Source organism: Somniosus microcephalus, chromosome 1 (assembly GCF_052327205.1).
Source record: "Somniosus microcephalus isolate GS21.2 chromosome 1, FLI_Smic_1.0, whole genome shotgun sequence".
Lineage (NCBI taxonomy): Eukaryota > Metazoa > Chordata > Chondrichthyes > Squaliformes > Somniosidae > Somniosus > Somniosus microcephalus.
Window position 1 is genome coordinate 300046342 of NC_140987.1, and position 72089 is coordinate 300118430.

Consider the following 72089-nt stretch of genomic DNA (forward strand, 5'->3'; position numbering starts at 1 on the left):
GACATTTGATGGGCGGCGTTCTAGAAAAATGGAACATTTTCCGACAATGTCCTCAATGTGTTTGCACATTCCGGGCCAAAAGTTAATATCACGTGCTCTTTGTTTGCATTTTTCTATGCCCATATGTCCAGCATGAATTTTTGTCAACATCTCTTCTCTGAGACTGGTAGGAATGATGATTTTCTCCCCTTTGAAGACGATTCCATTGATTTGTGACAGTTTGTCTCTGTGGTTCCAGAATTCAGATATGCTCTGAGGGCATTTCCTCCTTTCCTCAGGCCATCCTTCTTGTATGACTTTGCTCAGCAGTGTGAGTTGTGCATCTTTCTCTGTTCCTGCTCGGATCTCCTTCAGTTTTGAGTCACTCACAGGTAAGCTGTTGTACACCAGATGCACCTGCACATCCATGCCTTCACTGAGGCTGCTGTCCTGGTAGCTAAGAGACTTTCTGGAGAGCGTGTCTGCGACAGGAATATCTTTGCCTGGACGGTGAATGATTGTGAAGTCGTATTTCTGTAGATGAAGGATCATTCTCTGAAGCCTTGGTGGGGCTGCGGCTAGTGGTTTCCTCATGATTGACTCGAAGGGCTTGTGGTCGGATTCCACAATGACTTGTCGGCCATAGACGTATTGGTGGAAATGCTTACATCTGAATAGAATTGCATATAGATCTTTCTCGATTTCAGCATAGTTGATTTCACTGTCTGTGAGAGATCTGGAACCGTAGCCGATGGGCTTTCCTTCTTGCAGTAATACTGCACCTAGTCCGTACTTTGACGCGTCCACTTGTAGTCTGAGCTCTTTGTTGGGGTCAAAGTAGGCAAGAACTGGTCCTGGTTCTCTGGTGATTAGGTCTTTCATTTTCTGAAATGTTGTGTCGTGCTGTTTCTCCCACAGGAACTCATTGGATTGTTTGAGCAACTGACGCATGGGTGCGTTGATTTCTGAGAGGCTTGGGGCAAACTTGGCTAAGTAGTTAACCATGCCTAGTACTGTCTCTAGCTCTGCGCGGTTCTTCGGCGGCTCCATCTTCTTGATGGCGGAGATTTTCTCTGGATCCGGCTTAATGCCATCAGTTGAGAGGCGATGCCCGAAATAACTGATCTCGGTGCATCCGATTATGCTTTTCTCGGGGTTGAGCCGGATACCTTTCTCCCGTGATCTTTGTAACATCACACGAAGGTTCCTGTCATGTTCCTCTCTATTCCTGCCATAGATGAGGATGTCGTATACGATTGCGACTACTCCGTCGAGGCCTTCATAGATTTTGTCAATCTTCCGCTGGAATTCATCCTGAGCTGAGATAAGAACAAATGGTAAATGCAGAAATCGGTAGTGTCCAAATGGTGTGTTGAACGTTGTTCGCTTAGATGACTCTTCCGTGAGCTTGATATTCCAGTATCCTGATCGTGCGTCCATTACACTGAAGTAATGTGCTCCCACTAGCTTGGCTGTGATGTCATCTAGCGTTGGTAGAGGTTAGTGAGGGTGTTTGATAGCCTTGTTCAAATCTCTGGGGTTGAGACAGACTCTGAGCTTGCCTGTACGTGGTTTCTCAACCACTACTAATGCGTTGACCCACTCTGTCGGTTCTGTTTCCCGGATGATGATTTCTGTATTCTCCATGCTCTGCAGCTCCTCCTTCAGGCGACTATGTAGAGCAAGTGATATCCTTTTCGGTGGGCAAACCACAGGGGTTGCTGCTGGGTCAAGGTGAATATTGCATTCACCTGGGAATAGTCTGATTCCTTTGAAAACAGCGGCAAACTCCTCCATAACTGTCTGCTTATCAACTGGTGCTGTCAATGATAGTACTAGCTTGACGAGGTCTATCCCTAAACATGCCTTTAGACCTAGCACTGGAGGTGCTTGATTGTCAACAATGTAAAAGTTCAACATCATGTCACTTTCTTTGTACTTGCATTTCATCACGCATGTGTCTTTTACATTGAGCTGCTCACCCCCATAGCCGGTCAGTCTGCGTGAGGTGGGCTGTAGCTCACACTCATCCTTCAAGCTGTGATACTCACTCAGAGGAATTACATTAACCTGAGATCCAATGTCTAGTTTAAACCTAAGCTCTTTGCCCTGTTTTCCTATCTCAATATCGCAAAAGCTTGCTCAGTCTCTGAAATCTGTTTTTTCTGTGACACAGAATCAATTAGCAGTTCCTCTGCATTTGGCTCTCTATCTGGCATTTGGCTATCACTCACTGTGTGTACTGTTTATCTGAAAAAAGTCCTACAAACTTTAGCAAAGTGGTTCCGCTTACCACATTTAGTACATTGACTTCCTTTGGCAGGGCAGTACTCCTTTTCTCCATGCCAGTTGTTTCCACAATATCCCCAGTTTTTGAAGCGTTTTATGTCTGTGTCGCCCATTTTTAGAACTCTGAAACACGCTCTCTGGGTGGTGTTCTTTGGTGTGTGTCTATTAACTGCGTGCACTGTCTGTTCACTCGAGCTGCTCGTGGTGCCGGTTATGGTTTTCAACTGTGCTTGGGCTATCTCGTGCGATCTAGCTATGTCCATAGCTTTGACAGCGTTAGCCCGGACCCAACATTCAAAAGTTTCTCTCTCACTTTAGCTGAATGTATTCCAAACACGATGCGGTCTCTGACCATCTCATCTTTATCTGCATATACACAGGCCTAGAAATTGAGTGCCCTTAGCGCCGATTTTGCGGCGCTAGAGGGCCTAGTGCTGCATTTGGCGCCGGCGCCGAAATTGCCTGGGGCCCTTCCGCCGCGGTAGACCGGTAGCGCTGCGCCGGCACCGATGACGTCATCGGTGTGCGCAGCGTCCCGGTTGCCATGCCGACGGGCCCCAGCGCCGAAATTCAGTTGCGGCCGCCTCGCCCGTGACAGCCGCAACTAAGACTCTGGCAACAGAGTCTTACAAGTCTTTGCGCCGGCGCATTAAAGGCCCCGCGGCGGCCGGCCGCTTTCCCGCCGGCCGCCTGGACGCAGCTCCCTCCCCGGACTTCCCCCCCCCCCGGAACAGAAGCAAGCCCGGCACTTGTCCGAGGTGCCGGGCTCATTTTTAAAAAGATTTTTGCGGGCCGCGGCCGGGTGCAGGCAGCTCCTCCTTAAGGGAAGGAGGAGGCCTGCACTTCCCGAGCCTGCCGCACCGCATCGGGTGCCGCAGCGCCGGAATTGCGGCGCGAAACGGCAGTTAGCACCGATTTACCGCCGCAAAGACCCTTCAGTAGCGCCGGCAGCCGTTTGGGCGCGGCCCTGCTGAATTTTTGGCGCGCGCAGGGGGACTTAGCGCCGGCACTAACTTCCGGCGCTAAAGCCCTGGCTAAGCCAAAACTCAATTTCTAGGCCACAGTCTTTTACCAGCAGTTTTAACTCAGTCACAAACTGTTCAAACGACTCACTAGCTCCTTGTACTTTCTTCTGAAACTTGTACGTAGCGAATATCGTATTTGCCTTGGGCATCACATATGCTTCAAAACGGTCAAAATAACTTTTCAGTACCTTTGCTTCATCCGCGGTGAGAGACCATGTGTTAAAAATGTCTCTCCCTTTTTCTTCGATCCACAGGAGTAGGTAGCTGCATCTTTCTTCCTCCCCTTTGCTTTTCAGTGGACCCGAAAACATCAACTCCACGTGTTGCTTGAACTTGCACCGTTCTCTATGTAAGTTCAAAGATTCCCAATTCATTCAAGGTAAGGGAGCTCCAACGATGTCCATTTCAAATCCCTGTTCTGATACCATGTCTTGTTCTGCACACTTTGTACAAAAATAATAAATTGCAGGACAACGGAGTATTACATTTTAAACTCTTTTAATGAAGCATCAGGTCTGTGAACTCATACAGTACAGCACCGTGTGGACAAGATGGAGTCAGGACCCTGGATCTTTCAAAACAATAGCAGTCCTTACAGATGCCTGCAGGCCAATGACAACTCAGCATGTGATCACATGTGAATATAATAGGTATTCCTTACAGATGCCTGTGGGCCAATGATAATTCAAGATGCAAATGTTACAATCCCGGTTCAGGAATACCCGGTTAGGTGCCCCAGGACATGCGATCCTATATACCGGCCATAGCCTGTCCGCGAAAGCCTGCGGGGTTTCCCCTGCAAGCTGCACTGTCTTCACCACACGGGAGAAAGGTCTGCCCTCATTCATCCCCATGGCCTCCAGAACTTCATCCCTTAGCTCCTCATACCCGCTCTGCCCCCTCTTGCACTTGTCAGAGAGGGATTGGAGGAGCTTACTCTCCAGGGAGAATAGCAGCATTTGGCCTGCTCAGCATCATCGCAGTCATTGACGTTGGCTGCCTGCTCTACTTCCCTGAAGTGGATCGAGGGGTCCCCTTTTTCAGAGAGCTTTGGGATGTGAGTCACCATAGCCCTAAGCTGTTGGGTGCCGTAGGGTAATACGAACTGGTTTTGGAGCGGTCCCTCGTCCACGCCATTAACGGGTGGACCGAACTGCCGATGCCGGGCTGGGCACATCAGTCCCTGCTCCAGCCTCTCTTGCGGGGGCTGTTCCACCTCCATCTCTACTCCTGACTCCACCCCCCCTTGCCGCCAGACCTCACTAAAACCTGGCGCTATGGGTGATGGTCGTGTGACCTCTTATTCCTCCATTGGGTCGTCCCTTGGCACTACCAGTGATGTCTGAACCGTTCTCCCCTTGTTCCCTATAAAATCCGCTTGGCTTGCTTTTGGGCTTTTGAGGCACACCATGCCTTTTGCCTTCCTCAGGGCAAGGCTCAGATTTTCTATTTGTTCCTTGCAGGGGCCATGATCTGCATCTTCAAACCCCTGTTCGCTTGCCAACTTATAGGCTGCCTTTACTTCTTTTACTTTCTCCTCCTGCTCTCTTAATTGTCTCACTAGGCGGGTGTTCTTTTCCCGCAACCTCAACTCATTCCCCTTGGCTTCGGTGACCTGGCACTGTAGGTATTCCAACCTGGCCTTATATTCTCCCATTAACTGTACCCTTTCCTGATGCAGGGCCTGCAATGCTACCAGTAACTTTTCCCCTGCTAGAGCCTTGTCCTGGATTTCCAGAGCTGACTCCTTTATCTCGGCTGCCTGTGCTACAACGAGCCTGTCCAAGAGCTGGACCTGCTTCTTGAAACACATCAGCCAGACTGCCTTCTCTAGGGATTTCTTGTGCTCCTTCCCTTCTGTCCACTTAGCTGCGGCATCTACTGGACTCCCAGACTTTAACAGATTGGTGATCCACTTCTTTGGGATATTCACCTTACTAAACACATAATCAGAAATCCTCTCTTCCATCATGGTTTGCTCTTCCGAACCATTGTGTACTGTATCGCACACCTGTTGCCGGAGTCCTGCTGCGGTCACCATTTCTGTAGTGGGGTGGCGTGTGCCCAGTCAGCTCTGCCACTGACTGTCTCTGAGCAGTTCAAATCGCTCCCACACCCCTGGGTTCTGGACACTGGACTTAGGTACAGGTGGCGATACAGAAAATCGGGTAAGCAAGTGGTTTGGTGCAAGAAAACCGCAATTTTTATTAAAGGCACACGAAAACACAATCTTACTGAGAATTACTGAAATAATTACTGGCATATTAAATTACACTTATAAGGGAATGGGGAACAGACGGCACATCACGGGAAACAAATACATTAAAAATCCCACCCACAACACCTAACTAGATTAAGCTACGAGGGGCCAGGAATTCATGCTCACCAATGGGATTTCTCTTATGATTCGAAACATGTCGATTACGCTGGTTGGTTTTGGGGTTCGCTCTTGTTGCCTTTTGGGCCTGCCATCATCACGTGGTCGCAGGGCGCGGCGATTGAGTTGTCTGTGTGAAGTACCCCTCTTTTCCTTCGTTAGCTAAGAGTCTTTTGTGGGGTACTTCATCGCGGGAATGGTTGTTCTTCTGGTGGCGGTTTGGTCGGCAACGGTTTTGCTGCGGTTGGGGCTCGATTGGTGGTTTTTACCGTTAATATGATGTTACTATCCAAGCTTCGAATGCCAGTTTATTTTTACTTGGCTTTTACTGTCCAAGCATCAAACGCCAGCTTATAACTAGGCCGTTTGTCCCCCAATGCTTCTTCTTGCTGCCCTTCTCTGCCTATTGATTTTACCGTTCGTCTTCTCTCATCTCGTCTCGTCTGCCCTTTTGCGGCCTGTGTGTCCTGTGTGCACTCAAATTCAGTTCCGTTCTTCTCCCCATTTGGCCCCCAGTGTTGTAATGGGCGTCCTCGGTGTCAGGAGCGAGCAAGAGAGCGAGCGGCAAGAGGCAAGAGCAAGAGAGCGAGAGCTACCAGTGGGCCTACAATTATACCCGGTTCTTCACCCCTTATCTGCGCGCCAAATCAGGTCAGTTCTTTGTCTAACTTTTGGCGGGCTTGTCTAAAATGATTACAGTCATTTACTTTAACGACTTCTGGGGTGGTTGTCTCCTTGCTTAATGGCTTCGATATCCTGGCTCTTTGATATTTATGAAACTTAATTGTCCCTCCTGGCTTGGCAGCTGTTACCGATTATTTATGTGAGAAGTTGATTGCCTTAAGATTAGGGCCATCCTGACTTGATCTGTTCCAAGGTGAAGAATGCATATTCTGTGTTTACCTAGCTGTCTGGCTTTAGAAAAGGACAAAGTCTTTCACAGATCCATGCATGTTAGGTTTCGTTTCAGGATTTGAATGGGCCTGCCTTCTGCAGGGCCTTGCTTTTAAAATCCTGCAAGCCTTGGTCACGAGGACTCAGAAGCCATTTTCGGTACCCTTTTTAATAACTTGTCCATACAGGGTCCCTTTATCCATAACTTTTGGGGAATGTGGGAATTTTGAGAACCCTACAGAAACTGGACAAGGGGAGAAAAAATAGAGTTGATATAGGAAGAGATAAGATCTGTGGGGGCAAGAACAGGCTGAAACGATGGGTCTACCAGGGCAGTGCTGTTTGTGGGTCTTGGGAAGGAGGTAGAAGTGGGCTGTGTGGGGTTGGGGGACTATGAGGTTGGTGGCCATAGAGGGAAGATCTCCAGAGGAGATGATGTCAGTGACACACTTGGAAACAATGGCTTGATGTTTGCTAGTGGGGTCATTGTAATGTATATACCTTTAAGGGGGGGAACTATCTTTTACAGCTCATGTATACTGCAGTACCAGCAGTGACCACACCTGTATATAGCACTGAGTAGTAATCTGTTCAGATCAGTTCCACTGTGAGCCACGTTGAGTAAACACCTGTTGTACCGTTCTCCTGCAGTGTGTGTCTTATTATACACAGACACAACATTGGCGATGAGGCAAGTTCGAAACTACCTGCAACTCTGCATCACCTCCCGGGGATTCGTTCCTGGAGATCAGTGGATTGGAGGTCAAGGCCAGAGACTCGGGCGTCGACCACGGGCAACCGCCCAGTCATCCAGCAGAGACTCGAGAATTGCGGGGGAGGCTGTCAAGAGCCAGGCTTGGCTTTCCAGTCGAGGTGGTCCAGCGAAACGGGCTGGCAGCAGGTAGTGCGCAGACCCTTCCCGGGCAGCGGCGGGCTAGAGCCCGACCGAGCGGCACAGAAAAGGGCCGAGCAGCGTCGATGGGGGAGAGAGAGAGAGGGCAGAGCGCACAGGGTGCTGCTGGTGTTCAGGGGCCGAGCAGCGTCGAAGAGAGGGAGAGAGAGACACGCAGAAACCCGCGAGGCGCCGCCATTGCCACGAGGACCGCCGAGAACGGCATTGGCAGCAGTGCAGGAGAAGCGCGCAAAACCTACAGGGCACCGCGATTGCCACAAGAGCCGCCGGGAGCGGCATTGGCAGCACCGGGGGAGGAAGGAAAGCACGGGAGATGCCATTTTAAGCCATTGGGAGACGCCATTTTAAACCACACCCAAAATGCCGAAGAGTGGCAGTATCACCGCATTTGACAATGAAGTCGAAGATATGGACTACATATGTCGAACGAATAGAGGTATACTGCAAGGCAAATGAGGTGTCAGATGACAAGAAAGCGTCGGTATTGTTAAATTTAATGGGTGCAAAGGCGTATGGTTTATTACGAAATCTAGTAACCCCAACAAAGCCAATGGAAAAGAGTTTTGAAGACATAGTAACGATGCTACAGGAACATTTAAAACCCACACCGCTGCTGATAGCAGAAAGATTCAAGTTTCACAAACGGAACCAGCATAAGGATGAAAGCAATGCTGATTATTTAACAGAACTGTGCAAACTATCGAAACACTGCCAGTTTGGAGCGGGACTGGCAGATACCTTAAGGGACAAGTTTGTGTGTGGGCTTCAAAGTGAAGGAACCCAGAAACGGCTTTTATCTGAAAAGGACCTTAAGCTGGAAAAGGCTTTCCGCATTGCGGTATCATATGAAGCAGCAGCATGGGGCGCTGCAGAAATACAACAGAGACCGCAAGAATATGGCACAAACAAAATGTCATATAGAACAGAGAAGTGCTATCGCTGCGGCAGAACAACACATGACCAGAATGATTGCTGGTTCAAAGACAAAGTGTGCAGACAGTGTGGAAAAGTAGGACACATAGCACGAGTCTGCAGGTCGGGAAAGAAAACCAGCAATACGAAACCTACCAAAGAAAAGTACAAGAAGGTACATAAGATGACGAAGAATAGTTCAGACGAACAAAAGAGTGATAACGACTCCGAAAGTAGGGAACTGAGTTGTCTGAAACTACATAATGTGATCACAACGGAGGATCACCGAACCATTTGGGTCACTCTCAAGATAGCAGGAGTCCAGGTAAAGATGGAATTGGACACAGGATCAGCTCTAACAGTCATAAACTGACGGGATTACGAGCGGCTATTCTCACACATACCCTTGAGAGACACAAAAATTATTTTGAAAATGTACACGGGGCAAAAAGTCTACCCCAAAGGAAAAATAAGGGTGACCGTTATATATAAGGGTAAGGAAACACCAAAACTAGACCTGTATGTATTGCAGGATGGAGGACCACCATTACTGGGATGTGAATGGATCCGGAAAATACAACTGGATTGGCATTCCATACAGGCACTGACTGTGGCTGACAAAAAGGATGACGACGTCACACCTGGGCGACTGTCAAAGATCCTAACTGACGCCAAAGAAGTGTTCCAGCAAGGACTCGGAACACTAAAAGGCATGACAGCGATGATTAAAATTGAAGAAAACGCAAGCCCAAAATTTTAAAGGCCAAACCGGTACCTTATGCGATCCACCCAGCCGTCGAAGCAGAGCTGGAGAGCCTGGAACATTCAGGTGTACTGTCCAAGGTGGACTGGAGCGAGTGGGCTGCACCCATCGTCCCTGTGATGAAAAAGTCGTTGAGCAGCACGCCTGGGGAACCAAGGAAGGTTCGCATCTGTGGGGACTTTAAGGTAACAGTGAACCCGATCCTTCACACCGTACAATATCCACTTCCGTGGATTGAAGATATTTTCGCCTCGCTATCTGGAGGAAAACGTTTCACTAAGATTGATCTGGCCCAGGCGTATCTGCAAATGGAGGTAGAAGAAGCATCAAAAAAATACCTCACAATCAACAGACATAAAGGTCTCTACCAATACAACCGGCTGGTATTCGGGGTAGTATCAGCTCCGGCTATTTGGCAGAGGGCAATGGAACAAGTCCTGCAAGGGATCCCAGGGACCCAGTGTTATTTGGACAACATCCTGGTCACGGGCGAAAATGACAATGATAACCTTGCCAACCTGGAGCAGGTGCTCACTAGATTGCAGGAATATGGGCTCCGAGCTAACCGCCCCAAATGCGAGTTTTTTAGAAAACAGATCTCGTATTGTGGCCACGTTATCGATAAAGAGGGGTTACATAAGTCCCCAGAGAAGATTGAGGCAGTAGTCAAGGCTCCAGCACCAGAAAATGTGTCACAACTGAGGTCGTTCCTCGGGCTGGTAAACTACTACCATAAGTTCTTGCCAAATTTGTCTACAATACTACACCCACTGAACACCCTACTGCAAACTAGGGTGCCATGGAAGTGGAGTGACGAATGTCGACGAGCTTTTCAGAAGAGCAAAACACTAATCACATCGAAAGAGGTATTGGCCCATTACAACCCAGCATTACCAATTCGGTTGGCATGTGATGCGTCACCCTACGGCATTGGAGCGGTGCTGTCGCACAAACTCTCGGACAGCTCAGAGAGGCCAATAGCCTTCGCGTCATGATCACTAACCTCAGCCGAGCGTAACTATGCCCAGATTGACAGGGAGGCCCTCAGCCTTGTGATGGGAGTGAAAAAGTTCAATCATTATCTGCACGGGCAGAAATTCACCTTGCTGACTGATCACCAGCCTCTTGTCTCCATTTTTAATCCGAAGAAGGGCGTTCCGGTGATGACTACGCAATGACTACAAAGATGGTCACTTTTTCTAGGGGCACACCACTATGAGATTGAATATAAGGGCATGAAACAGCATGGAAATGCTGATGGGCTATCACGCCTGCCATTGCCTACTGCGGAGGAAGCACCAGCAGTGGATCCTGTCGAAATATTCCATTCGACTATAGTTGACTACCTACCGGTAACTAACGCTTGTATCGAAAAGGAAACCCGAAATGACCCGACACTGTCTCGGGTGTATGATTTGACGGTGAAGGGATGGCCAGCACATGGCGACTCACTGTTGCCAGCATTCTCAACAAGGAGAGAACAGCTGTCAGTGTGCCGGGGGACCTTGATGTGTGGATCCCGAGTGGCAATTCCACCCAAGTTAAGGGTTAGAGTGCTCAATGAGCTTCATGAGGGTCATCTGGGAGGGGTAAAAATGAAAACCTAGCCAGGCCTTATGTGCGGTGGCCGGGAATCGATAAACAAATCGAGGACCTGACCAAGAGCTGCTCAGGATGCCAGAAAGTCCAAAATGTACCACCACAGGCCCCTCTACACCCATGGGAGTGGCCCTCATCTCCATGGCAACGGGTGCATATTGATTTTGCTGGTACATTCATGGACTCAATGTTTTTAATAGCCGTGGATGCGCACTCGAAATGGCCTGAGGTCATCAAAATGTCCTCCACCACCACGGAGAAAACTATTGCAGTCCTACGGACCATTTTTGCCAGGAATGGCTTGCCAGAACAGATTTGCCCCGACAACGGACCACAGTTTGTGTCCGAAGAGTTCCGGAGGTTCTTGAAAAAGAATGGGGTAAGGCATTACATATCCGCCCCGTATCATCCAGCCACAAATGGATTGGCTGAGAGGTTCGTACAAACCTTTAAGAAGGCAATAAAGGCTATGTACAATGACAACATTCCGCTGCAGCACAAGGTGAACAATTTCCTGTTCGCCTACCGGAATGCGACACATGCAGTCACCAACCAGGCCCCAGCCATGATGTTCTTTAACCGAAGATTAAGATCTCGCCTGGATTTGCTCAGACCAATCGTACGAAGAGATGTTAAGAGTAAGCAATTCCAGCACATCCATGAGAAGCCAACAAGGAGCTTCAATATAGGGCAACCAGTCTTGGCCCGCGACTACCGAACAGAAAAATGGCAGCCAGGAACGATATGCACACGGCAGGGCCCACTAATGTACACAGTGGACGTTGGGGAGAGCATCGTGAGACGCCATGCTGACCAGATCCTAGAGTCACAGGAACAAATCATCCCCATGCCTCGCCCATACGTACCTGGTGATGAACCCGACGTACAGGTCGCATCTATCCCAGAAACAGTAGCATCGGAAGCCGATGAACCAACCGACAACAGGGGACCAGAATTGCCTCCGCACCAAGAGTAAGACACTCGGGAAAGGCGCTATCCAGAAAGGATCAGGAAGCCTCCCCAAAGACTGAATATATAAATAGACTATTTTCAGCTAATGTTGCATGTTAAAAGTGTTAATTGTAATTAGTTTGATATTTAATTGTTAAATGAGTGTTATGGTACTGTTAATCTAAAAGGGGAGGAATTGTAATGTATATACCTTTAAGGGGGGGAACTATCTTTTCCAGCTCATGTATACTGCAGTACCGGCAGTGACCACACCTGTATATTGCACTGAGTGGTAATCTGTACAGATCAGTTTCACTGTGAGCCACGTTGAGTAAACACCTGTTGTACCGTTCTCCTGCAGTCTGTGTCTTATTATACACGGACACAACAGTCATGGTCCAGGCGGAGGTAGGAGGAGGTGTTGGAGATTTGGCGTTCAGCTTCCGCACGGTAGAGGCCAGTTTGCCAAACAACAACAGCACCACCCTTATCAGCAGGTTTAATGATAATGTTAGGGTTGGATCGGAGAGAACGGAGTGCTGCAAGTTCAGAGGGAGGTAGATTGGAGTGAGAGAGGGGAGCAGAGAAATGGAGACCGCTGATGTCACGTCAGCAGTTAGCAATGAAAAGATCTAGAGAGGGTAAGAGGCCGAAGGGAGGGGTCCAAGTAGAACGAGAATTTAGAAAGTATGTGAAAGGATCAGCAGTGCGGGGAGAAGACTACTGGCCAGAGAAGTGGGCACGGAGACGAAGGTGATGGAAGAAGAGCTCAGCATCGTGACGAGCTCGAAATTCATTCAGATGGGGGCGTAAGGGGATGAAGCTCTGGCCTTTGCTGAGGACTGATCGTTCGGGGTCAGAGAGGGGAAGGTCAGAGGGGATAGTGAAAACACGGCAGGGGGTGAGATTGGAAGAAGGGATGGGATCAGAGGAAAGTAACGGCGAAGAAGGTTATGGAGGGGCGTTAGTGTCCAAGAGTTGATGAAGCTTGCTATCCTTGACATCAGAAAGGAAGAAAAAAAGTTTTTTGTTGAAGTGTCGGATGAGTCGGAGGACGAAATGGAACTGTGGACCCGGACAGCTTTGAAATGGGGTGCGTCGGTGCTGCTGAAGAGAGAGGTCGAGGTTGCTCATGTGGCGGCGCATGGCGTTGAGCGTGGATCTCAAGATACGGCGAGAGCAGTGGTTCGAGGAACGATGAATATCGAAGAGATATTTGTAATCCTGGGTGGATCTGAAACATGAAGGGTGGAAGTTCAGTTGGAATCCACGTGTAATAACTCTGAACCGGAGACAGTTACTGAGGAAAGAGATGTGGCTGGGAAACCGAGTCTTGGCAGATACCTGATCAAACACGAGAAGGGAAACTGAAAACAAGGAAGATGAACAAGGTTGAATAGACAAACAGAAATCCCGTCGGAGAGAAGAGCAGAACTTCTTCAAGGTGGGCATTCCTAGAAGAGAGGTGGCAGTGAACCAAACACCAATATAATAGCAAAATACTGCGGATGCTGGAAATCTGAAATAATAACAGAAAATGCTGGAAATACTCAACAGGCCAGGCAGCATTCGTGGAGAGAGAAACAGGGTTAATGTTTAAGATCTGGGACCCTTCATCAGAACTGGAAAAAGCTGGAAATGTCACAGATTTTAAGCAGGTGCAGAGATGGGGGGGTGGGTGGAGGTGTTTAGGAGGGGAGGAAGGAATTGAAAGAACATGCTGTGAAAATATTAGTGTTTGGTTTGCTGCCTGGCCTGCTGAGTATTTCCAGCATTTTCTGTTGTTATTTCAGATCTCCAGCGTCCGCAGTATTTTGCTATTATATTAGTGTTTGGTTAAACATTTTTTCTTCCTTTCTGATGTCAAGGATCGCAAGCTTCATCAACTCTTGGACATTAATGCCCCTCCAGAACCTTCTTCCCCATTACTTTCCTCTGATCCCATCCCTTCTTCCAACCAATCTCACCCCCTGCCGTGTTTTCACTATCCCCTTTGACACTCCCCTCTCTGACCCCGAAGGATCATTCCTCAGCAAAGGCCTGAGCTTCATCCCCTTACGCCCCCATCTGAATGAATTTCGAGCTCGTCACGATGCTGAGCTCTTCTTCCGTCGCCTTCGTCTCCGTGCCCACTTCTCTGGCCAGGAGTCTTCCCCCCGCACTGCTGATCCTTTCTCACACTTTCTAAATTCTCGTTCTACTTGGACCCCTCCCTCTGGCCTCTTAGATCTTTTCATTGCTAACTGCCGAAGTGACATCGGCCGTCTCTATTTCTCTGCTCCCCTCTCTCACTCCAACCTACCTCCCTCTGAGCTTGCAGCACTCCGTTCTCTCCGATCCAACCTTAACATTATCATTAAACCTGCTACTAAGGGTGGTGCTGTTGTTGTTTGGCGAACCGACCTCTACCGTGCGGAAGCTGAATGCCAGCTCTCCAACAACTCCTCCTACCTCCGCCTGGACCATGAACCCACTAGCAAACATCAAGCCATTGTTTCCAAGTGTGTCACTGACCTCAACTCCTCTGGTGATCTTCCCTCCATGGCCGCCAACCTCATAGTCCCCCAACCCCGCACAGCCCGCTTCTACCTCCTTCCCAAGATCCACAAACAGGACTGCCCTGGTAGACCCATCGTTTCAGCCTGTTCTTGCCCCACGGAACTTATCTCTTCCTAACTCGACTCTATTTTTTCTGCCCTTGTCCAGTCTTTTCCCACCTACATTCTCGACTCTTCCGACGCCCTCCTTCATTTAACAGTTTCTAGTTTCCTGGCCCCATCTGTCTCCTTTTCACTATGGACGTCCAATCGCTCTACACCTCCATCCCCCACCAGGATGGCCTTCGGGCGCTCCTTTTCTTCCTTGAACAGAGGCCCAACCAGTCCCCATCCACCACCACCCTCCTCCTCCTGGCTGAAATTGTTCTCACATTGAACAACTTCTCCTTTGACTCCACTCACTTCCTCCAAATTAAAGGTGTTGCTATGGGAACCCACATGGGCCCTAGCTATGCCTGCCTGTTCATGGGATAGGTGGAACATTCTTTGTTCCAGTCCTACTCAGGTCCCCTCCCTCACCTCTTTTTCCGGTACATCGATGACTGTATTGGTGCCGTTTCCTGCTCTTGCCCTGAACTAGATGAGTTCATTCACTTTACTTCCAATTTCCGCCCTTCCTTCACCTTCACATGGTCCATCTCCGACTCTTACCTTTCCTTCCTTGACTTCTCCGTCACCATTTCTGGCGATTGGCTTTCGACAAACATCCACTACAAGCCCACCGACTCCCACAGCTACCTGGACTACACTTCCTCCCACCCCGCTTCCTGTATGGACTCTATTCCATTCTCCCAGTTTCTCCATCTCCGCTGCGTCTGTTCTGACGATGCCACCTTCCATACTAGTGCTTCCGACATGTCTTCCTTTTTCCTCAACAGAGGATTCCCCTCTACTGTGGTTGACACGGCCCTTGACCGTGTCTGTTCTATTTCCCGCACTTCTGCTCTCACCCCTTCCCCTCCCTCCCAGAACCATGATAGGGTTCCCCTTGTCCTCACCTTTCACCCCACCGGCCTCCACATTCAACGGATCATCCTCCACCACTTCCGCCACCTCCAACGTGATCCCACCACCAAACACATCTTCCCCTCACCTCCCCTGTCAGCATTCCGAAGGGACCGCTCCCTCCGCGACACCCTGGTCCACTCCTCAATCACCCCCAACAGCCCTTCTCCTTCACCTGGCGCCTTCCCGTGCAAGCGCAGGAGATGCAACACATGCCCTTTTACCTCCTCCCTTCCCACTGTCCAGGGCCCCAAACACCCCTTCCAGGTGAAACAGCGATTTACTTGTACTTCTTGATACTGTATTCGCTGCTCACGATGTGGTCTCCTCTACATTGGGGAGACCAAACGCAGATAGGGCGACCGCTTTGCGGAACACCTCCATTCAGTCCGTACGGGTGACCCTGAGCTTCTGGTCGCCTGTCACTTTAATTCTCCATTTCACTCCCACTCTGATCTCTCTGTCCTCGGCCTATTACATTGTTCTAATGATATCAACGTAAGCTCGAGGAACAGCACCTCATCTTTCGATTAGGCACTTTACAGTCTGCCGGACTCAACATAGAGTTCAACAATTTCAGATAATAATTCCTGCCCCCATTTTTCATGCAGTATGATTTTGCCATTCCCATTTGCAACATTTTTGCAGCATGTTCTTTCAATTCCTTTCTCCCCTCCTAACCCCCCCCCGCCAACCCCCCTGTCTCTGCACCTGCTTAAAATCTGTGACATTTCCAGCTTTTTCCAGTTCTGATGAAGGGTCCCAGACCTGAAACGTTTCTCTGTTTCTCTCTCCACGGATGCTGCCTGGCCTGCTGAGTATTTCCAGCATTTTCTGTTGTTATTTCAGATTTCCAGTATCCGCAGTATTTTGCTATTACACCTCACATTCTTAGCTTCACCTCACCCTCACACACTTACCACTGCTGCAAGCCTTACACCCACATTTCACACCATGTACAAACTGTCAGCTATTCAACCATGACGGGCACATCACCCAAACACACCTCCCTTTCTCTTGCAGTTCAAGGTGGCTCATAACAGAAGCGAGTAGCAGCAAACTGGTGGGAGATGGGCAAGGCTACATGTCCCCACCCCCATGGAGGAGACAGTGCGGCAGATAATTGGAGGGGGAATTACTGAGGCCATAGTGAGTGACAAATTTGAAAACATTCAAAGTGACGGTATGCTCATACTTAATCCTCTTTCCGACATCCAAGTTCCCCCTCATCCCACAATCTCTTCTAACTTACAAACTGCTGAAGGTGTAAGCATGCACCTTGCTTTCCCTCCTCCGCTCACCACACCACAAGACTATCCGTGTGCCTTTCTCCTTTCAGGTACCCAAGACCTCCAAGCTGTCGAGCCAATGGTGGAAGTGGAGATTGTTGAATAATAGAATAATAGACACCGTCACTTGATCTAACACTCGCAGGAACCAGCTCCGATACTGACAGTTTAGAGGGTAGCTTAGAGGCGGGATCTGCACGTGGTGACTCACCGGGCACGGATGGGCTGTAGCCAGGGCAGAGGGAAAATGTCAGCACTGGTGGCAGCTCCCCGGAGGGTGAGCTCGCGCAATGAGTTCTGCTGCACAGAACTCAGATAAAGACTTCGATGGGGCGGCCTACGGAAAATCGCTGATGGGCATGCACAATGAACTGGTTGGTGCATTGGCAGGCCTGCCGGAAAGCCTGTTGTCATTGTTGAGGAGCATGGAGGAGTCCAGCACCAAATTTGCACAGGCCTTTGCACAGAGCTTGGAGCCTATGATTTCCATGATGCACACTTGTGGACCCAACCTGATGCAGCTTCTGATGGCCGTAGTCTCAGCTTCCATTGCAGCACAAGCAGCAGTCCCCCAATGTCTTAGTGCTGCAGTGGAAGCTCAAACTGCTATCAAGCAATGTTAGACTGCTGCCATCATGGCTGGGTTTACGAGTGTGGAAATGGGCTTGCAGGGTGTCACAGCAGTCCAGCAATCTGTCCTCCAACAGATCACTAGGATTGCTGAGGCGTTGCCCCAGGGGAGTGGTAGTGGCTCTGTGGAGCATGATCCTTCTGTCCTTTCTCAGGCTGACAGCATTCGTCCTCCCACCACTGCCACTCCGCCAGTGCCCTTGCCACTGCCTATCAGCCAGCCCACCCAGAATGCTGCCGCCCATGACAAGGTGCTGCAGTCCGTTTCTGGGCCTTCGAGCCCCAGAGCCGCTCAAGGTCCTCCTCCAGGGCCATCTGCAGTCTCCCCCACTGAAAGTCAGCAGCCTTCCACCAGCCATACTGCAGCCACTGGGGTAGCACTTCATAGGAGCACTAGGACAGGCAAAGGAACATGCAAGACAGGCACTAAGGAAATTCAGAAGAATGATTAGTTGACTTTGTAATGTGCCATTTGATTGATTAATTGATACATTTTGTTTAGAATGTTTGTTTTGTGTTGGCTTTCATTTCAGAATTGTGGCAAAGAGGAAACTGTGATGGTCCGTGAAAGAGTGATGGTAAGGTGGGTAAGCGTTGAGCAATAGGGATCTGGGTTTTAAGTCAGGGGAACTGGAGTCTGATGCTGCGTTCATGGACAGCCCGTCTTGAACATGGATTGAGTAGCTGCCTTCTCCATTCCTCCTCTTCCTCCTTCTGAGGTGATGGCGGAATCCATGGTGGCAAGGGCTGCGCCCTCATAATGGCCAAGTTGTGGAGGATGCAGCACACCATGATGAAATGGGACACCTGCTCCAGCGAGTACTGGAGGGCTCCATTGCTTGAGCACCCCAATGGCCTGCTCGATGAGGTTCCTCGTGACAGCATGGCTCTCATTATATGATGGTGGGCAGGAGTGGTGGGGTTGCGGAGGGGAGTAATGAGCCAGGTGCAGAGTGGATAGCCCTTGTCTCCGAGCAGCCACTCCTCGGTTTGATGTGATCGCTGCAAGATTGCTGGCACAGTGGACTGGCGCAGGGTGAAGGCATCATTACTGCGTGGTCACACACCAACTGCACATTAAGAGAGTGATAGCCATTGCGGTGACAGTACATCTCAGCATTGATATGTGATGCCCGCAAAGCCACCTGTTTGCAGTCGATGGTGCCCTACACCATGGGGAAGGCCGATATCCTGGCAAAGCCACGTGCGTTCTCCTCTTGCTTCTCTCTTTTTAGAGAGAAGACAATGAAATCCCCTCTCCTGGAGGACAGAGCCTCTGTGACCTCCAGCGTGCAGTGATGGACGGTGAACTGCAAGATGTTAGCTATGTCGCCTGTTCCAGCCTGGAAGGATCCGCTGGCAAAAATATTCAGGGCCACGGTCACCTTGAGGGCCACTGGCAGAGCTGTCGTTGCCCTGCTCTGAGGCTGCAGGTCTGGTTCCACGAGGTTGCAGAATTCTGTGACCACCTCCTTGGTGAAGCAGAGCCTCCGAATAAACTGCTCCTGGATAAGTGCAGGCAGAAGTGCTCCCTGAAGACCCTAGGTGGGTATGGCCTCCTGCTGAGCGCCCCCACTCCTCCTCCCTCTGTGAGAAGCTTGTCTTTGCTGCCTCTGCTCCATCTACCTGTCATGCTGCAGCCTGAGGGTGACTGTAACCAGAGTGCCCAGGACTGGGAGCAAGTGCTGTAGTCAGAGGCCTTCCAGTAGCAGCCAACACCTTCCCAACGTCCAGCAGCACTCCCTGCACACTGTAACAATGTAATAAATGTCTTCCAACACCTAGTACTTATATAAACTCTGCAAGAGCCAGTACAAGAGAAATAATCAACTTACCTGCAAATTGGATGTATCCCTTTAAATTGTGCTGGTGGGGGGTCCCGCATGCAGTTGAAGGTACGTTCAGCCGTGCGTGTTTAGGAGAGGGCGTTGATTGGAACAGCGCTGTCCAAAGTGGCAAGTCGTGCATCAAACCAGCATTACACACTGACTGACATCACGATCTGCCTACACTGTATATTGCCAGCATACTCTCGTCCCGCCCGCGCTATCGCCCTCACCAAGATGGCAAACAGCACGGGCCGCTCCGGAAGGGAGGTGGCTGCCATTTTTCTCCAAAACTGGCCTTTACTGCCAGCACTAATGTGCCAAATTTTGCTGTATTACTCTTTTACCAGTCTTTTCAACCACATTTATTAGTTCTGGAATAGATAAGAGGCTAAACCAAGAGCTGAACATTTTTTAGTTAAGTGAGTTTGCAACGCACATAGATTTTAGAGATGGATGGACAACAACACAATCAATCTTCCCAAACAGAGTTATTGACTTAGGCTTCTCAGCCTTGAATGTAACAAACTGTTTAACTGCTCCTTGTACAGCTCTACCTATATCTGCCCACAGTAATTTCATCATCAATTGTCTTTCAAATTGGAGCTGTCCACTCTGTCAAAGATATTGTCAAAAACAAAGACAATAATGTCAATTTAGACTGCATCCACCTGGTTACCGAAGATGGGAAGCAGATTGGGGCCAAATTGGATTCCCTGAGGAATTCCTGCATCGGTACTGAGATTAGAGGATGAATGCCCATTTGCCCTGATAAAATGTTGGTGCCTTATGAAGTAATGAAGTATGTAATTAAGCAAATCACCATATATAGGAACATAGGAACAGGAGTAGGCCATTGAGTGCCTTGAGCCTGTTACGCCATTCGATGAGATCATGGCTGATCTGCGACCTAACTCCATATACCCACCTTTGGCCCATATACTTAATCCCTTTGGTTAACAAAAAGCTATCAATCTCAGATTTAAAATTGACAATTGATCTAGCATCAATTGCCATTTGCGAAAGAGAGTTCCAAACTTCTACCATCCTTAGTGTGCAGAAGTGTTTCCCAATTTCACTCGTGAAAGGTCTGGCTCTAATTTTTAGACTATGCCCCTCTAGTCCAAGAACCCCCAACCAGCGGAAATAGTTTCTCTCTATCTACCCTATCTGTTCCCTATATGCCATAACAGGCTAGCTTCTCAATGAGGTTGGAGTGCTAACATTTATCAAAGACTCCAGAAATATCAACGGCAACTATTCCAAATTTATGCCAGGCATGAAGGCAATCACTTTCTTTTTGGAACATAACTTTGAAAGTGTCACAAGCTGGCCAATCTGTTCAGAAATTATACAAAAGCAAAATACTGCAGATGCTGGAAATCTGAAATAAAGACATAAAATGCTGGAAATACTCAGCGGGTCAGGCAGCATCAGTGGAGAGATGAAAGGTCATCGAGCTGAAACATTAACTTTGTGTCTCTCTCCACAGATGTTGAGTGTTTCCAGCATTTTCTGTTTTTATTTCTGTTCTGAAGTGAAATTGATAACAAGATAAACAGCTGATAAAAATGAGAGATTGGGATAAATTCTTATAATATATATATATCAATATAAATATATTAAACATAATTTAATATTTATAAATATATTGAAAGAAAGAGGGTGCTAAGAGTAATGACAGACACAGGTGATATTATAATTGGAAATCTGGAAATGGCAGACTTATTAATATTGGTCTTCTTTGTATTGGTATTGATACTTTGTATCGCTCTTCACAGTAGACGATGAGGATAAAGTACCAGGGAAAAAAGGAAAACTAAAAATAAATCAAGGGGAGGAGCTAACTAGATTCAATATAAGTAAAAAACATGGCGATGGAGAAATTAATGAGCTTGGCTTGGCTAGGGATTTGGTTAGGAGGTAGGAGACAGGAGTATGGATAATGGATATTTACTCACCCCAGAGTATTAAAGAACTAGGTGAAGAAATTGTTGATGCATCAGCCATGATCTTCCAAAACTCTCTTGATTCAGTAACTATCCCCATGGATTGGTAAACTGCCATTCTCACTCCACTATTTAAGAAATGTAGGATAAATAAATTTTATAGGTCTATTAGTCTAATGTCAGTTTTGGGGAAGTTACTATAATCTTTTTTTTATTTGTTTATGGGATGTGAGCATCGCTGGCATGGCCAGCATTTATTGCCCATCCCTAATTGCCGTTGAGTAGGTGGTGGTGAGCCACCTTCTTGAACTGCTGCAGTCCGTGTGGTGAAGGTACTCCCACAGTGCTGTTAGGGAGAGAGTTCCAGGATTTTGACCCAGCGATGATGAAGGATTGGCAATATACTTCCAAATCAGGATGGTGTGTGACTTGGGAGGGGAACATGGAGGTGGTGGTGTTCCCATGTGCCTGCTGCCCTTGTCCTTCTAGATGGAAGAGGTCGTGGGTTTGGGAGGTGATGCCGAAGAAGCCTTGGTGAGTTGCTGCAGTGCATCTTGTAGATGGTACACACTGCAACCACGGTATGCCAGTGCTGGAGGGAGTGAATGTTTAAGGTGGTGGATGGAGTGCTGTTATTAGGGACAGAGTGACTGAGCATTTGGATAAATATGAGCTGATCAGAGAGAGCCAGTGCAGATTTGTTAAGAGTAAGTCATGTCTAACGAACTTAGTTGAATTTTTTGAGCTAGTAACAAACATTGTGGATAAGAGAATGTCTATGGATGTTAATTATATGGACTTCCAGATGACATTCGATAAGGTTCCACATAAGATACTGTTAACAAAAATTGGAGTGCATGGAGTTGGAGTCAACCTGGCTTGGATAGGAATTGGTCAGGAGGTAGGAGATAGAGAGTAGGGATAATGGGCAGGTACTCAAATTGGCAGGATGTGACCAGTGGGGTCCCCACCGGGATCTGTACTGGGGCCACAGGTTTTCACTATATTTATAAATGACTTAGATGAAGGAATAGAGAGCCATATATCCGAGTTTGCTGGGTGGCTAGGTGGCACAGTAAATAGTATAGATGGGAGCAGAATGTTGCAAAGAGACATTGATAGATTGAGTGAGTGGGCAAAACTGTGGCAGATGGAGTTTAACGTGGGGAAGTGGAGGTCATCCACTTTGGACCAAGAAAGATCAATCAGAGTATTTCCTAAATGGTGAGAAGCTCGGAACTGTGCAGGAGCAGAGAGATTTAGGGGTCTAAGGACAGAAATCACTAAAAGCTAGTGAACAGGAACAAAAAATAATTGAAAAGACTAATGGAATGTTGGCCTTTATCTGAGGGGGCTGGAATACCAAGGGGTGGAAGTAATGTTACAGCTGTACAGAGCCCTGGTTAGACCCCATTTAGAGTCCTGTGAACAGTCCTGGGCACAGCGCCTCAGGAAAGGTTTATTGGCCTTGGAGTGGGTGCAGCGCAGATTCACCAGAATGATACTGGGGCTAAAAGGGTTAAATTATGAGGACGGGTTGCATAGACTAGGCTTGTATTCCATTGCTCATTGAAATGTTTAAGACGACCAAAGAAGTTAATAGGGTAGATAGAAAGAAACTATTTCCTCTGGTGGGTGAGTCCAGAACAAGGGGCCATAACCTTAAAATTAGAGCTAGGCCTTTCAGGGGTGATGTCAGAAAGCACTTCTTTGCATAAAGTGGAAATCTGGAACTCTCTCCCCTAAAAAGCTGTTGTGGCTGGGGGTCAATTGAAAATTTCAAAACTGAGGTTGATAGATTTTTCTTAGGCAAGGGTATTAAGGGTTACGGAACCAAGGCAGGGAGTTGGAGTTAAGATAAAGATCTGCCATGATCTAATTGAAATGCCAAACAAGCTTGAAGGTCTGAATGGCTTACTTCTGTTTCTATGTTCTTATTTACTATAGCTTTCATAATCTTTCACACAATAGGCAGTGAGGCACAAGGCTTACTGCTTTTAACTCATATGGAACCATTGCTGGGACAGTTGGGTAGATAACCCAGGGGATCAGCTCATTCCTAAAGTAGGCATTTCAGAACCTGGTTACTTGTTACATCAGGGTCATTACCGCTTTAAAGATCATGGGGCAGTGAAATTCCCGTGCTTAGCACCGGCTGTTATGGTCGGTTTGAAGCAAAAAATGGCTCTTGCCGCGCTTCCGTTGACTTCCGGTGCGGCCCACGCTGGTCACCATCTTGGGAAGGGCGATAGTGTGGGTGTTGCTTGCGTGCGCCAGAAGAATTCAAACAATCATTTTGGACGTCGGCGCGCCACTGTACGCCCTTTTCGAAACAACCACAACTGAACATGACGGACATGCAACTTTGAGGTAAGTTTTGCTTTTTGCTTTTGTACTGGTTCCTGTACAGTTTATTTAAGTAGTGACTTTGTGTAAGATATTTAAAATGTTGTTAAAATGTGCAGGGAGTGCTGCTAGATGATTGCAAGGCATTGGCTCTTAAAGGAAGGCCTCTGAGAACACCACTTGCTCCCAGTCCTGGGGGCTCGAGTTGCAGTCCCCCTTGGGATACAGCATGACAGGGAGATGGAGCAGAGGCAGCAAAGGGGACAAGCTGCTCGCAGAGGGTGAAGGAAGAGGGGGGCTCTCAGCAGGAGGCCTTACCCACCTAGGGTCTTCAGGGAGCACTTCTCCTACCAGCACCTTAGCCAAGAGCAATGTGTTTGGCAGCTCCACTTCACCAAGGAGGTAGCCACAGAACTCTGTCACCTCTTGGAGCCAGACCTGGAGCCTCAGACCAGGGTGACCATGGCGCTGCCAGTCGCCCTCAAGGTGACCGTGGCCCTCAGTTTCTTCGCCATCGGATCCTTCCAGGCTGGAACAGGCGACATCACAAACATTTCATAATTTGCTGTCCATCACTGCATCCTAGAGCTCTCAGAGGCTCTCTACACCAGGAGAGGGGATTTCATTGTCTTCTCTCTAAACAGAGAAAAGCAGGAGGAGCGCACACATGTGACTTTGCAGGCTCCGCATCTCAATGCTGAAATGTACTGCAACCACAACTCACTTGATGGGCAGTTGGTGTGTGACCACGCCCAGCACATCATGCTGGTGAATACCTGGTATCCTGGCAATAGTCATGGTGACTTCATCCTATGCCAGTTCGCTGTGCCAGCAATTTTCCAGCCACCAGATCAAAACCAAGGGTGGCTGCTTGGAGAAAATGCTATCCGCTCTACATCTAGCTGATGAATCCCCTTCGCAACCCCAGCATTCCTGCCCAGCACTCTTATAATGAGAGCCATGCAGCCATGAGGATCCTCATCGAGCAGACCATTGGGGTGCTGAAGCAAAAGTTCCACAGCCTTGATTGCTCAGGAGGAGCCCTCCAGTACTCGCCGGAGCGGATGTCCCATTTCGTGGTGGTCTGCTACATCCTCCACAACTCGGCCATTATGAGGGCAGAGCCCTTGCCGCCACGGGTTCTGCAGGAGGAGGAGGAGGAAGAGGAAGAGGGGGAAGAGGAAGAGGGGGAAGAGGAAGAGGGGAAAAGGAGGAAGAGGTGGGGAGGAGGAGGAGGAAGAGGAGGAGGAGGAAGAGGAAGAGGAGGAGGAGGAGGAGGAGGTAGAGGAAGAGGAGGAAGAGGAGGAGGAGGAAGAGGAGGAGGAGGAAGAGGAAGAGGGAGAGGGAGAGGAGGAGGAAGAGGAGGAGAAGGAAGGGGAGGAGAAGGAAGAAGAGAGAGCAGGCAGCCTGCAAATCCCCTTTCCAGACAGGCTGTCCATGAGCACATCATCAGACTCCAGTTTCCCTGACTGAAACCCTAGATCCCCATTGCTCATCACTTCCACATCTTACCATCCCTCTGTCATGGAATATCACAGTGTCCTCTTCGGCACAATGATGAAATGAAAGCCATCACAATACAAACACTCCAAACATAATTTATAAATGATTAATTCCAATATTACATTACAAAGTCAATTAATTACATTTGTGCATTCCCTTAGCATCTGCCTTTGGTGTTCCTCTGCCTATTCTAGTGCTCCTATGAAGTACTCCCCCAGTGGCTGCAGCATGGTTGGTTGAAGGCTGCTGACTTTCTGTTGGGGAGACTACAGATGGCCTCGTAGGTTGACCTTGAGCAGTTCTGGGCCTAGAAGGCCTGGCTATAGACTGCACCTCCTCGGCATGGGCAGCAGTAGTCTGGGCTGGCTAGCTTACAGGCAACTGCAATGGCACTGGTGGAGTGGCAGTGGTGGAAGTACGAATGCTGTCATCCTGAGAGAGGAAAGCAGGTTCTTGTTCCACGGAGCCACTGCCACTCCCCCGGGGTGGTGCATCAGCATTCTTAGTCATCTGTTGGAGGACAGATTGCTGGACTGCTGTGAGACACTGCAAGCCCATTTCCACACTTGTAAACCCAGCCACAATGGCAGCAGTCTGATCTTGTGTGGCAGCAAGCTGAAGCTGCATGAAAGCAGTCTGAGCTGCCCCTGCAGCACTCAGACATTGGGTCGCTTCCACTTGTGCTGCAATGGAAGCTGAGACATCAGCCATCTGACCCTGCATCATGGTTGGATCCACAAGTGCTCTAATGGAGTTGCCCATCTCTTCCTTCCTGGAAATCATTGGGCTTAGAACTTCAAGCAAAGCCCTTTGCAATGTTGGAGACAGATTCCTCCATGCTCCTTGACAGTGACAAGAGGCTCGCTGGCAGGCCTGCCATTGTACCAAGCATTTCTGTGTGCATGCTCATCACCCTACTTCTGAAGGCTGCCCATGACCGAATTCCTCATCTGAGTCCTGTGCAGCAGAACTCATGAGTGACCTCTCCCTCCAGAGAGTGGGCATGTGCGCTACCCTTTCCACCTGGATTGGCTGCAGCCCACTTGTGCCTGGTGACTCACCACGAGCAGATCCCGCCTTTATACTACCCTCTAAAGTTCGCGCAGTGCCATTTTCTGAGCTGGTGCCTGGGAGTGTCAGATCGAGTGTCGGTGCCTCTTCTCCTCCATCACTCTCCTCCTGTACTTCTTCCTGCATAGGTTAGGCCGGTGACAGTTCTTGAGAATCTTAAAGGAGAATGGGGAGAATGGCACAAGGGCTGGGTTTTGCTGAGGGGACTGGGGATGGGTGTGGGGGCTGGCGGAGGGGGGGGGGGGGAAACAAGATGTGCATGCTTACACCATCAGCAGCTTGTAAGTGAGAATAGATTGTGGGATGAGGGTAAGTAGGATGTGAGAAGGATTAGGTATGAGCATACCATCATCATGAATGCTTTCAGCTTTGCCGATCGCCACAGACTCAGTGACGGCCACTCCAATTATATCCAGCACAGACTCCTCCATCTGGGTCAGGTCTGCAGCTGTGCTTGCCCCACCTGTTTGTTCCTGCTCACGCCGGTTGTATGCCACCTTGGCCTGCAAGAGAAAGTGAAGTGTGTCAGTGAGTGTGGTGCAATGTGTTTGAGTGATGCACCTTCCATGGTTAAATAGCTGGCATTGTGTGCAAGGTGTGAGATGTGGATGTGATGCTTGCAGCAGTGGTATGTGTGTGAGGGTGAGGTGAAGCCATGCTTCTAAGGTATGTGTTGTGATTGCTAGAGAGTGTTGGTCGGTGAGTGATGGGGGTGTGGTGCATAGAGCAGTGTGTGAGGCTAGTGGTGCAGTTGGTGGGATATGGCATTTGAAGATGCATTCACTGACTGTGACCACCCGTGCGGGGTCAGTAAACTTCTTCCGACACAGTATCCATGTCCTAGGGTGACGCTGGTGGCACTGACCGCTTCAGCGATCTCCTCCCACTGCCTTTGTACAGTGTGTCTGGAGGGCCTCCTGGCCCCCTGTGGGTAGAGGACCTGTCTCCTCCTATAGACCCCCTGCACCAAGGCCTCCAGAGCTGCCTCAGAGAACCAAGGTACCCTTTCTCTGCCCTGTTGAGACATTGCTAAGTTCCAGCTCCAGTCACAATGAGGCCACTTCTCTCACAAAGCACCTCCCCTTTAAGAAGGGCAGACAGCCTTTCACTCTGCTGGCAACCTTTAATTACAGAGCAGACTCCACACGATATTGGGGCCCCTGTTGCGCGCTGAGCCATCCAGCAGCATGTTCAGCGTTGGTCTCAATGCTGCAATCATGTTAATGAGCAGACAGCATGAATTTTGCGTGCCGCTTGCACTACTTGCAACGCACGTGGGCAGATCACGCATCACGATCCCTGCGACAGTTTTCAGACCTTATCCACTTTAGCCCCCTCACAATCTTCAAGAGCATTCAGCTCTGTTGCCATCAAGCATAGATCTAACCAGCGATAAAAGTTTGTAGCATTGATTGTGAGATCATAAAAACTATCACTTGGTCCCGGACTCAATCACCGAAACTCATGCAAACTTATGGACCTCTTGATTAAGTCTTGTTTCATGCTGCATTCCACTCTCTCCAGCGACAAAGAGATGCAGAGATCATGCAAATCCACAACAAAATGAAGACTGTAATGCTACCACAAGGGTTACTAATGCTGACATCAGGATCACAACCCTCTTACAGCACATCTAATCGATAAAGTTCCCTGCTTCACACACTGTTCTTCCTTCTGTGCAACTGTCCCAGATATAAATGCCAACTGAATGTCTGCCCCATGTACACAGGAGTTCAAACACAGAGTTAAATATCACTCGTGGAGTTGATCAAAGTTTTTGAAGGATGCTTTCAGCTAAGAGAACTCTGTTGCACAGTACAATCTCTCCAAGTTTATTTCTGCTGCCAGAAACCGCCAGGATTAAATTTGTGAGACATCTGTTCCTGTTAAACTTGTCTCCAGCTGCACCCTGTTGTTTTGGCACCTATAATGTAAAAAAAGTGTCATGCAACAGTAGATGTGTGTACTGCGACTGGTGGAGTACAAGCTGTTCTTCCCCAGAGCACAGTCACAATACTCAGTGAGCTCATCTACATCAAGGATGTTTTAATTATCGTGGATTCCTACTCAAATCTGTAATGTCTGAATCATGAAATGAACACTCTTACATTCACCCTAATTCCAGTTTGTATGGCGTTGAAAGAAATGCACCAATTATCTCTGAGACTATATTAGAGTTCAATTAATTAGCCAGACCTGGCTGCAAATTCGGTTCACAATTAGAATTCAGGTTTCAGAAATAAACTCACACCCATGAAAATACTATTCCTATTTCACAAAATGATAATGCAATTGGTGTAATTGTTTCTTTTTTGCAACACAGTAATGCCATGTTTATTAAGAGTGGTGCCATTAGCTTTCCATTGAATGATCATTTGCTTTGTACCATATTTTAATTTTTCCCTTTTATTGCACTTCTATTTCCAATACTGACCACATGCACATATGTAAATGATGCATAGTAGCACACACAGTCAATTTCGTACACCAGTTTGCGAGCACTAATTGGTACTTGTCAGTTGTATTATTAAGAACATATTTTTGGTTGCTGGCATTAATGAGAAGAGAATGACATCAAATGAAATTGTGCTAGTTCCTAGTTAAATGTGTTTTAAAATGGTGGAACACTTTCTTTTTAATTAGCCAGCAAAAGAATCGAGAGAATAGATTGTACAAGTTGTTGAACAGATGAGATTCCCACTCAGTGTAAGTAGATTTTTTTTACTTTTCTTGACAGTTGTCTCCCTTCCCCTCCTCTTCTGAGGGCACTGACTCCTTATTAGTATATAGATGCCAACTGCTTTCTGGTGCCTCCCCAACATGGCCATTATAGATCAATGCGTCGTTTCACCAAGCTGGACATCACAGTTGAGCCCAATTCTGTCATCATCCAATGTCAGTGCAGTGCATTTTCCAGCAGAGATTGCTGGGTAATGATCAGGAACAGGAATTGGAGTGTCTATTGTCACCCAGGCTGAGGTCAGCTAATTCAGCACACACCAGGCTTCAATCCTAGGACCTTCCTCGCTTGTATGGCTCAGCTACTTCTTTGGATAAACTAGCTCAACCATTAGAGGAATGACATAAGTATCAATTTCAATTCACAAAATGCTTTATAATCTCTGAGCTTTTTTTTCTCTTTCCTGTTTAACCATACAGCGTTAATTTAGATTTACAGTGCATCCAGTGGTTTCTTCCTCTAATTGCTATTTGTCTATTTTGCAAGTGCCATTCAAACCTATCTTTTAAGCAAATGCTACAAGGAGAGGCCCTCTTGATAAATAGCTAATAGTTTTGATTTGCTTATGGAGACAAATGTGGGATATCAAACCCTTAGCAGAAAATTTCGATTGTACTTTTCTAGTGAGGACAAGACATGGCAAAATTGATGGAATTTAACTGGTTGGCACTGTGATGTACTAGCGCATTGTGTGTTGTGCTCATATTGTATGGTGCTTTTGTGTTATTGGTGTAAGTTTGGCTGAGCTGGTAGCACTCTCTCACCTCTGGGTTGCATGATTTTGAGTCCAAGGCCCACTCCTGGATCTGAGCATATAACCTCGCCAGACTTCAGGAATCATTAAAAGTGTGATCTCTGGATGAAATATTAAACCAAGGCCACTTTCCACTGGGTTTAGGTGGATCCAAGAAGAGCAAGGAGTTCTCCTGTGGTCCTTGTCAATGTTCCAGCCTCAACTGTGTAAGGCTCGCAAAATTCTACAGATTCCCCAAACCAAGAAAAGGAGAGATTTTGGACCGTTTAAAAAAATATTGGGCCAAAAGGGACTTAAAGTCAAAACCCCAGTGATGTGCCTCAATAAATCCGAGACTCGATGTTAGCGAAACTAAACAAGGCTTTTATTGACTTAGAAGGTAACACACAGAGGAGAATGTATCTTCCATCCAGAGGTCTGCCGTACTGGATGTGCTGCAGGCTGGGCCAGCTTACATAGGAGCCAGGTATGGGCGGAGCCCTACACACAGTACAATACAATGGAAATGAAACTGAAACCAACCACAGTCACAGGCAGAGAAATACTGATGAGTGATGAATGGAATATTTCAGCACATTCACCCCTTCTATAGATTTAGTCTGTTCGGGGGTTTGATAGTCCTCTGCGACCGACGTGGCTGTTGTGGTGCCGCGGGTGTCGGCTGGGTGTCCCCGGTGGCCTCCTGGGTCTCTGCCGGGGGTGCCGCCAGGGTTGTTGAAGGGGTAGTTGGTGGGGGTACCGTTGGTCGATATTCTTCCGGGGGTGATGAAAGAGTAGTGGGTGGATAAGAGTTGCTGTGGTCGTTGTTGCTGCTGTTGTCGTGGTTGTTGTCGTTACCGGCTGTGGCGACGTCTTTTATGGACACGGTGTCCTCCCTTCCGTCGGCGTGCCGGACATACGCGTATTGGGGGTTGGCGTGGAGTAGGTGCACTGACTCCACGAGAGGGTCCGTCTTGTGGCCCCTCACATGCCTTCGCACGAATACCGGACCTGGGGTGGAGAGCCATGATGGCATGGATACGCCTGAGGTGGATTTCCGGGGAAAGACAAACATTCGTTCATGAGGCGTGGCATTAGTGGCAGTACACAATAGCGACCGTATCGAATGGAGCACATCTGGGAGGACTTCCTGCCAGTGGGAGATAGGGAGGCCCTTGGTCCTTAGAGCTAGAGCGTCTGCTTTCCATACTGTCCCGTTCTCTCACTCCACTTGACCGTTACCCCGGGGGTTGTAGCTGGTGGTACGGCTCGTGGCGAACCCCCTGGACAGCATGTGCTGGCGTAGCTCTTCACTCATGAAGGACGCCCCCCTATCCGTATGGATGTAGCTCGGCATACCGAACAGGCAGAACAGGCTGTTGAGGCATTTAATGACCGTGGCGCTGGTCATGTCTGGGCAGGGGAAGGCGAATGGGAACCGGGAGTATTCGTCCACAATGTTCAGGAAGTAAACATTGCGGTCGACGGACGGGAGGGGGCCCTTGAAATCTAAGCTGAGCCGCTCAAAGGGCCGTGTAGCTTTGATTAAGTGGGCTCTATCTGGGCGGTAGAACTGAGGCTTGCACTCAGCGCAAGTGCGACAGTTCCTGGTCAGGGACCGAACTTCCTCAATCGAGTAGGGTAAGTTGCGGGACTTTATGAAGTGGAACAGCCGCGTGACCCCTGGGTGGCAGAGGTCATTGTGGAGGGTCTGTAGCCGATCCCCGGTGGCGCTGGCACACATCCCTCGTGAGAGGGCGTCGGGGGATTCGTTAACGGCCCCTGGCCGGTAAATGATGTCATAATCGAAGGTGGAGAGCTCGATCCGCCACCTAAGAATCTTATCATTTTTAATCTTCCCCCTCTGTTTATTATTGAACATAAACGCTACCGACCGCTGGTCGGTAAGTAGGGTGAAGCGTTTGCCGGCTAGGTAGTGGCGCCAGTGGCGCACTGCCTCCACGATGGCTTGGGCCTCCTTTTCTATGGAGGAGTGTCTGATCTTGGGCCCTTGGAGGGTCCTCGAGAAGAAAGCTATGGGCCGCCCCGCCTGGTTGAGGGTGGCCGCCAAGGCAAAGTCAGACGCATCACTTTCCACTTAAAAGGGAGTGTTCTCATCCACTGCCTGTAGCGTGGCCCGCTCAATATCCTGCTTAATGCTTTTGAAGGCGGCATGGGCCTCAGCAGAGAGCGGAAAAGAGGATGCTTTCAAGAGGGGGTGGGCTTTGTCGGAGTAGTTGGGGACCCATTGGGAATAATAAGGAAATAACCCCAGGCACCTTTTCAGGGCTTTGGGAGTGTTGGGCAGGGCCAGCTCCCGTAGGGGGCGCAATCGGTCGGGGTCTGGTCCGATTTCCCCATTCTCCACCACGCTGCCTAGTATGCAGAGGCGCGTGGTGTTGTAAACGCACTTGTCCTCATTGTAGGTGAGGTTGAGTTTTTGTGCGGTTTTCAGGAACCTCTCGAGGTTCGAGTCGTGATCCTGCTGGTTGTGACCGCAGATGGTGACGTTGTCGAGGTAGGGGAAGGTTGCCTGCAAGTGGTGGTCATCGACCATGTGGTCCATCTCCCTCTGGAAGACCGAGACCCCATTCGTCACCCCAAAGGGGACTCTGAGGAATTGGTAGAGGCGTCCGTTCGCCTCGAAGGCGGTGTACGGGCGGTCCTCTGGTCTGATAGGGAGCTGGTGGTACGCTGACTTGAGGTCGATGGTGGAGAACACCCGGTATTGGGCGATTTGGTTCACCATTTCTGATATGCGGGGTAGCGGGTAGGCGTCTAGTTGGGTGTACCTGTTGAGCGTTTGGCTATAGTCGATCACCATCCATTTCTTCTCGCTACCCCTTACCACCACCACTTGGGCACGCCATGGGCTATTGCTGCGTTCAATAATGCGCTCTTTCAGGAGCCTGTCTACCTCGGTCGCGATAAACCGCCTGTCCTCCCAGCTGTACCTCCTGCTTTTGGTCGCTATTGGCCGGCAGTTAGGGGTAAGGTTCGCGAAAAGCGAAGGCGGCTTTACCTTCAGGGTAGCCAGACCGCACACTGTGAGGGGCGGCTGGGACCCACCGTAATTGAGCGTGATGCTTTGGTGGTAGCACTGGAAATCCAGGCCCAAGATCACGCTCGCACATAGATTCTTCATGATTAATACTTTAAAATTATCGTATACAGTTCCGTTAACGGACAATTGTACCGTGCAGTAACCCATAATGGTCGATGTCTGGGTTTTATCAGCCATGGAGATGGTACCCCGAGTAGGGACCACCTTTAGGGAGAGTTGTTGTACCAGTTCAGGGTGGATAAAACTCTCCGTGCTTCCACTGTCAATTAAACATTTAACCCTGCACCCGTTTACCTCGATGTCCACCATTGATTTGGATAGCGGGTGCGGCCTGGTCTGGTCCACTGTGACCGATGCCACTGTAGGGCCCTGATCGAGACAAGATGGCGTCCACGCTGTCTGCTCACAAGATGGCGGACCCCACGAGGTCGGGCAAGATGGCGTCCAAGATGGCCGCTCCCACGGCGCACATGCGGCGGTGGCGGGTTTTCCAGCGGGGTTCCCTCTGCACACCTTCCCGAAGTGCCCCTTCTTACCGCACTTAAAGCAGGTAGTGCCTTTCGCCGGGCACAGGTTTCTGGTGTGCTTCGGCTGCCCGCAGAAGTAGCAGTTGGGTCCCCGACACGTCGCGGCTGTCGTAGGGCTTCTGGGGGGAGAGCGGGGCCCCAACGGTGTCGGGCTGCCGGGCGGGGAACATGCCTTCCAAGATGGCGGCGCCCTTGGTGCACACGTGGCGGCGTGGACGGCGCGGGCTGAAGAGTAGGCGTCCGAGTTTCTCTGGGCCACATCCAGGGATCGTGCTGTGTCCGCAGCCTGTTTCAGGTCCAATCCCGTTTTTTCCAGCAGTCTCTGCCGGATGTAAGTGGAGCTGAGGCCTGTGATAAAGACATTGCGAACAAGCTCGTCAGTGTACACTGCGGCTTTTACATCTTGGCACTTGCAGTCTTTGCCAAGCGTTTTCAGGGTGCCTAGGAACTCCTCCACCGATTCCCCAGGTCGCTGTGCGCGAGTAGCGAGCAGGTGCCTAACATACACCTCATTCGTAGGCTGCTGGTAATGCACCTTTAAGATGTCGCAGGTGGCCGGGTACGTGTCGGCGTCTTGGATGAGAGGGTAAACCCGGTGGCTTACCCAATTCCGCAGAATTCCGAGTTTCATACTCGCAGCGTCCGTAGCGTCTTTGACGGCTGCGGGATTGTCCAGGAAGAATTCCATACACATAAACCAGTGTCCGAAGCATGCCGATGCGTCCGAAGCATGCTGGTCCAAATCCAAAGGTTCCGGTTTCAAGAGTTGATCCATTGTGTTGAAAATTAAGTCAATAAAATTGATGTGCCTCAATAAATCCGAGACTCGATGTTAGCGAAACAAAACAAGGCTTTTATTGACTTAGAAGGTAACACACAGAGGAGAATGTATCTTCCATCCAGAGGTCTGCCATACTGGATGTGCTGCAGGCTGGGCCAGCTTACATAGGAGCCAGGTATGGGCGGAGCCCTACACACAGTACAATACAATGGAAATGAAACTGAAACCAACCACAGTCACAGGCAGAGAAATACTGATGAGTGATGAATGGAATATTTCATCACACCCAGGAAGATTTGGCTATTTTAAAAGGCACGTCCAGGCCTGTGGAAAGCTGCAAAAAAGGAACTGGGTTGGGCACTGTGGGACAGACAGTTTGAGTACTGGAAAAGACCAGGTTGTCTGGGAATGTTCTGGGCTGTCCCAGTCATTCTACATAAAGACAATAGGCCCACGGAAGGACAGTTCCCACCAAAACCCTACAGGGCCATCAAGAACATGAATAATATATCAACAAAAGAGACCCTGGCCCCAGCAGGAGAAGACAATCGAACAACAGTTTAAACCCACTCAGAGACACATCCAAAACCACTTTGCACACTTAAACTGATCTCAAAGCAATCCCAAAACTAGTTAAAAGTCAATTAAAAATAGATGGGACCAGCCCCGAAACTCAATAAGAATTTTAAAGCTATTAAAATTAACGAGCCCGCCAACATTAACAATGGGCCAGAGGAGATTTGGCGGTCAGATAAGCAAGGCCTTAAACAGTATAATTGAGGACTGCTTTCACACAGAAATCAGTTGGAAACCAATAGTTGAAAGGAGAGGGTTCAGAAAAGCACAGTTCACCTCACAGTTCATCCAGAAACGAGCAGCCTCTCAGAACAACAATACGGGAGAAGAAGGTACTAATCATCATCATCGGAGAATCGGAGACTCGAGGAAAGAAGAATGAAATGAAAGCCAAAAGGAATCGCGGCAACCAAAGGCCTCAAGAAACCAACAACTAACAATATTACCACCAACTAGGTAATATTGGGCCACCGCGACCAACAAGAAGCCAACCTGGGAAAAACCGAATATTCGCAAGTTTGTTTCCACTCTACAAGCTAGCCTGACTTACCCCTGGGTAAGATTTAAAACAAAAGACTCTAAAAACTATACCTAACCAAAGAAAATTGGGTACTTACCCGATAAATCCAACTACGCACCTGACTGCAACAGCTGACACGTGAAGACTGAAAACCCAACGCAGGTGCAGTCTTCCACCATGCCCGGGGTATGGCAGGCCCCAACCGTCACCACTAAAGAGAACCCCGAAATCGCGAACCTCTACAATCTGTCAAGAAAGTCGTTTGGTGAGCATTTCCTGGTCCTCTGGAATCCAACCTAGTTAGTGTAGTGGGAATGGGACGGGTAAGGTATTTTGTCTATTGTCATTCTCCCTTGCATATTCCGAAGTTTTCCCCCCTTTTAGAGTTTAAGATTTATTGTACTGTATCTTTTCCTGTCTCAAAAATAAAATCTAAATTCTTTTGACCAACTCAGTTGTCTGTTGCAATTTCATTACAACCCCCAAATAAGTACAAAGTCTAGAACCAAGGGAGTGGGAGCAATTCGAACTGCTCAGTGAGTCAGAGGCAAAGCTGACCACACACACCACCCCTTACACCTGTGAGACCTTGAGTGTTATTACAGGAAACTTGAACTATTGATCCCAGGAGGCTAGTAAGTAAGGGATCTTTTACATTGATTCAAGGCAACTTAACCATTGAATCTACAACATCCAAAGAAGAAACTTTGAATTAATGCGGATTAATTAGGATTGCAACAGTCCAGGGTCGCTAAATTGGAAGCTTTAGTGCCAGCTGTTAATGGCAGTTTTTGCAGAAAAAATGGCAGCCGCCTTGCTTCCGCCTCGCTTCCGGTGCGGAATGCGGCAGCAGGCATTTTGGGCAGGTCAGCAGTGCTGCGTTACCTACGCTCGCCGCACATATTTAAATGATGTAGATTGCGTGCTCAATCGCCGTGCAATGCCTGAATTGATGCACAATCTGTGATTTTCGACGTGTGCCACTCTTGATACCACCCTCTCCAAACCACGTGTGGATACCTCGCGTGCAGCAATATAACAGAGAAATTGATGTGCTGCCGGCACTTTTTGAACGGGCATGGCCATATCTCGCATCGCTGTGCCTGCGACCATTTTCGTGCACTATTGAATTTCAACATCAGAGTAGAGGGAAGGCTTGGAGTTCTGCAGTGGGAACTATGGCTTTGTACACTAAGAACAACTGGGAATTGCATTAAACTCACCAAAATAGCTTCAACTCAGAAAAGCCATCAGAGAGGGAAAGTATTAGCATGTCTGTGTCAGTTAGTTGATTAGGCCTCAAAGATAATAGGGTACTAATCAATTTCTTCATCCAGTTGTCATAATCCCTATTTATATTTCCATCTCTGATCAAATGTAAAGTAATTAATTCAATGTTTTTAAGATAACAATATGACAAAGTTTACTCTACTTAAGGATACTATTTTCAGCAGATTTATTCAGACAAATGTTATTGTTCACTATTAAGACAAAAGTTAATTAATTTGAATGAAAAATAAAAACAATGTACTTTTGGAAAAGTATTATTGAAATCTCCTTTTCAGAAATTGTAAATCTCACTTTTTTGCAGGTTGAAGCCCCACTCCAGAGACTTGAGCACAAAAATCTAGGCTGACACTCCAGAGCAGTGCTGAGGGAGGGCTGCACTGTCGGAGGCGCCGTCTTTTGGATGAGACTTTAAACTGAGGCCCCGTCTGCTCTCTCAGGTGGATGTAAAAGATCCCATGGCACTATTTCGAAGAGGAGCAAATTGAGTTATCCCCGGTGTCCTGGTCAATAATTATCCCTCAACCAACATAACAAAAACAGATTATCTGGTCATTATCACGCTGCAGTTGTGGGAGCTTGCGGTGTGCAAATTGGCTGCCGCGTTTCCTACATTACAACAGTGATTACACTTCAAAAAGTACTTCATTGGCTGTAAAGCACTTTGGGATGTCCGGTGGTCATGAAAGGTGCTATATAAATGCAAGTCTTTCTTTCTTTTCTAACATAATTTTACAGTAGTATACCTTTTCAACCTGAGCCTTGAAAAAGACCACAGAGTAGATCATACACAAACTTGTGATGGCAGATAATTTTGCTCTAGAAGCCATAAGAGGATCTGAAGCACATTACCAACTGATTTGCCACAGCAGCAAATAACTATGGCCTTCGCATAATCCTAAAGACAACAGAGGGCATATAACTGCCAGTCCTTGGAAAGCACAACAAAACAATTATCACCACTGGTAATACTAAACTAAATGTAGTCAATTAATTCATTTATTTGGATCACATATCAGAAAAGCCTTTCAGAAGACTGGAAAAGATGGCTGAAAGCAGCATGAGAATATGCTCATAACAAAGCTGGAACTGTACAGGGCAGTTGTCATTGCTACCCTACTGCAGGAATTGTGTTCTACATAAGAACATAAGAAATAAGAGCAAAAGTCGGCCATTTGGCTCCTCGAGATTGTTCCACCATTCAATGAGATCATGGCTGATCTGATCTTGGCGTCAACGCCACTTTCCCGCCCGCTCCCCATAACCCTTGACTCCCCTGTAGCTCAGAAACATGTCTATATCCGCCTTGAATATATTCAATGACTCCGCCTCCACAGCTCTCTGGGGTAGAGAAGTCCAAAGATTCACGACCCTCTGAGAGAAGAAATTCCTCCTCATCTCCGTTTTAAATGGGCGACCCCTTATCCTGAAAATGTGCCCCCTAGTTCTAGATTACTCCATGAGGGGAATCATGCCCTGGACATGTCACCAGCATCACATTCTACACTTTCACAAGTTCAACCTTCAACACCTTGAAATTTACCATATTTTTTAAATGGCATGCCAGAATGAACAACTGTGAGATCTTCAAGTGTACTAAGATCACCGGTAATGAACCAATGCTAATAAAGAGCACAGAAGCACCGGTCAGGAAATGTTGTCCATATGGAAGACATCAAGATGTCAATATGGGTCCTGAACGGTTCAGTGGGTGAGTGGAAACTGGGAACTGCTCAAACATAACCTTAACTTATGCACTCTCAACCTTGACAGCTGGCAAATTCTTGAGGCTGATCCCACTGACATACAGATCTCCTGAAAGAGAAGTAGCGTCAGTGGAAATATGAATGGCAACAGTGGAAAAGTGAAATGTAACACCCTTTCAACCCCAGGCAGGTTGTTTGGGTCTGTGAAATATGAGGGGCAGCTTGTCTCTATCACATTGGCCTTAATAGTCAACAACGCAGTCATCAAGACTGATTCTCTTTCCAGAAAGAGCCATCGGATGTTAAATGTGTTAGCCGCGGACCAGCAGCGGCCTGCCATGTTAATCTGGAAGCAGGAGGAGCACTGCTACTCCTCCGGGCTCCACACTGAAGTGAGTATAAAATAATCATTAATGTAGTCATCAGGAGTGTAAAATGGGCACAATAATGGTGAATTTCTCCACCATCATGTTTGAATACAAAGGCCTACAGCTTAGGCCAGGCATTGATACCTTTCGAACTTAGTGAATATAAAGAATATCTCAGTGGTGGCAGTTTTAGAACATACCTTGATCATTTGCCTTTACAGCTCCTCGGTTATGCCTACTTAGCTCTCATAAAGAAACACAATGAAGCAACATAATCAGCAGCCTATGCCACAGGTTATGAAATATTGCACAAATATTGACTGCCGTGTGAGGATCACAATAGTGAACCATTTCTCCAGAAGTGGCAGTGAGGGAATTACAATATTTTTGAGGCAATCGTTTGTATGTGTTAGAATTTTAACAGGTTAAATATCATTCAAGAAGCCAATGTTTGTTTCATTAAATTATGCTTTGTGACTTGTTCTTTGTGCTTTTCAGGGCTATGGGGAACGAGCAGGCAAGTGGGAGTAATTGGAGAGCTCTTTCAAAGAGCCGGCACAGGCACGATGGGCCAAATGGCCTCCTTCTGTGCTGTAGCATTCTCTGATCCTGTGACTTAAGAAAACAATGTTTTTTCTTAAAGAAATATGATTGTTTTCTCCATCTCAAAAAGATTTTTGTGAGTGTACCATGGAAAGAATTCTACAGTGAATCTTGTTTAGCATTTTGGTACCAGATTCTAATAGCTCCGATCTAGCTGGAGTGGGGCGTCTTGTGGCGTGCGCCATGAGTTGGATTATCTTCTTCACCCTTCAGCTCCAATTAATTATGTGCCGCAAGTTGCTGGAAGTGCCAGTTGTTAACGGGGCATCTGGGATTTTGATGAGCGACAGGAACAGTCTATCTCCTTAACAAATGAAATTTAAGGATAGAGAAGGAAACAGAGTGAACAACAGAGAAGGAAATGGAGTCAAATTAGATTCAGAAAGAGAAATAAAGGCCTGGGCGAGTTCTGTGGGTGGGGTGGGTGGCTGGCGGGGTGGGATGCAGCTGCTGTGAGTTCAGGAAACCCGGAAGAATGGTTTTCCCGAATGTCCTGCAGAATTTAACTGCAGGGCTCCTTTAAGTGGGGCTCCCGCACACAGGCAGCCTGATTGACAGGCTGGAGGCCGAAGCCTACGAGAGCAGGCAGGTTTATTGGGGGAGTGAGAGAGATTGTGGTGGGTGGGGTCCGCTGGTGGGGAGGGGGTGTCCGATGGTGGGTCTGATGGGGATCCCGATGGTGGGCTGGGGGTCCGATGGTGGGGAGGGTCCCGATGGTGGGCTGGGGGTCCGATGGTGGGGAGAGGTCCAATGGTGGGCTGGAGGTCCCGATGGTGGTCGGGGGGGTTGGAGCAGACAGATTGCGGGGGTGGTGGGGTTTACTGCACTCCTACTCCTCTTGGCCCACAAGCAGTGCTGTAAAGAGACTTACCTCATGGATACTGCCCTTTCCGCCTGCTTTCAGCTGCCGAGTTTTAGCATGGGTATATGAAAATCCCCCAAATATCTCTTTAAACTCTGGGTGTCCTGGCCCGGTTCCTGAATGTTGCTGGGTGTCCTGGCCCTGGTATGCTCGCCTTCATTACAAGAGGATTTGAGTACAGGATTAAAGAATTCTTATCCAATTATACAGCACCTTGGTGAGACCACACCAGGAGTACTGTGTACAATTTTGGTCTCCTTACCTAAGGAAGGATATACTTGCCATTGAGGGAGTGCAATGAAGGTACACGAGATTGATTCCTGGGATAGCGGGATTGTCGTATGAGAAGAGATTGAGTAAACCATGCCTGTATTCTCTTGAATTCAGAAGAATGAGAGGGGATCTCATTGAAGCATACAAAATTATTACAGGGCTGGATAGGGTGGATGCTGGGAGAATGTTTCCCTTGGCTGGGGAGTCTAGAACCAGGGGCCACAGCCTCAGGATAAAGGGTAGGCCATTCAAGACTGAGATGAGAAGAAATTTCTTCACACAGAGGGTGGTGAATCTTTGGAATTCTCTACCCCAGAGGGCTGTGGAGGCTCAGTCGTTGAGTATATTCAAAACAGAAGTCGATAGATTTCTGACCAGTAAGGGCATCAAGTGGTATGGTGATAGGGCCGGTGAATGGAGTTGAGGCAGAAGATCAGCCATGATCTCATTGAATGGCGGAGCAGGCTCGAGGGGCCGAATAGCCTACTCCTGCTCCTATTTCTTAAGCTCTTATGTCCTGAGTGTTGCTGAGTGTCCTGGTTCGGCTCCTGGGTGTTTCTGAGTGTCCTGGCCCTACTCCTGAATGTTGCTGGGTTTCCTGGTCCTGCTTCTGCATAAATCGTGCCTCCACCCTAAATCCTCCACTGGCCAAACTACAGTATCAATTTAAACTTACCCTTCTCTTTGAGTTTAACCTCATTACCTTTGGCAAAATAATTTAAAGAGCTGAAGCTGAAGGTATTATAAAACCATGAAAGATATGTGTGAAGTTTCATAGCTCTGCTTAAAGCAGGGAAGTGATACTGTTTTACCTACATTATTAATACTCATTAACCAGTCAGTGATAGCACAGGGAGATACAAGCAACAAGAAGAGTGCTACCACTCAGCCAAACTGACACTCGAATAATGCACAGGTAGGTGTAGCTATCTGTGCATCGTTTAATGACCCAAAGAATCAAAGTTACAGCAGTTGTCTACATGCAGCTCCAATGTAAATCATAGTGTTATGGCATTACTGATCAGTCTGCTCCAGATTTTGTAACCATTACTGATTAGTTTGCTCTAGATTTTGTAACTATTACTGATCAGTCTGCTCTAGATTTTGTAACTATTACTGATCAGTCTGCTCTAGATTTTGTAACCATTACTGATCAGTCTGCTCTAGATTTTGTAACCATTACTGATCAGTCTGCTCTAGATTTTGTAACCATTACTGATCAGTCTGCTCTAGATTTTGTAACCATTACTGATCAGTGTGCTCTAGATTTTGTAACCATTACTGATCAGTGTGCTCTAGATTTTGTAACCATTACTGATCAGTCTGCTCTAGATTTTGTAACCATTACTGATCAGTCTGCTCTAGATTTTGTAACCATTACTGATCAGTGTGCTCTAGATTTTGTAACCATTACTGATCAGTCTGCTCTAGATTTTGTAACCATTACTGATCAGTCTGCTCTAGATTTTGTAACTATTACTGATCAGTCTGCTCTAGATTTTGTAACTATTACTGATCAGTCTGCTCTAGATTTTGTAACCATTACTGATCAGTCTGCTCTAGATTTTGTAACTATTACTGGAGAATCATCAGAACAAACATTTCTCTCTTTCAACAAATTGGGAGACACCAAAACACAAAGTGAAATGAAGCCAAAAAGCTGCATCCATTCAAATATCCACGCTCCATGTGTCTGGATTGGTAAATAAATCACGTGATGTAGCACTGAACCACTCAGTCTGGGATAGTGGCCCAATCTTTGCTGAGTTAGCTGATCTGAGCTGCAGGGGCAGTGGTCAGAAGACATAACATTTGCTCTCAGCATGTCAGTTATAACCCTATGACTCTTACTGGAAATGTAGATAGCAGGCACAGTTGTGTTCCTGTGGTTGAACAGCCCTTCAACATTCACTGCCACCGAGATTAGGACCTGGAAGGGGAAGGAATTGTAAGGAGCACGTGAAGCTACACACTCCACCAGGAGACCACTACCTTGGATGAGCTTCAGTGAATTGGCACAGTTAGAGCTACAGGAAACTTTGGTTTATCCGGAGGTTATATGTCCGGAATACTCGATCTAATGGCAAAAATCAGGAGCCGTTTTCTATATGTTTTTTTAGTTCTCGTTGCTTTTTTTTCCCCAGTCAAGCACTGCAAGATCTGTAGCTATAGCAACAGCTTCAGCTACAGATGCTTACAGCTGCAGCCAACTGTTTTGAAGCTGTTGCTAAGCAACAGGGTTTGTTGATTCACACGGAGCTTCTCAGTTCCGTATGTTTAAACATTAACACTGGTATGTCCGGCACTTTTGATGTTACGGCACCAGCTCGGTCCCGTCAGTGCCGGATATCAGAAAGTTTCCTATACTTTGGATTTGGTTTTCCTGCGCTGTGATTTTCATGTTGCAGTTATGTTACTTAAAGAATAAATATAATGTGAAAATCTCGGTACAACAAGCCTATTTTTATAACGTTTAAGTGAAGGGAACCAGTGTAAAGTGCAGTTTCTTTGCTGGGTTAATGGTGAACATGGCATGAAATGCTTTTTACCTTACTTCCATTTCTTTGTCATCTTGCTTCTGTTACATCAAAATTGCTTATTTATTGCTTTTCCTTCAGTTCAAGCCATTATCTTAATATTCTCCTGATCGGTTATTTTTGGTTTCATTTTCATCCAAATAGCCATTCTGAGCATGTCAGGCTCATCTAATCAGGCGATATTACAATCGTCACCTGTCGTGGACTCCGGTGATTAAGTGGGCATTTTGATTTACAAGGAGGTATCTTAATTTAGTAACTTCATTATACACTACAAGATACTTGATGGACATCCAGCAGCTCAGACAGTTCAATTAAAGGGAAGATTTGTTCCGGCAAAGATTCATTCCTTACATATCCAAATTGAAAACAGCTAGCTAATAGGAACACTTTAGATTAGGGTTGCTGGTTAAGATGCATGATGCTCAGGCAGCACTGAAACTGATTCATTACTGGATTAGCAGATGTCACTACTTTAAACAAATGAATTACAATGATTACTTGAAAAGGTTTTATATAACCTTGGGCTATTGTCATACCATTGATCTATTCCTAAGAAATTCAACGGATAACTTTATACTTTTTTGTTACACATTGTAACTGTCCCGGTAATGATACGGTAATGAAATGTATTCATGGGCATGTGCTTGCTGCAGAAGAAAACAGGGGATTTTGCTTGGGACAAAGAGCCATGTTATTTTCCAGATTTGCTGCCATTTTTCTCCTGAAGGCTCTGTAAGTGGAGGTTGTCCTCCAGTACATCACCAAAGCAACCAATCTTTGCATGTTTTTATTCATTCACGGAATGTGGGTGTCGCTGGCAACGCCAGCATTTATTGGCCATCCCTAATTGCCTTTGAGCCACCTTCTTGAACCGCTACAGTCCGTGTGGTGAAGGTACTCCCACAGTGCTGCCTCATATACTTCTGTGTAGCGTTTTCTGTACAACTGAGTGGCTTGCTGGGCCATTTCAGAGGGCAGTTAAGAGTCAATCACAATGCTGTAACACAAATGTAACCTCACTATTTAAGAAAGGAGGGAGAAAGAAAACGGGGGAAAAACAGACCAGTTAGCCTGACATCAGTAGTAGGGAAAATGCTGGAATCTATTGTTAAGGACGTGGTAACAGGGCACTTAGAAAATAATAATAGGATTGGGCAGAGTCAACATGGATTTATGAAAGGGAAATCGTGTTTGACAAATCAGTTAGAGTTTTTTGAGGTTATAACTAGCAGAATAGATAAAGGGGAACCAGTGGATGTGGTGTATTTGGATTTTCAGAAGACATTCAATAAGGTGCCACACAAGAGGTTATTAAACAAAATTAGGGCTCATGGGATTGGGGGTAATATATTAGCATGGATTGAGGACTGGTTAACGGACAGAAAACAGAGAGTAGAAATAAACGGATCATTTTTGGGTTGGCAAGCTGTAACTAGTGGGGTACAGCAAGGATCAGTGCTTGGGCCTCAGCTATTCACAATCTACATCAATGATTTGGATGAGGGGACCAAATGCAATATATCCAAGATTGCTAATGATACAAAGCTGGGTGGGAATGTAAATTGTGAGGAGAATGCAAAGAGCCTTCAAGGGGATATAAACAGGCTAAGTGAGTGGGCAAGAACATGGGAAATGGAATATAATGTGGAGAAATGTGAAGTTATCTATTTTGGTAGGAAAAATAGAAAAGCAGAGTATTTTTTAACTGGTGAGAGATTGGGAAATGGTGTTCAGAGAGACCTAGGTGTCCTTGTACACGAATCACTGAAAGTTAACATGTAGGTACAGCAAGCAATTAGGAAATCAAATAGTAGGTTGGCCTTTAATTAAAAGAGGATTTGAGTATAAGAGTAAAGACTTCTTACTGCAATTATATAGGTCCCTGGTGAGACTGCACCTGGAGTATTGTGTACAGTTTTGGTCTCCTTATCTAAGAAAGGATATACTTGCCACAGAGGGAGTGCAATGAAGATTCATCAGACTGGTTCCTGGGATGGGGGGATTGTCTTATGAGGAGAGATTGAGTAGACCAGGCATATATTCTGTAGAGTTTATAAGAATGAGAGGTGATCTTATTGAAACATACAAAATTCTTACAGGGCTGATGTTTCCCCTGGCTGGTGAGTCTAGAACGAGGAGTCGCAGTCTCAGAATAAGGGGTTGGCCATTTAGGACTGAGATGAGGAGAAATGTCTTCACTCAGAGGGTGGTGAATCTTTGGAATTCTCTACCCCAGAGGGCTGTGGAGGCTCAGTTGTTGAGTATATTCAAGACAGAGATCGATATATTTTTGAATATTAAGGGAATCAATGGATATGGGGATAGTGCAGTTGAGGTAGAAGATCGACCATGATTGTATTGAATGACGGAGCAGGCTCGAGGGGCCAAATGGCCTACTCCTGTTCCTATTTTCTATGGTCTGGACCAGGTAAGGAAAGCAGATTCCTTTCCCTAAAGGACATTAGTGAACCAGATGGGATTTTACAACATAGTTACCAGAACTGATACTAGCTTTATACAACATGGTTACCATAACTAACACTAGCTTTTTACAACATGGTTACCATAACTGACACTAGCATTTTACAACATGGTTACCATAACTGACACTAGCTTTTTACAACATGGTTACCATAACTGACACTAGCTTTTTACAACATGGTTACCATAACTAACACTAGCTTTTTATTCAAGATTTATTGAATTAACCAAATTTAAATTCCCCCTGCTGCTATGGTGGGATTTGAGGTCACATCTCTAGTCCAGTCCTCTGGATTACTAGTCCAGTAACATAACCACTATGCTACCGTACCTCATCTGTGAGCCCAGACAGTGAGGGCAAGACCTCCCTCATCAGCAGGATTCTTTCTGGGATTGTGTCGGTGTGGTGCATCTGCTCACAGGACTGACCCTGTTGACATCTTGTTGCATTTTCCTTGATCAGGATTAATTATAAGTGTGGGATGGGCTCCTAGCAGTATCCCTGCTCCACTTTGGGAGTCTACCACTGTGGGGGAGGGAAACAATGTGCAGCTAAAGTGTTCCTTTCGGAGCAGCAGAGTAAAGGGATGGGCAAAAACATTCCTAATAGAGCTAGCTGTTGGAACTGCAGAGTCACAACATTGATCCCTGGTTCTCCAGAAGATCTGCAGCAAAGAATCGTTGTGGGGAAGGATAGGAGGCAGAAGTGGACAAAGAAGCCACACTTGCAACCTTCCTTCTGTGTGGGTTGTTATTCCACTAGGTGGTGCCTTTACCCACTCAGCTATGAGGGAGCACTAATTTGGGGTTATTCATCTTTCAACTGTTTATGGGATATTTTGCCTTGGTTAGGTGGCTCGTGTTTTGATCTCATGAACTATCATGTTACAGAAATTAATAAATCCACATTGAAAGGATGAACAGGCTGGGCCCCTTTTCTCTTGGAAAAAAAAGGCTGAGGGGTGACCTAATAGAAGTCTTTACAATTATGAAAGGTTTTGATAGATTGGATACAGAGAGAATGTTTCCACTTGTGGGGAAGAGCATAACTAGAGGTCATCAATATAAGGTAGTCACCAAGAAATCCAATAGGGAACTCAGAAGAAACTTCTTTACCCAGAGAATGGCGAGAATGTGGAACTCACTACCACAGGGAGTGGTTGAAATGAATAGTATAGATGCATTTAAGGGGAGGCTGGACAAGTATATGAGGGAGAAGGGAATAGAGGGTTAGGCTGATAGAGTTAGATGAGGAAAGACGGGAGGAGGCTCGAGTGACGCATAAACGCCGGCATGGACTGGCTGGGCTGAATGGCCTGTTGCTGTGCCATATATCCTCTGTAATCCTATGTAATTCTATGATTGTTAGAGGTTTCTAAATTCACTCATTATTGTTTGTGTCTGTCAGTTGAACACAAGTACAGTGCATGTTTTATCGAATTGTATTCCAAAATGTGTTGTGGTCAATGGCTATTGATCAGCTACCAGTGATTAGTAATTAGAAATCTATCTAGAGTTACATGAGGTGTAGATGAACATCTGACTGGATAATCCTGCTGCTGTGCTATAAATAGTAGAGGAGGATGAAGTGCATAGGACTAGCAGCTGGGCAATTGCGCCAAACAGGATGTAAGACAAGTAAATTATTTGCCTTTAGATGTAGAACCAGTCCCCAGATCCCGACAGGGTGAATAATGCAGTCATGAGAATGATCTAGATTATTAATTTCTTCTTTGTACTATAACAACTCTTTCTCCTGGCTATATATGGACATGCCTGTGTCTTGTTACTTAGGCCTTTGTCTTTGCTCTTCCCACAGCTCCTGACACATACTGGAGCAAAGTAAGGAAGCAAAGTAAGGACACAAAAGGCGTCAAGGGGTATGGGGAGGGAGTGGGAATATGGTATTGAGATAGAGGATCAGCCATGATCATATTGAATGGTGGAGCAGGCTCGAAGGGCCGAAGGGCCTACTCCTACTCCTATTTTTCTATGTTTCTATGTTTCAAAGTTGGCATTTAATTAAGAAAATGGGGACTCTTGGTGATCTTGTGATTTTGCCCTCTCCATCCTTATTGTCTTTATTTGGAATGGTACTGTTGGGTGCCTAAATTTTGACAGGCTCTGTTCAATAAACATGGGGCCTGTTGGAGTTCCGGAGGATATATCAGAGATGAGCAAAGGAAGTGAGCTTATATTTAAAGAGGAGACCTGGATACTGCATGATTTGAAGAAGGAGCTTTTGAATCTTCCTTACATTATTACTGGGTTTGAAAAGCCACACGCACTTATTATCCATCTCCTGAGTTGTTGACGCCCGGTGATGCAGCACTGGGCAGGAGTGAATTTCACATCCGGGGCAGTAACGGGGCACTGCGCACCTGACAACGTCACGATCTACGGGCGCAAGAGACCGAGTTGGTAAGTGTTAGCGCCAGTGCAAATCTGCCAGGGAAATTTGCAGGCGTCGCTGAATACGCTGCACCCGGTCAGTAACACCTTAGCACCCCGTTACCACCCCCCAAAGGCGATAATGGGAGATGCAAAGCAGCCGAAGTTCTAGCCCATCCAGCACTGTCAACCCCTACCTAATAAACTCAAGCGGCTCTGCAAATTCCACTCGCCAAAGGGTGACTATTTCTAACAGTTCCTTCGAGAAGGCTCAGTGTAGTATTTCAGTTCACCAGTGGGAGAACCAGGTGGTGAAGTCTATCACTTACCATGAGACCCGTCAGCTCCGTGTTCAGCAAGCTCACTTCAAGGCTCTATCTTTCTCATCTAAAGAGGATCATCTTTCCTGTTTCCCTGCCATTAAGTACAAGACATTCGATGAAATATTTCACAGAAGAATATAAATAGAGATATAGATTTACCTGTTAATGCACCAAGCTTATTGATGGCACAAATAGCATGAGCTAGAAATGATTACCTGATAAAAGTAATATTTTTCTTTAACCTTCCACTACATTCACAGAAAGAGCAACCTAACCGGCAATTTTTAAAAAGGAAACAAGACTGACCCTCTGCAGTGCAATTAATTTTTATGACTCTTTGCATGCAGCACTATTTATCCAGCTAAATTAAATTTAAAGGGTATCAGGGTTTATTGAAAGCTCACATATTACTGGTTGGTGGACGGTGCTTAAACGTCAGCAGACAAGATGATTAATTATTGCACTGCTGCAGGGGATGGAAAGTGATTTATTTCTTTGACTCATTAAAAGAAATAACATAGGAACAGGCACAATCAGAGAAGCAGCTCTGTCTCCTCATTGCCATTGCCAGTCATGATTTGCAGCACATCAGATCCCTTCAGGAATAACTGCAAATTGATTTGATTTCTTAACCACCTAAATGGGGCTGCACAGACGATTGAGGGAGGGAGAATGAAAGAAGATGGTGGCATCTTTGATCCTAAAGGTGTGTAAGGGGGGGGGTTTGGTTTGGGGTTTTGTGTCTGGCCAGTCAGGCGTATCTGAGCTGCTCCAGCCCCGTGCGGTTCGAATCGCTTTCCCTTTGGTTCTGACCGCCGGACTTATTTCAGTAGCGATATAGACAAAATGAGACCAGTGGTTTGGTGCAAAGAAAACCAATGTTTTATTGAAATAAAGAATGAATTGCTATTCAGTGAAAATAATTATGAATACAGCACACTTTTACTTAATGGGGAGGAGAAAAGATGGACACATCAAGGGAAAATTGACTAAAATGACAATTTAACAAAATTCCCCTTTAGTTCCCACCCCGTATACATATCTAGATTGCCTTGTAATGGGCCAGAAAGTTTATGCTCACCAGTCTACGATGTTGAAATGTCTGCTCCGTGCCCTGTGGTCTGCCTTGGATTTTTCACCGCCTGAAGTAGAGATACCCCAGTAATTCAAAAGTAACTGCCGGTATTCCACTTCTTTGGGCGGGCTGTGACGATCCTCTTGGAGGCAGGGCACCAGAGGTGAGGTGGTAGAGAGAGAGAATGGCTTCCTGAGGGGCTACCTTTATACCCCATTGGGAGCCCTTATCTTCGCACCCAAATCTGGACATATCTGGGTTACACAAAAGGGTCCAATCTGGCCCCATTGACTGTAATGGGTTTGAATGCGGCTATAATGTGTTTCCCATTAATTTAACTGGTTTGTGAATGGAGCTGTCCCAGTTTGAAATGTCCCATTGGTTTCTTGAGTGCTAGGTAAACAATCCTTTGTCCTGTAGTTACAGCCCAACCGCAACTTGACTGACAGCAACCACTTAAGCCCTTGAGTCAACACTGCTGAGGGCTTGTGTAAACAGAGTCCTTTGTTCCGTGCTGAAACTTCCTAACCGCAGTTGATTGACAGCTTCAAGTACTTAATTACTCAGAGGCTGTTTTTTTTTTCAATCCTTTCGTCAGCCAGTGCTGGGAGATCCTCCTTTCATATTCATACAGGCTGTCTTTCTTTTTTGCCATGGGGCCGGCTACAGCCATCTTTGATGTCCTGGGTTTTTAAAGTACATTCCAACCAGGTTTTCTTTAAGCAAATAATCTTCGGGGGCTGCCGAAATTTTGTGAACCTTACAGGTGCTGGGGCCCTGGTAGTTGTGATGATCAGATTTCCCAGGACTGTCATAACATGCCTACCTAATCTCCAACATTCAGTGGAAATCTTGCAACCAAGATCACAATCTCATACCCTCCTTCCTCAGGGTCATGATCTCACATAAGTATCAGCCGCACTGCTAATCCCAGCACTTCTATTGCTTTATCTTGTTGGACAGCAAGAGAAAGCAAGAGAACACTATGGGGAGCCGAGCTGCCTCACCATTGGTAGCAGCACTGAAAGCTTTCTGTAAAACTTACGGTCCTAGGGGGAAACATTTGGTTGGTTAGTGCCTCCCGTTAGGGGCTTTGGGGGGGTGCTAACGGGGCACTAGGAACTTAGCACCCAAGCATGGTGATTTTAATGTCGTTCGCGAAATTGACCAGTCGTTTTGCCCTGGCACTAAACACTACCGCCATGCTCTCCTGCGCCCGCTGATTGTGACATCATTTGAGCGTGCAACACCCCGGTAGCACCTCGGACTGGATATTGAGTCAAGCCCGCTGCCTTAGCACCTGCCGCTAGGAATGACAGGTAGAGGGGAGCTTTTTCAAGTTGGGAAGGGGCTGCGGGAGCGCTATTTAAAGGCGGGCGCTTGCTACCTTTGCTTGTCGGCAAAATTTTTGGAACACGCAGGTTGAGAGGGGGAGACATCTGGAGAGATTGGACACTATCCTAAGGAGTTTTGGGTCCTGAGCACTAATTTTGAGGTTAATATTTATTTGACCTTCATATTTGCCATAATTAGAAGCTTCTATGGGGGCTGCACTAACTTTGGGGTGTCGTCGTCCAGTTCACCATCGGAGGCAGCAGAGGCACAGAGAGAGAGTGGCAAATGTGGCCAGAGGGAGGAGGGCCAACAGGCCTCTGCATAGGAGAACTTACCCTCCCAGGGTACTCCAGGCGCAATTGTCCTACATTCATTTGTCTGAGCAGCAGTGTTTCCAAAGGCTGCGCTTCAGCAAGGAGGTGGTCACTGAGCTCTGCCACCTCCTGCAACCAGATCTGCAGCCTCAGCTCAGGACCAGGACATCTCTGTTGGTGGCTCTGAATTTTTATGCCAGCGGCTCCTTTCTGGCTTCTACTGGGGAAATAGCGAATCGTTCATTGTTGCATCCGGAAGGTGACAAATGCATTGTATAAAAGGAGATGCCCTTGGAAGGAGCACTGAGAGTAGCAAGAGCACAGAATGTACTCTGGGTGGGGGACTTCAATGTCCATCACCAAGAGTGGCTCGGTAGCACCACTACTGACCAAGCTGGCCGAGTCCTGAAGAACATAGCTGCCAGTCACATAGCTGCCAGTCTGGGCCTGCAACAGGTGGTGAGAGAACCAACATGAGGGAAAAGCCTACTTGGCCTCCTCCTCACCAATCTACCTGCCGCAGATGCATCTGTTCATGACAGTATTGGTAGCAGTGACCACCGCATAGTCATTGTGGAGACGAAGTCCCATCTTCACACTGAGGATACCCTCCATCGTGTTGTGTGACACTACCACCATGCTAAATGGGATAGATTCAGAACAGATCTAGCTGCTCAAAACTGGGCATCCACGAGGCACTGTTGGCCATCAGCAGCAGCAGAAATGTATTCCATCACAATCTGTAACCTCATGGCCTGGCACATCCCTCACTCTACCAGTACCATTACCAGAGGACCAAGGCTGGTTCAATAAGGAGTGTAGAAGAGCATGCCAGGAGCAGCACCAGGCATACCTAAAAATGAGGTGTAAAACCTGGGGAAGCTGCAACACAGGAATACATGCATGCTAAAAAGCAGAAGCAGCATGCTATAGACAGGCTAAGCGATCCCACAATCCATTCCTGCCACATCCAGTCGTGAATGGTGGTGGGCCATTAAACAAATGACGGCAGGAGGAGCCTCCATAAATATCCCCATCCTCAATGACGGTGGAGCCCAGCATGTGAGTGCAAAAGACAAGGCTGAAGCGTTTGCAACCATCTTCAGCCAGACGTGCCAAGTGGATGATCCATATCGGTCTACTCCTGAGGTCCCCACCATCACAGAAGCCAGTCTTTAGCCAATTTGATTCACTAGGTCTGATAACAAGAAATGGCTGAGCGCAATGGATACAGCAAAAGCTATGGGCCCTGACAACATCCCGGCTGTCATGTTGAAGGCGTGTGCTTCAGAACTATTTGCGCCTCTAGCCAAGAAGTTCCAGTAATGCTACAACACTGGCATCTTTCCGACAATATGGAAAACTGCCCAGGTATGTCCAGTTCATAAAACGCAGGACAAATCCAGTCCAGCCAATTACCGCCCCATCGGTCTACTGTTAATCATCAGCAAAGTGATGAAAGGTGTCATCAACAGTGTAAGCAAGCGACACTTACTCACCAATAACCTGCTCACTGATGCCCAGTTTGTGTTCCGCCAAGGCCACTCGGCCCCTGACCTCATTACATTATTGGTCCAAACATGGATAAAAGAGCTGAAGTCTAGGAGTGAGTTGAGAGTGACTGCCCTTGACATCAAGGCAGCATTTGACCGGGTGTGGCATCAAGGAACCCTAGTAAAGCTGAAGTCAATGGGAATCAGGGGGAAAACTCTCCACTGGCTGGAGTCATACCTAGTGTTATAAATCACATCATTCATCAAGAAACTACTCATGAAATAACGCTGGGTGGCCAGCTGGTGGCGCCGTCCAAGGAGTATAAATACTCGGGCGTCAGCCCCAGCTTTCCAGGGACATTTTGAAAGACAAGGAACTAGTGAAGTATAATTAGACCTCCATGTTCTGAAACAAGTTGATTAAAGCCTTGCTTTATGCTCAATCCAAGTGCATAGTGAGTTTTATTACATCAATTTAATCAACTTGATACCGACTCCACGCTTTGGGTGATTCGGGAAAAGCCAGCTACGACTCAAACCATAGAAGGGAACTCAGACAAGTAATCGATCCATCATGGAAAAACTACTCCGACCCACCCGTCTCGACCTGGACCTGAATTCACTTACAGCCACTAAGCTATGGAAACACTGGTATCGTACCTTTAGCAACTTCCTTGAGGGGTGTGGTGGGAATGTTCCTAACAAGTTACGAATGCTTGCTAATTATGTAACCCCTCATGTGTTTGATTTTATCAAAGACTGTGTAGACTATGACGCCGCAATACAAATACTACAGCAGCTATATTTCAAGTCCGCAAATGAAATTTTTGCTCAGCATCCACTGGCCACAACTCGACAACAAACTGGGGAATCACTTGATGAATTCCTTCAGAAACTTCACAGGCTCAGCAAGGATTGTAATCTTAAAGATGTTACAGCTGAGCAGTATCAGGAGGAGTTAATTTGTGATTCCTTTATTAATGGGATTGCGTCTCCCTTCATACGTCAGCATCTGTTGGAGAATAGAACCCTTAAGTTACAGGCTGTCTATTGTAGTGTATGTGCCTTTAAGTCAGAACTACTTTTTACAGCTCTTGTATACTGTAGTACCGGCAGTGACCACACCGGTATATAAGCTGTGCGCATGCCTCTGTACCCCAGTCTAGAGATTACCCTCCTCCAGTAAAGACCTGTTATTTGTTAATGTACAGCATCCGTGTGATTATTTATCCACTGAACCACGGATCTAACAGTGGCGACGAGTGTCGATTCGAATCTAACTGCAACATAAAAAAATAAAAAAAATAGTCGAGGCCAGGAACACGGGCGTCGACCACGAGCAACCGCCCAGCAGTCAGGCAGAGATCCAACTTCACTGGGGAGGCTGTGGAGAGCCGGGCTTGGTTCCCCAGCCACAACGAGCAGTAAGAGACCGACGACAGGTCCAGAGCAGACCCTTCCCGAGCAGCGGCGGCTGGAGCCGACCGACGGCAGAGAGAGAGCTGAGCAGCATCGACGGGGTAAGAAAGAGGGTGAAGAGCACAGGGCGCAGCCGGGGGTTGAACACCGAGCGGCGTCAAGCAAAAATACTGCAAACCGAAGAGAGAGAGGGTAAGAAACAGCCGGGCTCTAGACTGAGCAGCGTCGACAAATATCAAGAGAAGAATGCGCAGAGCACAGCCAGGGATCACGGGCTGATCAGGGTCCGTGGGGCGAAGCAAGGGGAGACGTCATTGAGCCACGGAGAAGCAGGGAGAGCGCGGGAGACGCCATTGAGCCACGGAGAAGAAGGAAGAGCACGGGAGATGCCATTTTCAGAAGCCACAGCGGAGAAGAAGGGCGAGCGCGTGAAGGAAGGAAAGCGCGGGAGACGCCATTTTGTGCCAGCGGAGAAGAAGGGGAAGCGCGGAAGGCACCATTGGTGATAGTTCACGCACAACCAAGGATGCCGAAGAGTGGCAGTATCTCTACGTTCGACAATGAAGTCGAAGATTGGGTGACATATGTGGAACGTATTGAGGTGTACTGCAGGGCGAATGAAGTGCCAGATGCTAATAAAGCACTGGTTCTGTTAAATTCCATGGGTGCAAAAACTTATGGATTACTGCGAAATCTAATAACTCCAGAGAAGCCGGTAAACAAGAATTTTGAAAGCATAGTAGAAATCCTACAGGACCACTTAAACCCCACACCGCTGCTGATAGCAGAACGATTTAAGTTCCATAAAAGGAACCAACACAAAGACGAAAGAAATGCTGAGTACCTAACGGAACTGTGCAAGCTATCGAAATACTGCCAGTTTGGAGCGGGACTAGCAGACACGTTAAGGGACAAGTTTGTGTGTGGGCTACAAAGTGAAGAACCCAGAAACGGCTTCTATCAGAAAAGGACCTAATGCTGGACAAAGCTTTCAGTGTGGCAGTATCACATGAAGCAGCCGCAAGGGGCGCTGCAGAGATACAACGGAGACCACAAGAATATGGCACCAACGAAATGACCTATGAAACAAGGAAGTGCTATCGCTGCGGCAGAACATCACATGACCAGAAAGATTGTTGGTTCAAGGACCAAGTGTGCAGACAGTGTGGGAAAGCAGGACACATAGCAAGAGTCTGCAGGTCTGGGAAGAAAACCAACAGTAAGAAATCTCCACAGGAGAAGTACAAAAAGGTACAGCAGGTGATGCACAGTGGTTCAGATGAACAGAAAAGTGACACAGACTCCGGAAGCAAGGAGCTGGGTTGTCTGAAACTACATAATGTAACCAAAATGGAGGATCACCAGACTATCTGGGTTAAACTCAAGATAGACGGAGTCCAAGTGGAAATGGAATTGGACACAGTGTCAGCTCTAACAGTCATAAATCAAAGAGACTACAAGCGGCTATTTTCACACATACCCTTGAAAGCTACAGAGATTGTCTTGAAGACGTATACGGGACAAAAAGTCTACCCCAAAGGAAAAATAAGGGTGAAAGTGACATATAAAGGCCAGGAAATACCTAAAATGGATATATATGTATTGCCAAATGGAGGACCACCACTGCTAGGACGTGAATGATCCGGAAGATACAATTAGATTGGCATTCCATACAGGCACTGAAGTTTGAGGCCAAAAAGGATGAGGACGTCACACCTGGATGACTGTCAAAAATGCTAACTGACGCAAAAGCAGTGTTCCAGGAGGGACTAGGAACGCTAAAAGGAATAACAGCAACAATTAAAATAGAGGAAAATGCAAGCCCAAAGTTTCTGAAGGCCAGACCAGTGCCTTATGCGATCAGACCAGCTGTTGAAGCAAAGCTGGAAGGGTTGGAACGTTCAGGAGTACTGTCCAAAGTGGACTGGAGCGAGTGGGCTACACCCATCGTTCCTGTAATGAAGAGGTCGTTGAGTAATACGCCTGGGGAACCAAAGAAGGTCCGCATCTGTGGGGATTTTAAGGTGACAGTGAACCCAGTCCTTCACATGGTGCAATATCCACTTCCACGAATTGAGGATATTTTCGCCTCGCTATTTGGTGGTAAATGCTTCACCAAAATTGATCTAGCCCAGGCGTACTTGCAAATGGAGGTAGAAGAAGCTTCGAAACATTACCTTATGATCAACACTCATAAAGGTCTCAATCAATACAACCGGCTGGTGTTTGGAGTAGCCTCGGCTCCGGCTATCTGGCAAAGGGCGATGGATCAGGTCCTGCAAGGGATTCCAGGGACCCAGTGTTATTTGGGCGACATCTTGGTCACGGGCGAAAATGACGGTGATCACCTCACTAACTTGGAATAGGTGCTCACCAGATTAAAGGAGTATAGGCTACAAGCTAATCGCCACAAGTGCGAGTATTTCCAGAAACAGACCTCGTATTCCGGCCACGTCATCGATGAAGAGGGATTACATAAGTCCCCTGATAAGATTGAGGCGGTAGTCAAGGCTCCAGCACTGGAAAATGTGTCACAACTGAGGTCGTTCCTCGGGCTGGTAAACTATTACCACAAGTTCTTACCAAATTTGTCTACGGTATTACACTCGCTGAACACCCTACTGCAAACGGGTACCATGGAAGTGGGATGACGAACTTAGACGAGCTTTCCAGAAGTGTAAAGAATTGATCACATCAAAAGAAGTGTTGGCCCATTTCAACCCAGCACTACCAATTCATTTGGCATGTGATGCATCACCCTACGGCATTGGAGCGGTGCTGTCGCACAAATTCCCAGACGGGTTGGAGAGGCCAGTAGCCTTTGCGTCTCGGTCACTAACCTCAGCTGAGCGCAACTACGCCCAGTTTGACAGGGAGGCCCTCAGCCTAGTATGGGGAGTAAAAAAATTCAACCACTATCTGCATGGGCAGAAGTTCACCTTGCTGACTGACCACCAACCACTTGTCTCCATTTTAATCCTAAGAAGGGCGTGCCAGTAATGACTGCACAGCGGTTACAAAGATGGTCCCTGTTTCTAGGGGCGAATCAATATGAAATAGAATATAAAGGCACGAAACAGCATGGGAATGCTGATGGGCTATCGCGCCTGCCACTGCCTACTGTGGAGGAGGCACCAGCAGTGGACCCTATCGAGATATTTTATTCGTCGATAATTGAACGATTGCCAGTAACAAACGCGGATATAGAGAAGGAGACCCGCAATGATCCGATGCTGTCACGGGTATATGAATTGACGGTGAGGGGATGGCCAACACATGGCGACTCACTGTTGCCAGCATTCTCATCTAGAAGAGAACAGCTGTCAGTATGCCAGGGGACAGTGATGTGTGGATCCAGAGTGGTGATTCCACCCAAGTTAAGGGAGAGAGTGCTCAATGAGCTACATGAATGTCATCTGGGGGGAGAGAAAATGAAAAGCCTTGCTAGGGCTTATGTGTGGTGGCTGGGAATCGATCAACAAATCGAAGACCTAACTAAGAGCTGCTTAGGATGCCAGAAGTTCCAAAATGCACCACCACATGCCCCTCTACACCCATGGGAGTGGCCCTCCTCTCCATGGCAACGGGTGCACATTGATTTTGCTGGTCCATTCATGGACTCAATGTTTTTAATAGCAGTGGATGCTCATTCAAAGTGGCCTAAGGTGATAAAGATGTCTTCAACCACTACAGAGAAAACGATTGCAGTCCTACGGACCATATTTACCAGAAATGGTTTGCCAGAGCCGATCTGCTCTGATAATGGACCACAGTTTGTGTCCGATGAGTTCCAAAAATTCATGAAAAGGAATGGGGTAAGGCATTACACATCAGGCCCGTATCATCCAGCCACCAATGGATTGGCTGAGAGGTTCGTACAAACCTTTAAGAAGGCGATGAAGGCCATGTGCGATGAGGAAATTCCACTGCAGCATAAGATGGACAATTTCTTATTAGCCTACCGAAACGCGACACATGCAATTACCAACCAGACCCCGGCCATGATGTTCTTTAACTGAAGGTTGAGATCTCATCTGGACTTGCTCAGACCAAATGTGCGAAGAAATGTTGAGGACAAACAATTCCAGCACATCAATGAGAAGCCGACAAGGAGCTTCAATGTAGGGCAACCAGTTTTGGCCCGTGACTATCGAACAGAGAAGTGGCAACTCGGAACGACATGTACAAGGCAGGGGCCATTAATGTACACAGTGGATGTGGGGGAGAACATTGTGAGACGCCACGTCGATCAGATCTTAGCATCACAGGAACGCGTCAACCCCATGCCTCGAGTACCTGGGGATGAACCCGACATAACGGTAGCATCTACGTCAGACCCAGTAGCAGTGGAACCCGATGAACTACTCGATGAAAATGTGTCAGAATCGCCTCTGCACCAAGAACAAGAACCTCTGGAAAGGCGCTATCCCGAAAGGGTCAGGAAGCTGCCCCAAAGACTGAATGTATAAATGGACTTTTGTTATTTAATGTACTTGTAAAAATGTAATTGTTATTTGAATATTATGGGGGTATTATTAATCTAAAAGGGGAGGAATTGTAGTGTATGTGCCTTTAAATCAGAACTACTTTTTACAGCTCCTGTATACTGTAGTACCGGCAGTGACCACACCGGTATATAAGCTGTGCGCATGCCTCTGTACCCCAGTCTAGAGATTACCCTCCTCCAGTAAAGACCTGTTATTTGTTAATGTACAGCATCCATGTGATTATTTATCCACTGAACCACGGAACTAACATCTATGACCAGGCATGTTCTCTGAACTTAGCAAAGAGGAATGCAGACACCTATCTTTCACCATGTGCACGGGCTGCTGCTATCACTTTTAGTGACTCTTTCGATAGGCCTCGGGCGGAAGCCCTCATGGATGACGACTTCAACCCGGCTGATGACAACCCTACACTAGAAACCTACACTTATGATGACCCCGCCCTAGCGGCTTCTTGGCAATCTGGAAGGAAGTGTTTCTTCTGTGGAGGTGAGTTCCATTATAGGAAATTTTGTCCGGCTCATAACGCGACCTGCAATCATTGCAGCAAGATAGGTCACTTTTCTAAGGTATGCCAGTCAAGAGCCGCTGTTAGTAAGATAGGCCACTTTTCTAAGGTATACCGGTCGTGATCTCCTGTTAGTTTTGCAGCTACTATCTATAAAATTGCTACTCCACCAAGAGCCACTACTAAGGTTACAGCTGCAATCTATAAAACTTCTCCTCCCCCAAGAACCATTACTTAGGTTACAGCTGTCAAGGGTAAAACTTCCCCCCCTCCCATCACAGTTGTTTTTCCCCAAAGTCTGTCCCATGCAGCCATGAAGGTTTTGGTAAATGGACACATTTTGAGTGCACTAATCGACTCATGCAGCTCTGACAGCTTCATTAGTGAGCGGCTGTCAGTAAGTTCAAACTGCCTATTTTACCCCTCAGACAGGGAAATTGCAATGGCTCTGATGACACTGACCACCAATTCTTCCGGCTTTTGTCTTGTCGACCTTATTCTCAATGGCCGCACTTATTTCTCCACCTGGCTCGGGGTGGTCAAGAACCTATGCAGTCATGTGCTCCTGGGACAGGATTCCAAGAAACAACACAAAAGACTCATTTTCGAGTTTGGAGGGTCAAAGCCAGAGCTTACTATGTCCAAAGTACCATTTTGCGCACTTTCGGCGGATTCGCTCGACAAGCCCTTCTTGTTTGCCAATCTTTCCCCCCTATGTAAGCCCATAGTCACTAAATCACGACGTTTCAGCCAAGATGATCGATCCTTTATCAAGGCAGAAATCTGTTGCCTTCTAGCTGACGGTATCTTTGAGCCATGTTCATCTTCCTGGCGGGCTCAAGTTGTCGTTGTTAAAAATCCTCTGAAGCAACACAAGAAATGTCTTTGCATCGATTACTCACAAACTATTAACCAGTATACTGACCTGGATGCCTACCCATTACCACACTTCGATGACATGGTCAATAACCTTGCCAACTGCAAGGTATTTTCAACTTTTGATTTAAAGTGCGCATATCATGAAGTGCCGTTAAAGGACTCTGACAAGAAGTATACGGCCTTTGAGGCCAATGGTCGGCTTTACCAGTTTTGTCGCCTTCCATTTGGGGTCACCAATGTGGTGGCCATCTTTCAACAGGCAATGGATAGCCTAGTCAAACAGGAGAACTTTTCCATATCTCGATAATATCACCATTGCTGGTCATGACCAGAAGGAGCATGATGCCAACCTCCAGAAATTTTTTGACGTTCTCCGCCGTTGCAAATTAACCTTAAATGAGTCCAAATCTGTGAAATCAGTACCATCAGTCAACATCCTTGGCTACTGGGTGGGCAATGGTGTCATCAAACTGGATCCAGAACGACTTTTTCCACTTCAGGAGCTCCCTCCCCCTACGAATCTCGGCTCTTTGTTGGGCACTCGGCATGTTCACCTATTATGCAAAATGGATACCCCACTTCTCCGACAAGATCCAGCCCCTGCTTCACGCAACGTCATTTCCATTAGAGGCAATGGCTATTTCAGCTTTCAACCTCCTCAAGCGACAACTGGAAAAAGCCACGCTTTGTTCCATTGATGAAAATCTTCCTTTCGTGGTCAAGTGCGATGCATCGAATGTGGCGATCTCTGCTACCTTGAATCAAGGTGGTCGACTCATTGCATTTCTGTCCAGAACTTTGCAGTGTAGTGAGCTCCATTATCCTCCTGTCGAGAAGGAGGCTACGGCCATCATCGAAGCGGTACGTAAATGGAGTCATTTTCTCGCTCGTTGCCATTTCACACTTATAACCAATCAGCGCTCCGTGGCCTTTATGCTGGTTAACTGGAAACGCACTCAGATCAAGAATAACAAAATACAACTCTGGAGGATGGAATTGGCTGCCTTTGGATACACCATACATTATCGACCCGGTAACGAGAATGTGGCCCTGGATACCCTCACGCGGGCATTCTGCTCTTCTATGTCAACTTCGACTCTTGTGGATCTTCATACTGACTTATGCCATCCTGGCATTATCCGTATGTTGCAATTTGTGCAACTAAAAATCTTCCATTTTCTATGGAAGATGTGAAAAGAACTTGCTACTCCTGCAGAATTTGTGCGGAATTAAAACCGCAATTCTTCCGTCCATCTGATGTCTTGCTCATACATGCTATGCAGCCTATGCAGTGACTCAGCATTGACTTTAAAGGGCCATTGCCTTCCTCAATGTGAAACACCTTCTTACTGACTATGGTGGATGAATATTCACGCTTTCCCTTTGCTTTCCCCTGTCCCAATATGCTTACTTCCACAGTGATCAAATGCCTTGATCAAGTCTTTTCCCTTTGCGGTATGGCCAATTTCATCCACTCTGATCGGGGTCCCTCCTTCATGTCAAGCGAACTCAAAAGTTATCTCTCCCAATGGGAATCGCCACAAGTAAAATGATACCATACCATACCATCGGTAAAGCACAGGTTGAGAGATACAACGCTATCAACGGGACATTTTGTAAGACATTGAACTAGTGATGTACAACTAGACCTCCATGTTCTGAAACAAGTTGATTAAAGCCTTGCTGTATGCTCAAACCAAGTGCGTACTGAGTTTTATTACATGAATTTTATCAACTTGATATCAACTCCACGCTTTGGGTGATTCGGAAACAGCCAGCTACGACTCGAACCATTGAAGGGAACTCAGACAAGTAATTGATCCATCATGGATAAACTACTCAGACACGCCCATCTCGACCTGGACCCGAATTCACTTACAGCCGCTAATCTATGGAAACACTGGTATCGTACCTGTAACAACTTCCTTGAGGTGTGTGGTGGGAATGTTCCTAACAAGTTACGAATGCTTGCTAATTATGTATCTCCTCATGTGTTTGATTTTATCAAAGACTGTGCAGACTCTGACACCGCTATCCAAATAATACAGCAGCTATATTTCAAGTCCCCAAATGAAGTTTTTGCTCAGCATCTACTGGCCACAACTCGACAACAACCCGGGGAATCACTTGACGAATTCCTTCAGAAACTTCACAGGCTCAGCAAGGGTTGTAATCTTAAAGCTTTTACAGCTGAGCAGTACCAGGAGGAGTTAATTCATGATTCCTTTATTAATGGGATTACGTCTCCCTTCATACGTCAGCGTCTGTTGGAGAATAAAACCCTCAAGGTGCAGGCTATCTATGACCAGGCATGTTCTCTGGAATTAGCAAAGAGGAATGCAGACACCTATCTGTCACCATGTGCACGGGCTGCTGCTATCACTTTTAGTGACTCTTTCGATAGGTCTCGGGCGGAAGCCCTCATGGATGAAAACTTCAACCCGGCTGATGACAACCCTACCCTAGAAACCTATACTGAAGATGACCCCGCCCTAGCGGCATATTGGCAATCTGGAAGGAAGTGTTTCTTCTGTGGAGGTGCGCTCCATTATAGGAAATTTTGTCCTGCTCGTAACGCGACCTGCAATCATTGCAGCAAGAAAGGTCACTTTTCTAAGGTATGCCAGTCAAGAGCCGCTGTTAGTAAGAAAGGCCACTTTTCTAAGGTATACCGGTCGAGAGCTCCTGTTAGTTTTGCAGCTACTATCTATAAAACTGCTCCTCCCCCAAGAGCCACTACTAAGGTTACAGCTGTCGAGGGTAAAACTGCCCCTCCTCCCATCACAGTTGTTTTTCCCCAAAGTCTGTCCCATGCAGCCACGAAGGTTTCGGTAAATGGACACATTTTTGGTGCACTAATCGACTCATGCAGCTCTGACAGCTTCATTAGTGAGCGGCTGTCAGTAAGTTAAAACTGCGTATTTACCACTCGGAGAGGGAAATTGCAATGGCTCTGACGACACTGACCACCAATTCTTCCGGCTTTTGTCTTGTCGACCTTATTCTCAATGGCCACACTTATTTCTCATCCTGGCTCGGGGTGCTCAAGAACCTATGCAGTGATGTGCTCCTGGGACACACTTTTGTGTTTAGAGGGTCAAAGCCAGAGCTTACTATTTCCAAAGTACCATTTTGTGCGCTTTCGGCAGCTTCGCACGACGAGCCCTTCTTGTTTGCCAATCTTTCCCCCTGATGTAAGCCCATAGTCATTAAAACATGGCGTTTCTGCCAAGATGATCGATCCTTTATCAAGACAGAAATCTCTTGCCTTCTAGCTGTCGGTATCACTGAGCCATGTTCATCTTCCTGGCGGGCTCAAGTCGTCAGAGAGTCATAGAGTCATAGAGTCATAGAGTAATACAGCACGGATAGAGGCCCTTCAGCCCATCGTGTCCGCACCGGCCATCAAGCCCTGTCTAATCTAATCCCATATTCCAGCATTTGGCCCGTAGCCTTGTATGCTATGGCATTTCAAGTGCACATCCAAATGCTTCTTAAATGTTGTGAGGGTTTCTGCCTCCACAACCCTTTCAGGCAGTGAGTTCCAGACTCCAACCACCCTCTGGGTGAAAAAGTTCTTTCTCAAATCCCCTCTAAACCTCCTGCCCTTTATCTTGAATCTATGCCCCCTAGTTATTGACCCCTCTACTAAGGGAAAAAGCTCCTCAGCATCCATCCTATCTATGCCCCTCATAATTTTGTATACCTCAATCATGTCCCCCCTCAGCCTCCTCTGCTCCAAGGAAAACAAACCCAATCTGCCCAGTCTCTCTTCATAGCTGAAGCGCTCCAGCCCTGGTAACATCCTGGTGAACCTCCTCTGCACCCTCTCCAACGCGATCACATCCTTCCTGTAGTGTGGCGACCAGAACTGCACACAGTATTCCAGCTGTGGCCTAACCAGTGTTTTATACAGCTCCATCATAACCTCCTTGCTCTTATATTCAATGCCTCGGCTAATGAAGGCAAGTATCCCATATGCCTTTTTTACCACCTTATCCACCTGTTCCGCCGCCTTCAGGGATCTGTGTACTTGCACACCCAGATCCCTCTGACCCTCCATCTTGCCTAGGGTCTTTCCATTCATTGTGTATTCCTTTGCCTTGTTAGTCCCCCCAAAGTGCATCACCTCGCACTTTTCCGGGTTAAATTCCATTTGCCACTGTTCCACCCATCTGACCAACCCATCTATATCGTCCTGCAGGCTGAGGCTACCCTCCTCGCTATTTACCATCCTACCAATTTTTGTATCATCCGCGAACTTACTGATCATACCCTTTACATTCATATCCAAGTCATTAATGTAGACCACAAACAGCAAGGGACCCAGCACCGATCCCTGTGGTACCCCACTGGCCACAGGCTTCCAGTCACAAAAACAACCTTCGACCATCACCCTCTGCCTTCTGCCACTAAGCCAGTTTTGTATCCAATGTGCCAAGGCACCCTGGATTCCATGGGCTCTTACCTTCTTGACCAGTCTCCTGTGCGGGACTTTATCGAATGCCTTACTGAAATCCATGTATACCACATCCACTGCGTTACCCTCATCCACACACCTAGTCACCCCCTCAAAAAATTCAATCAAATTAGTCAGACATGATCTTCCCTTGACAAAGCCATGTTGACTATCCCTGATTAATCCTTGCCTCTCCAAGTGGAGACAAATTTTGTCCCTCAGGATTTTTTCCAATAATTTTCCTACCACTGATGTTAGGCTCACTGGCCTGTAGTTCCCCAGTTTTTCCCTACTACCCTTCTTGAATAATGGAACTACATTAGCGGTTCTCCAGTCCTCTGGCACATCCCCTGTGGCCAGAGAGGTCCTGAATATATGCGTTAGAGCCCCTGCAATCTCCTCCTTTGCCTCACACAGCAGCCTGGGATACATTTCATCCGGGCCTGGGGATTTATCCATTTTTAGGCCAGCTAAAACCGCCAATACCTCCTCCCTCTCGATGTTAATATGTTCGAGCATATCACAGTCCCCCCGCCCTATTTCTATGTCTACATCGTCCTTCTCCATAGTGAAAACAGATGCAAAAGATTCATTTAGAACCCCTCCTACATCTTCCGGCTCCACACACAGATTGCCACTTTTGTCCCTAATGGGCCCTATTTTTTCCCTAGTTATCCTCTTACCCTTAATATACCTATAAAACATCTTTGGATTTTCCTTTATTTTGCTCGCCAGTGTTATTTCATGGCCCCTCCTTGATCTCCTAATTTCTTTTTTAAGTATCCCCCTGCACTTTTTGTACTCCTCTAGGGCTTCCTCTGTCTTTAGCCTTTTGTATCTACCAAAAGCCCTCCTTTTTTTCCTAATCCATTCTCGTATATCCCCTGACATCCAAGGTTCCCTGTGGTTTTTGGAACCACCCTTGACCTTTACGGGAACATATTGCCATTGTATGATCTCTATCTCCCTTCTGAAAGCCTCCCATTGCTCCGATGCGGATTTTCCTACAAGTAGCTGATCCCAGTCCATTTTGGCCAGATCCTGCCTTATCCTATTAAAATCGTTGTTAAAAATCCTCTGAAGCAACACAAGAAATGTCTTTGCATCGATTACTCACAAACTATTAACCAGTATACCGACCTGGATGCCTACCCACTACCACACATCGATGACATGGTCAATAACCTTGCCAACTACAAGGTATTTTTATCTTTTGATTTAAAGAGCGCATATCATCAAGTGCCGTTAAAGGACCCTGACAAGAAATATACGGCCTTTGAGGCCAATGGTCGGCTTTACCAGTTTTGTCGCCTTCCATTTGTGGTCACCAATGTGGTGGCCATCTTTCATCGGGCAATGGATAGCCTAGTCAAATAGGAGAACTTACCGGACACTTTTCCATATCTGGATAATATCACCATTGCTGGTCATGACCAGAAGGAGCATGATGCCAACCTCCAGAAATTTTTTGACGTTCTCCGTCATCGCAACTTAACCTTAAATGAGTCCAAACCTTTGAAATCAGTACCATCAGTCAACATCCTTGGCTACTGGGTGGGCAATGTGTAGGGGGTTTTGCAAAATCCCCTATTTCCCTGAAGATTGAAAATATTGGTCCACATTGTGGACGAAGAATTGGGTGATGTGACTTGTCTACAGTGTTTTAAAAGGTGCCGAGAACCGCAGAAGACTGCTCTGAGATGGACTGAACGTGTACAATACCGGAGTCATAGAGCTCTGTGGAAAATATTCACACAAGTTAAGACAGTGCTGTTAGTAATAAAATTGTTCCCTGGAGTTTGGGCAATCACAAAAGGTTTTAAAATGCTCACAGAAAGCTTGGGCAAAATGACAAAGCAGCAAAACAGCTCGCAGTGAGTTGTCTGTGTGAAAAAGTGGGAGGATACAGGGGCTGTGAGTCAGACCTGCCAATCAAAGGGAGGTTCCCTTTGAAGCACTTGAAGTTGTTTATTTACTTAAGAGATTAGCCCACTTGAGAATGACCGCAGGACAATCGATTTGAAACTGCTTCTGTTCACACAGCCATTCAGAGCTCTCTCACACACAATGGAGACATTGAAATTGGAACAGATTTTGACATGTAACAGTTTAAGCAATGAATGGGTTTTTGAAGCACCCATCATTCTGGACAATAGAGCAGTTGTATTCCCTTTTGTTTTGGCCCAGGTCAGCTCTGGATGTGGGCAGGAACATTTCAGCCCCACAGTGCAGACACACAAACCCAGTCCAAACACTTTGAGTTAGCCAATCACAGCTTTTCTCTTGTGTGTTGGAACTTTCTGTGCGCGGATTTCCCAGACAGGCAAACAGCAGGGGGTGGCTCACCAGGTATATATGATAGCTCCTGAGAAGCTATTGCTCTCTCTTTACTTCCTGGGACCACAGGTGAGCCTCTCTCTCTCTCTCACTCTCTCTCTCACTTCGCTGGACCACATGTGAGCAGAGTTTCTGACTCCTCAGCAAAGCAACCTAGTAAGGAGTTGGGGGATGGTAATTAAGGGGATATTGCTAAGATTGTTTAATCAACATTGTAGCCACTTACCCCTCGTTTTTGCCATCTGCATTCCTCCATTTAAGCAATTTTACTGTAATTACTGTGTTCGTGTGATATAGTTTGATATTTGATTATAGTTTCTTTAGATAATAAAGCTTGATTTTTCTCTCATCTAAACCATTTGTCCATTTTAATATCATTAATTATAAGTCCTTCAGTCAGAACTGGAAGGTGGGGTAGCGATTCGAATCCGCTGTTTGAAAATTGGTTTATTGGAAATTGGTTTACAGTGCAGCAGCAGGCTGCCTGACCAGGTGAATTACCTTAATCCAGGTAAAAAATTGGAATTGTTCAGAGTGCAGGCAAAGGCTGCAGACCAGGTGAATTACCTTAAAACAGTTAAAAGAAGCTCCCCTTACAAAATGGCGACCGCGGCCGGACTGCAGGACGTTTTTCATTTGATAAGTGATCTGGATCTGGAGAAAGCATCTGCTCTTGTTTCTCTCGTTTTTGGTATGTGGGTAGCCCTGCAGATGTTAGCAGCAGCGTGTAGGTTGACCTATCGGGGTATAGGTGGCTGGTTTAGGAAGGATGAGATGAGGGAGCAGGTGGAGGTTAAGGAGGCCAAGAATCGGGAGTCCCAGTTTGAAAAATGCCAGGCATTTATAGAGCGCCTGGTGCAGGAAGTCACTGAGGCCAGAGATAGCGAGATGAGACTGTAGGAAGAGAACGCCCTCCTCACCTCAGAGGTTACAGAGCAGGAGGAAAGGGTTAGGGAAGTAAAGGCAGCCTATAAGCTGGCCTGCGCCCAAAGGTTTAGTGAAGCAGATCATGGCCCCTGTAAGGCAGAGATAGAAAGCCTTAATGTGGCTTTAAAGGTAGCAAGGAGAATGATTTGCCTGATCAGCCTGAAGGCAGGTCAGCCGGATTTTACTGGCAGCCCAAGTAAAACCATCCCACAGGCAGCACCCAGAACGGTGCTGGATAGGGAATTCGATAAACCTGGGGCTCCATATCAGAAAGAGTGGTGCCAGGGGGGGAGCCATCCCTCCCAGAACAAGGTCACTTGTTACAAGTGCGGGGAGGAGGGCCACTGGTGCAGGGATGGTAAGAAGCCTGGGAGAGATGATATAGCCAGGAACCGCGCAGCCCCAACTCAGAAGGCAGAGACAGACACAATTGAGTCTGTCCTGCAGATGTTAAAATCTCTCATGAGGGCCAATCAGGGAAAGGGAGCAGCCATCAGTGGTGCTGCAGCCCCCTCGCCCACCTCTGCCTCCCCACAATGACTGGAAAGAAAGGGGTTTAAAGTCAACCCCAACCAGGCAGCTGGGAGTGAGCCTGAGAATATGAATCCTGGGCCCACAGTATGTTCAAGTTCACAGGCAAGTGCTGTGGCTTGTGTGGGGGGAGGAGCCATTCCTGGGCAGAGTAAGCTGTTTAAGCCAGGGAACAGGGAAGGAGAGTTCTGGGACCCCTGTAGAGCAGGTCCAGTAGCAGACATTTGGGACAAGGGAGGCACACGGGATAGATTTGGCCCCAGACCAAAGGCAGGTCCAAGCCCAAAATTCCCCATTTAAAGCCACCCAGGTAAGAGAACATGAGTTTGCCAACCAGTTAAGTTCAAGTTCACAGCTTGTAAAAACAGGCACTGTGGCTTGTTCCCAGGGAAAAGTTGTCCAGCTCACAAATTGGGACACTTCCCTACCCCAGTGGGACTCTAGTTTTGCCCAAAGTTTGAATTTGAGCAAGTTAGGTAGCTTAGAAATGGAGAAACAGCAGCCTGTGATTAGAAATCAGCAGGCTGCTGCCTATCCATTCACAGGAACTGCCTGCGCAGACGCGGTTCCCCAGCCTGTACCCCCAGCGGATCTTCTTTTCTCTACTCGCACAGGCGCAGTCGAGTGCCTGAGGGAAAAGGTTCCCCAACACCGAGTTTTGCGCAGGCACAGTCGCGAACCCGGAACACCCAGTGACTCCTTTCCTCTGCAAGGCCGAGCGCACAGGCGCAGGTGGCAGTTTAAAGATCCCCGCTTCCCAGAATAAACGCGCAGGCGCAGAAGCCTGCTTGGAAGACCCAGCGGTTCTTCCAACCATTTTTAAAGAGACCGAATGTGCAGGCGCGGTTGCCTGCGCTAGTGTAGCAGTTCCCCAGCCCGTTACAGAAATTGTTCGCGCAGGCGCGGTTGCCTGTGGAACCCTAGCGGCCCCTCTTCTGTTTTCCCGTGCAGGCACGATCGCGTGTTTGAAGCCAGAGGCTTCACAGCCTCTGCCGCGGGACTCGAAGGAGGAGGTTTGCGCAGGCGTGGCCGCCTGTGTGAATACAGAGGCTTCACAGCCTCTGCCGCGGGACTCAGGGGAGGAGATTTGCGCAGGCGCAGTCGCCTGTTTAAAGGGACCAGCTTCCCAGCCAGCCTCTAGAATGGTTCCCCCCATGATGTGGGACCCTGGGGAGGCAGGGATAGCAATTCCTCTTGCAGGGGAGCTGGTAACAGGTTTTGGACACGGGGAGGAAAATTTCCAGCCACCAGCGGCAGGTGGTGAGGGAATACCTGCCCCCAGTACAGGAGTGGGCAGGGAAAAGGAGGAAAACCCGGAGTACCAGCAGGCTGCCAGGTATCTTATACAGTGCAGGCTGTTGGCGCCAGGGGGAGAAGGCTCCCTACCAGCTAGGGCTGTGACCCAAGCTCAGGGTCCGCCAGCCAAAGTTTCCCCCACTGAGACATCCCTCAGGAGGTCTCAGCGGGCCCGCAAGCCCAAGAAAAGGTGGTCACCAGGGCACCTGCCACAAAGAGCAATCTCCCAAACCGGGGAGAAGCCAAAGGTCAGAGGTCCCCAATCAAAAGCCATAAGGTGCGAGGGACCAGAGACAGGAGGCAGTCCAGCTTTGCTGCAGCCAGCAGTAATCTGCGACAGTGCCAGAGATTAGTCTGGCTGTCTGGAGACGGGCGGCATTTGTATTGTAGCTATGTGTGAATATAGTGTGCTTTTAATGTGTATTTTAAGTTTTCTTGATATAACTAGTTTTAAGTTTATGTTTAAAGAGTTTAAGTTTACATGTGTGCCAAATGTTTGTATTTTGGTCCGAGGTCAAGGGACCCGACCATGTGTCCACCTAAGGCAGCAGGTCAGTGAGACCTGGCTGCATGTCCTTTTAAGTTTTGCAGGAGATTGGACAATGAAGCAGCCATGTTCGCCCAGCCCGAGCTGGGCATCGAATGAAGATATGAATACAGAATGTCGGGGATCACCTCGCCACCGGATGAATCCAGAGGGAAACCCTGCAGCGACCTTCGGGAAAAACTGGACAGGGTCCGAAGGAACTTGCCTGCTCCTCCTACGCGGAAGAGATGGCCCCAGCTGGGTGGGGCACGGCCCCCAACCCAGCACTATCCTGACCGAAGTTCACTTGCGGGAGACCTCGCTGTTGAGGAGTCATGATGGGGAAGCGCGGGCACCTTGTTAGATAGGGACGCGTTCCCTGGGGGTGGGTGCTGATGGCCCGGGAAAGATTGTATAGAGGAGGGGGAGACCCAAGAGTTGTGTGGGAGCCGTTGGGGGAGGGAGGAACTCACCCGGGGGCCCACGGGCAAAGAGGGTAAGTGTGGCTGGGAAGGATGAGTGGGTGGCCGGATCTGGGATCCAAGTTTGTGTGGGGCCAGGGAGAGCCACCACACAGGCACCCATCATTTTCTGCAGCCAGTCGAGGGGAGACTGGAGGTGGAGGGACTGGGAGTCATGATCCCATACTCCCCGGTCTCGGTCTGTGCCAAGGTATTTTAAACATGAGGGGTACCCCGCCTCCACAATGGGACAAGGGAACGGCTCAGGGCTGGTGGAGCAGGCTGGTCTGTAAATCCATTCTGCCTGTTTTAAAGTTTAAGACAATCAAAGGGGGGTGGGAGGTACTTTTAATGCCCGGGAGGGAGGAGCAACACCGACTCGAATTTTGCGACCCATCATTGGCACATGATGGTCGGGGTTTTTTTAAGCATGTTGTTCAAGTTTTTTGTATTTTATGTTACAGCCCCAAGTTGAGCAGAGGCGTAGGATCCTCTCCATGCTTGGGATCATTTTGTGACAACTCCAAGTTGAGCAGAGGCGTAGGACCGTCTCCGTGCTTGGGAGCATTTTGATTACATTGTCTAACTAAGGTTGCAACATTTTGTAATAAGTTATAATTTAAAAAGTGATTGTAAATTTTGATTGCATTGCAATTTTACAAGTGATGCAGGGGTATGCGACCGTTTGTTGTAAATTGATGTATCTGTAAGATGCCTACCGTACCATGGTTTTTCTCGAATTTTAGGGGAAAGGATGGTTTGGGGGATCAGTGGCAGATAGTTGTTAGGTAAATACAGGGGATGGTTGTTTCTGAGGGGGTCTGAAAATGTTGCTCACTCCTTCGAGTTGATACTACAAGCAAGTTGGGAGTATCAAAAGGTGGGAATGTAGGGGTTTTGCAAAATCCCCTATTTTCCTAAAGATTGAAGATATTGGTCCACATCGTGGACGAAGAATTGGGTGATGTGACTTGCCTACAGTGTTTTAAAATGTGCCGAGAACTGCAAAAGACTACTCTGAGATGGACAGAAGGTGGACAACACCAGAGCCATAGAGCTCTGTGGAAAATATTCACACACCTTAAGACAGTGCTTTTAGTAATAAAATTGTTCCCTGCAGTTTGGGCAATCACAAAAGTTTTTAAAATGGCCACAGAAAGCTTGGCCAAAAGGACAAAGCAGCAAAACAGCTCGCAGCGAGTTGCCTGTGTGACAAAGTGGGAGGATACAGGGGCTGTAAGTCAGACCTGCCAATCAAAAGCAGGTTCCCTTCGAAGCACTTGAAGTTGTTTATTTACTTAAGAGATTAGCCCACTTGAGAATGACAGCAGGACAATCGTTTTGAAACTGCTTCTGTTTACACAGCCATTCAGAGCTCCCTCACACACAATGGAGGCATTGAGACTGTGGAACAGATATTGATATGTAAAAGTTTAAGCAATGAATGGGTTTTTGAAGCACCCATCATTCTGGACAATAGAGCAGTTGTATTCCCTTTTGTTTTAGCCCAGGGGAGCTCTGGATGTGGGCGGGAACATTTCGGCCCCACAGTGCAGACACACTAACCCAGTCCAACCACTTTGAGTTAGCCAATCACAGCTTTTCTCTTGTGTGTTGGAACTTTTTGGGCGTGAATTTTCCAGACAGGCAAACAGCAGCGGGCGGGGGGGGGCTCACCAGGTATATATGAGAGCTCCTGAGAAGCTATTGCTCTCTCTTTACTTCCTGGGACCACAGGTGAGCCTCTCTCTCTCTCTCTCTCTCTCTCTCTCTCTCTCTCTCTCTCTCTCTCACTTCGCTGGACCCCAGGTGAGCAGGGTTTCTGACTCCTCAGCAAAGCAACCTAGTAAGGAGTTGGGGGATGGTAATTAAGGGGATATTGCTAAGATTGTTTAATCAACATTGTAGCCACTTACCCCTCGTTTTTGCCGTCTGCATTCCTCCATTTAAGCAATTTTACTGTAATTACTGTGTTCATGTGGTATAGTTTGATATTTGATTATAGTTTCTTTTAGTTAATAAAGCTTGATTTTTCTCTCATCTAAACCATTTCTCCATTTTAATATCATTAATTATAAGTCCTTCAGTCAGAACTGGAAGGTGGGGTAGCGATTCGAAACCGCTGTTTGAAAATTGGTTTATTGGAAATTGGTTTACAGTGTAGCAGCAGGCTGCCTGACCAGGTGAATTACCGTAATCCAGGTAAAAGATTGGAATTGGTCAGAGTGCAGGCAAAGGCTGCAGACCAGGTGAATTACCTTAAACTAGTTAAAAGAAGCCCCCCTTACAATGGTGTCATCAAACCGGATCCGGAACGACTTCGTCCGCACCAGGGGCTCCCTCCCCCCACGAATCTCGGCTCTTTTT